This window comes from Phytophthora cinnamomi (genome assembly GCF_018691715.1).
Source record: "Phytophthora cinnamomi strain GKB4 chromosome Unknown Contig40, whole genome shotgun sequence".
NCBI lineage: Eukaryota > Oomycota > Peronosporomycetes > Peronosporales > Peronosporaceae > Phytophthora > Phytophthora cinnamomi.
In genome coordinates this window covers 405,383-471,855 of record NW_027150973.1, presented here as the reverse complement: position 1 = coordinate 471,855, position 66,473 = coordinate 405,383, and the positions used below count along the sequence as shown (strand labels likewise).

The following is a 66,473-nucleotide window of genomic DNA, read 5'->3' as shown; positions in this document are numbered from 1 at the left end:
AACTGTGTTGACCTGCTTCACCACCACAAGTATCGTTTCAAACTGGTCGTCCAAGAACTCGCCAAACACTACATATTCAAAACGCGCGTGCGCACTCGTATCATGTGCTTTATCGTGGGTATTCCTGCCGTATTAATTGACACCCAATCACGAATGATCTTGTTAGGAACGAACAATCAGAGAATCGCAGCTATGGGAACATTTGGCATGGCAGAGCAGTCTTTCCCATTTGTAGAGAAATTTCCAGTGCCATGATGGCAATACTGGAAATTTCTCTACAAATGGGAAAGACAGCTATGGGCATGCGGGAGATTTATCGGCGCAAACCTGCACTTTCAGGCAGAACGGAGTCTATTGCATCTTTCAATGCTATCGTGAACATGTTTCGTCGTGTACTGCAGATTTGAATACGGTCCTTTCGTTCAGGGTAATGGCCCACTCCAACTTACACATAAGGAACTCAAGAGCCAAACATTATGGTTTTTCTTCTTGCTGAGCCCGTTGTTGGCTTGAAGAACAGTGCTTGGCTTTTCGTGGGACCACGGAATGAAATGTATTTCGTTTTCGTGTAGCCACGATGTGCCTGCGCTTTCTAGGAGCATACGTTTATTTTTATAGAGGTTAAAAGTGTAAAGTACTAAAACTGTAGGGATGATCAACTATTTTCATCATGTTGCGTATTGAACAGACGAGTTCGCTGTCACCGCGATGCATCGTGCCCACACAGACCGAGGTAAGAGCGTGGAGGAACTCCAACTTCCAGCTGAGACTGGAAATATGCAGCAATCGAGAATCCTCGTTCAAGCGTGGACAGAAAGGGCCGACCCGCACCCGTCGAGCATTGAAGAGAGCCACCAAGGCTTAGTTCGTTTTTGCACTCGGTCGACTTGGCTTACTGCCTTGAAGATGCAAGCTCTCGTCGTGCGGAATGCTGCCGAAAGTATCGCTTGCGCTTGGGTCCCAAATACATTTTTTGTGCTGGGTGATGTCTTCTCCGGGAAATGGTACACGGATCAATCACGAGATGAGCTGCTTGTTTCAAATTCCGTGTACACAGGGATCGGATTCTGCATGGTTGTTTTCACATCGTTCTTACCAATGCTGATGTCGCTAAAGTTTGCTGGTTTGCCAGATAGACGACCAACACTATGGTTTTGTATAAAGAGACTTGTACGAGCCACCTGCGTCTACTTTGTGGCCGTAATGATCATTATGTTTGGCTTTAGCTACTTAATCGTGCACTTAGACTTCATCGTGCCCGGATTATTCAAGTTTAAAATCGACTGTTATGCGAACGAGCTCTTCTTACTTGGTTACTACACGGGAATCACGCGTGCGGTGAAGCAAATTTACTACGAAGAAACTCAACAGGGTCGCGATCGACTCCAGCAAAAGCAGCAAAACCCAAGAAGGTCCAAAATCGCTCCTACTGATATTACTGCAACAGCTACCGCAACACAACGTACCTCTTTCAACTCTCCACCACCTCGTCCCCACGTACCAAGGTTTTGGCGGGCATACCTTAAGGGGCTACCCATTTGCTCGTTACCGTTGACTGCGGGATTATTTGTTCATGTGCTTAGCCAGCAACGGATAGCTGACCGGGGCAATGTTGTTCTCACCCGATTTGTTGTCGCAGGGATTATCTTCAAACTAACCGTTCAAGAAATTGCGAAACATTATATCTTCAAGAAGCGCGTGCGTAGTGCACGGGTTATGTGTGTTCTCGTAGGCGTGCCGACAGTGTTGATCGATACACAGACGAGAATTATTCTATTGGCAACTAACAACACAAAGACTGCGGTTGCGGGTGCGATCGGTATGGCATTGATTGAAATTTCGTTACGATCAGGAAAAGCAGCGCTGGTAATGTGGGAGATTCGGCGTCATAACGTTGCCATTGGGCGTAAAACGGAGTACGTGCTCCAGGGACGAGCCATTCTTGAAGTGTTTAAACACCAGGCCAGCAAGAACGTGCTGCCTTCTGCGACGACTGCCCCTCGCCCCTCAATGTCTACTAGACAAAACGATTTCGAAATGTGGCGACGCCAAGTTCACACCTTCCACACCGCCGAGGTCAACGCTGACATGTATGCCGAGTACATTTCCATCGGATGCGCGGCATCAATTTCGTTTTTCTACGGCAACCACCCGCACTACCCATTGTTACGGCAAGCAACTACTGCATATACTGGGATAGCGAAAAGCGATAATGTCTCTTGGAGAGTTAATCAGCTGAAGATGCTGAGTTTTCAAATCGGGGTGGAGGTCATCGTGGACTACATATCAACAGTAATGGAGATTGCGATTGGAATCGAACTTGATCAAGTCAAAAATCTGGGTTCATTCCTCGGGGCGTTGTTCATGGTTACCGCTGTCATGAACATTACAATATCTATAGGCTTTTACTTAAGTTGAGGCCCTTTGCCCAGATCCAGTTCGAACTGAATGCCGATTACACCCTACTAATAACATTTGTTCCACCTCAGCTTTAGATAAAATTCTTGTAAGGGACCTTGGCACTGATTATTGTCTACATCCTGTCTAAACTTGGCAGGTTTAGTTTAGCACGAGTTTGCCAGCTAGGACCTCGAATGAACTATTGTTAGGAGAAATTCGAGATGAGCCGGCTAGCTTGGTAGTCAGCCGTTCACGCGTCGTCGATGCCAATCAAACGAGTGAAAGTAGCTCCAGGTGGAAATATGCAATCTATTCGACGAAGTGATGCGCAGTACAGGACTCGAGGTAACACAGTCCTTACATCTTTTGTCGTCTCGGACGTCACTTTTAAACTGGCTGTACAAGAACTTACCAAGCAGTACATCTTCAAAAAGAGAGTTCGCAGCGCGCGTGATGTGCATTCTCGTTGGCATTCCAACCGTACTGATTGACACGCAGATGAAAAATATCGTTCTCGGCATAAACAGCACAAACACTGCGGCAGTAGGAGTTGACATAGCGCTTTTCGAAGTTACTTTGCGGGTAGGGAAAGCTTTACTAGACCTTCCACGTCTACAGGAACGAATGAACTTGAGGTGTGGCGCGGTCAAGTTCAATCCTTCCGCACTGCTGAGCTTAACGCTGACTTGTATGCTGAGTACATTTCGATACGGTGTTCCGCATCAATTCTCTTTTTTACGGCAATCACCCACACTACCCATCGCTAAGGCAGTCTATTACAACGGCTACAGCGACGATGGACAATATGGTGTGGCGTGTAAGCCAGCTGAAAATGCTGGGGTTCCAGATCGTCATCGAAGTCATCGTGAACTACATATCGACAGTATTGGAGATGACTATAGATATCGAGTTCGGCCGTAGAAACTAAATTCTTTTGTTGCTGCAAAATTCATAATCACGGCCGTGATGAACATCAATATCTCGGTATGCATTTACTTAAGCTGAAGAGACCATAGAGCAACCAGATTAACTACGAAATTATCTCAATTGCTGACTATTAGAAAACAGACTGTGTGGCAGTTTCAGGCACTTTAAATTCGAAACGTAGCCAGACCAGCACATTTGACAGAAAGCCTACTTTCCTCAAACTGCTGACGTTGCGATCATGTTGGAGATGTTAGCCGATCTACAATACAATTCGAACACATAAAAACTTGGGATCGTTGCTCGGTGTCCTCTTCATGGTAGCAGGAGTGATGAATGTCACCGTCACGTTAGGGGTTTATCTAAGTTGAGTTTATCCAAACCTTGTCACTTGTTAAACTACACGTATACTGCTTATGTGTCTGAGCGGTTTGCCAGTAGTAAGTATAAAGTAACAACAGACACCTCAAAGCTATTTTTTGCTAGAACATCCGGGCAAATCGTTCTACATCTTACTAGCCTAATAACGCGCGTGAGTGTTACTCGGTCTACTGGGACATACATTATCTCGTCGCCGTTGGAGTCGGATTGGAATGGAGAAGCCCAGTTACGGAGTCTTCACTGTTGTCGTAGCGGAGGGGCTACACAGAAGTACAGGGCGCTGTGCAAGTCAACATTCACCAGTGCGCTAAGACTGCAGATGACAGTCGTGACAAACGCTACTGGAAGCATCCTGTGTGCCTGGATAGCGAATTGGTGTTCATTCTCTCGGGAATCTTTCTCAGGTAAGGGGCCGCATCTTCAGTCAAGAGTTGATCTGATCGTCGCGAATTCGGTATGGGCAATGATCAGATTCTGCACTATTATATTTGTCGCCCGGCTCCAACCTACGCTATCGCTACGCTTCCTTATTGCACCTGATCGTCGCGCAACGGCCTGGTTTTGCGTCAAGAAATTAGCCTGGAGAACATTTCCTTACTTTGCGGTGGGCTTAGTGATCACGTTTACATTTTGATGTCTTGTTGTGCAGCTGTCAAAGAGAGGCCCGGACGTCATCAACCTTAAGCTGGAATGCTATGTCGACAACTTCGCGCTGCTAGGATACTTCACGGGCATCACGCTCACGGTGAAGCAGATATTTTACCGAGAAACCTGTCAGGGCCGCAATCGGCTATTGGGCAATCGTAACCGGCAGCGATTGTGCCCGATAAAAACCGTACTGCCACTTCCATTGCCCAACGACACTATCGATCTCCGGCGTTCTGGCGAGAGTACGTTAACAATCTTCCTAAAGGCGCCCCACCCATTGTTGCTACTGTCTTTGTTCATGTATTGAGTCGACAGCGAATGATTGATCGCGGTGTAGTAGTTCTTGTCTGTTTCGTTGCGGGCGGTATCTTGTTCAAGCATGGGCATTACGTACTTAGCAGACATTCCGAAGTATCCGAGTGATGTGTGTACTTGTGGGTGTACCGACCGTATTGATCGATACCCACGAACCATCCTGCTTGGTTCTAGTAACACATATACGACAGTAGTTGGTACGCTTGGTATGATAGTAGTCGAGGTCTGTCTTCGTGTTGGGAAAGCTCTTTTTGTGATGTGGACAATTCGTCGTAAAGTTGTATCTCAAGTGCCAAAATCACTTCTCGACTCCTCGGAGCCGGTCGAGTCGAGAAGATCAGTGTCGTCCATTCTTACGACCGGTGATTCGAGCAGTGGCGGCGTCAGGTGCAAGCTTTCCACACTACTGAGCCCACTGCTGCCATGTATGCGGAGTATATTGCCATCGGTTGCTCAACTTCGATTCTCTTTTTCTGTGGCATCCATCCGCATTATTCGATGCTCAGAGAATCCGCGCATGCTGAATCAATGACGGGCATGACTGAGTGGAGGACGAACCAACTTTATAAATTAGGACTTCAAGTGGCAGTGGAGATTATCGTGGACTGCGTTTCCATCGTTCTGGATATGCTGATCGGGATCGAGTACGATAATGTCAAGCGTTTGGGGTCGTTCCTTGCGATGCTGTTCATGGTGACAGCGGTGATGAATGTCAACATCTCTGTGGGTATGTACTTAACCTGAATTAGCTTTGGCATAAAAAATATGTAATGTTTCGTACAAGTTTCTCGTTCCACCCCTCATTCTCAGAAGGGATCTAAATCTTTGTAAAAATCGTACAATCGATAATTAGCGTAATCGACAATTGGTAAAATACGGTATAGCTGGAGATAAATTCGACTACTGAGTTCACGGACTTCGCTATTGATAGATACTAAAGGATTGCCTATTCCTCCATCACAACATTTGGGGACGACCTTGATACCAAATGACACGCGTCGACGCTGCCCCATGTAGCAACACCCATGCGGCAGCAGCAACTCCCTCTGCAGGTCGTACAAGGACGAAGCGGGATGCACCTCCACCACGACGTGACTTGGGTATAACTTCACGTCAAACAACAATTAGATGGCGACAGCTCCCCAGAACCCTTTGTGAACGTGCCGCTTGGATAAAGGCCCTACAAACGCAGACAACAGTGGTAAGAAACGCCACTGGGAGCATGATATGCGCATGGATCGCCAATGCGTGCTACTACCAAGGGAATATCTTTTCGGGAAAACCTTCCGTGGAACAGTCCAGGCGTGAGTTGATCGTCGCGAACGCGGTGTGGGCCACTATCACCTTTTGTATTGTTATGCTAATCGCTCGAATTCCGCTAATGCTGCCGCTTCGATTTATCGATTCACCAGACCAGCAGCCGACTGTGTGGCTCTGCCTTAAGAAGCTTCTCCGTGGGACCGCATTTTATTTTGTCGTTACCATCACAGTAATGTTCTCGTGCAGCAGTCTCGTTGGCTACCTGACGACGATTGAACCGAGCATATTCAAATACAAGTTGGATTGCTACGTAGGCACGTTATCAACACATGGATTCTTTACTGGGATTACCCTAGCAGCAAAACGAATATATTATCGGGAAACTTGTCAAGGCCGAGAGCGTCTCATGAGAGCAGAGCAAGAGGTCTACGGGGTCACTAAAAGAACGACTGCTGATGCTGTCCAAACTCGATCCTCTACTGTTGTATCATTTCGAGCAGCCTATCGCAAGAAAACATTCAAATTTTGGCAAGCATACTTTAAAGAGTTTCCTAAGTCAGCCCCTGCTGCTTTGGCGGGTGCTTTTGTACATGTTCTGAGCCAACAGAACATTATGGAGCGCGGCGGGATAGTACTCACATGTTTCGTGGCTGCAAGCACTTTATTAAAGTTATTCATTCAGGAAAGCACGAAACACTACATTATCAAGAAGAGGATTCGCAGCGTGAGGTTCATGTGCGCCGCTGTTGCACTACCGACTGTCCTCATCGATACTCAAAGTCGCATCATTCTTCTTGGAACGATGAACCAAAGCTTCGTGGCAATTGGTACGATTGGTATGGCCTTTTTGGAGATCTTCCTACGCGTTGCAAAGGCCTATTCTACCATTCGAATTGTTCGTAACAAAGAAGCTCAAGTACCCAGGCAGCGACAATCTGTCGCGACTACCATAAGACAGCACCAGCCCACGACAAGTCTGGATGCGACCTCTCCATCTCCCGCTTGGATCGAGTTTGAGTTGTGGCGACGGCGGATTCACGCCTACCACATCGCTGAGATCAATGCCGATACATACGCTGAGTATATCGCCATCGGTTGCTCCGCTTCAATTTTGTTTTTCTTCGGTGACCATCCTTATTATTCCCTACTCAGACAAGGTAGCGGTGACGAGCAAAAAAATCATCGATGGACCCAGCTTAAAATGTTGGTGTTCCAGCTCATAATTGAACTGATTGTAGACTTTGTATCTACCGTGCTGGAGATGATGGTGGGCCTCGAATTTGACATAACCAAAGGCCTCGGCTTTTTCCTCACGGTGTTATTCATGGTCACCGCTGTCTTGAACATCAACATCTCGATGGGCATATACTTATTTTAGAGTAATGCCCGAGGCTCGGTGAACAATGAGGATGAGTATTATGTATATAAGGCTCCGACACAGCCGTGAGGACAGTTACCGAGAAAAGCTCGGCCGCTAAATGATTTATGGTTACCTTGGACTTCGCTATCAAATCCGATCCACAAGGGTTTTAGTTCAGCAGCGTGCTTTAGTGTGGGCTGAAGGCGATTACGTTTCAGCAGGTTTGTTTGAAGCGATGCAAGCAGGTCTGTTTATTATGACTACCTGTGTTGATGGCTCTTAGGGCTCTTAAACCGGATTCTTAGCGAAATCTTCTGACAATCAACCGAGATAGGCTCAGTATTTTGAAGGACGGTCACTGAGATAATCTTCACCCTCAGACAGCAAAACTCCCCATTAGACCGCGCAACTCGAGCACATCTCCGCTGGGAACAACCCACCTTACGCAAGCGCAGACCTTTAAAATGCCTTAAGTCATACAACCATGAGTAGGAATTTCTGCCGTCACTTTCGAAGTACTTCAACATGAAATTTAGGAATTGAAAATCGGCCTTCAAATTTGCGTCGTCGATATCAAACTAAACGTGTTTCTGACCCAATCAGACCGACATCGCAGGGACCGAAGACGCTCCCGCCGCTAATATAAGCCATACAGTACTTGCTCATATATATTATTACTGCAAATTGCACATAAAACTCTGCTATTGATAGGCGATTGGGCATATACCACACGTCAGCAGCCACAACATAGTCCTTTACAACCGCTAGCGTACGAATGCCCCGCATCGAAAATGCTCCTCGGTCTGGCAACCGATCCGGAAGCATAGAATCGGTAAATTCGAGTCGAGTGCAGCCCATAAGCAAGGAGCTGCCACGGTCGTTGGATGTACCTGATCAAGGGTTTGATTCTTCTAAACCTTCGGATGGAAGTACCTCTAGGCAACACCTTCTTGTTGCGTTTCGGAACCGATCCACATGGATTAATGTGCTGAGAATTCAAACGATGGTGGTACGAAATGCAGCTGGAAGTATCGCCGGTGCTTGGCTTGCCGCCGCATGCTACTCTCTCGGTGATATTTTCTCTGGGAAACGTTCAGAAGACCAGTCGAGACGCGAGCTTATTGTCGCGAACTCGGCATGGGCCACCATAACATTATCTGTCGTGGTTCTCATTGCTCGTGTCCCCTTCATGACGTCGTTCCGATTTATTGATGACCCAGATCGCCGGCCCACTGTGTGGCTTTGCCTGAAGAAACTCGCTCAAGAATCGTATATCTATTTCCTGACGGCAATGACTGTAATGCTGGTGTGCAGCGTTGGCGTTGGGTATTTGACGACGATCCGACCGTTGCTTTTCAAGTACAAGTTCGACGGGTACGTTGGTACCTTATCAACACACGGATTTTTCACAGGGATCACGCTTGCTATGAGGCGGATTTATTATCGAGACACTTGTCAAGGCCGAGAACGAGCAGAAAAGACAGCAAACGCGCCGAATGATGGAGCTTCGTCGCCTAGCTCAAGAAATCGATACGATGTTATGTTGTCTTTTCGTGGGGCGTATCGGAAGAAGTCGTTCGAGTTTTGGCGAGCCTACCTCAAGGAATTTCCGAAGTCGCTACCTGCAGCACTGGCTGGCGCGTTCGTGCACATTCTAAGTTTACAACGGGTCGTAGAGCGCGGGACCACTGCTGTCGTCTGTTTTGGCATCGGTAGCATGATGTGTAAGCTTTCAATCCAGGAAAGTATCAAGCACTACATTATCAAGAAGCGCATTCGAAGTGTCCGATTCATGTGCGCTGCAGTCGCACTGCCGACTGTTTTGATAGATACGCAGACGCGAATCATTCTTCTCGGAACGAAGAATACTAAATTTATGGCAATGGGGACCATAGGAATGGCGTCTCTCGAGATCTTTCTACGCGTTGTAAAAGCTCATCTAACTATGCGCACCATTCGAAAACGAAAAGCCGGAATTTCTCAATTGACGTCGGATGCGGAGCGAAAATCGCTCAAGCCAAGCCCCAGAATCACAACAGTGCGCGTGGAGTTCGAGATGTGGCGCCGTCGGCTTCACGCCTATCATATCGCTGAAATTAGTGCTGACACCTACGCAGAGTACATCTCCATGGGTTGTTCAGCTGCTATCCTGTTCTTCTTTGGCGATCACCCTCACTACTCGCTTCTGAGACAACGCGAGACTGGACAACACGTAAGCCAGCAGTCCACGCAGATGAAAATGTTGTTATTCCAGGTTGGAGTGGAAGTGGTAGTCGATTTTGTCTCCACGGTGCTAGAGATGATGGCTGGCATCGAGTTTGACATTATCAAGGATCTCGGCGCCTTCTTGGCTGTTTTGTTCATGGTTACCGCTGTGCTGAACATTAACATTTCGGTGGGGACATACATGTCGTAGATCTAAATAATGCCCAGCATTTTGTGGGCCTCGCAGTCGTTCACGACCTCAGCGTTATCTTTGTGTAGATTTACACACACTGTTCATATTATTTTGGGGGCATCTCAGGCAACACTATTGATAGCTAATGCGTACAACACATCGTCTTCACTGCATTGTAAATGCCCCGCGTTGGTGTGGATCCGGGAAACGATGGACCAAATATCGCGTTCGAATCAGGCGGTCATAGCACAGTACAGGACAATGCAGCGTCTTGGTTTGACGAAACTAAACGATTCAACACTGTAGCTATGGGATCTCTCGCTAGGTGTTGCCAGTTTATTCAGGACGGATTCAAACGCACCAAATGCGCTAGCGCGTTGAAAATGCAAACAATCGTGTTAAGGAATGCAAGCGGAAGTGTGGCGTGTGCTTGGATTGTCACCGCGTGCTACTCACTCGGGGATGTTTTCTCTGGAAAGCCTTCTCGTGATCAGTCCAGACGCGAGTTAATGATTTCTAACTCGGTGTGGGCATCGATTGCTTTTAGCTGCGTCGTGCTAATAGCCCAAGTTCCACTACTTATGTCTTTCCGATTTCTGGATGCGCCTGATCGACGTCCAACTCTCTTCTTTTGCCTGAAGAAGCTTGTGCGTATAGGAGCTTTTTATTTCTTCGTGATGTTTACAGTAATGGTTGGCTGGAGCACTCTCGTTGGGTACTTGACGTGGATTAAGCCGACATTATTCAAGTATAAGCTTGATGGCCACATCAACACTTTGACCACTCACGGATTTTTTGCGGGGGTCACTCTTGCTACGAAGAAAATCTACTACCAAGAAACTTGCCAAGGTCGAGACAAACTCATCGCTCGCCAGAAAACACAAATGTTGTCAGGCAAGAAGCGACCAAGGACAGGTCCACAAAATCAACTTCCGTCTGCTTCTGCTAAATCAACACCTCAGAAACAAACATTCTCTTATTGGAGAACGTACATTAAGGAGTTTCCCAAATCGGTCCCTGCCGCGGTAACAGGCTCTTTTGTGCAAGTTCTGAGTCAGCAGCGAATCATGGATTGTAGTGGTTCCACCATCGCCTGCTTCGTTATTGCAAGTATCCTGCTTAAACTCGCTACTCAGGCAATAATCAAGCATTACATTATCAAGAAGCGAATACGCAGTATTCGCATTATGTGCGCCGCCGTGGCGTTACCCACGGTGCTCATTGACACCCAAACCAGAATTATCCTTCTTGGAACCCAAAGCGCTCGGTTCTTTACACTGGGAACGCTTGCATTGGCACTGGTAGAGATTTTATTACGTAGCGGGAGAGCCTATCACGTAATGCGAACTATTCACAACCGCGAGCTCAACATCCCAAGCCGTAGAGAATCGACTTCGACCACTTTGCAGCAGGGATCGACCAAAAGACTTGGCTCCAACTCGCCATCACCAGCTTGCCTGGAGTTTGAGCTATGGCGCTGCAGATTTCAGGCCTATCACGTCGCTGAGATCAGCGCTGACACGTACGCAGAGTACATTGCAATGGGGTGTTCTGCTTCTATCCTGGTGTTCTTTGGCGATCACCCGCACTATTCGCTCTTGAGAAAGCTCGACACCAGCGGTGATCCTGATAGCAAACGATCCATTCAGCTGAAGATGCTGGCATTCCAAATTGCGGTCGAAGTGGTAGTCGATTTTGTGGCAACGGCACTGGAGCTGACAGTGGGTATCGAGTTCGGTCCTAGCAAAAGTCTTGGTAGTTTTCTCACCGTCTTCTTGGCAGCAATTGCAGTGTTGAATATCATCATCTCGATAGGTATCTACCTGTTCTAAAGGAAAGGTTTAGTACTACGTAGTATACTCGAACAGAACATAATATCTCCTTCTCGTTCGAGAAACCACCACTAGAAGTACTTAGAATCCCGTCTGCACTTTTGAGTTATCTCAACAATACACTCTATCTGGTATTTGAACTTACTCTCTCTCTCTCTGACATTACAAGATTCCTGTGTTTTTGCAGTTGCTGCATGGTTAAATAGCAGTAAGCAGTCCTTCTTTTCTGCGTTCGAGGTCGAAATGAGAAGAACATTGCCACCTCCTTCCTTGGCGACCTCGAGACCACAGTGCATGTCATGAGACGACTGCCTTCTTCGGCAACTCGTTGGTCAGCGTGACCCACGTGCAGCGTTAAGACAGGGTCAACCTTTGTGCTTGGAAAGTACTCGACTTCCTTGCGCATTCCGGTCGTTGTCTGCTGGACATGGTTTCAGTGGGGTTTCCTTAATCTTAAGTATTGCACTTTTAAGCGCTTTTAAGTGCTTAACTTACGCATTGACATGTAAAATGCAGAAGTTGCACCCACTCACCGCACCAAGGATCACGCGCAAGCTACACATGATAGAGTACTAACGTTATACGGCAGCAAACTACCACCAGGAGCATACTGTATTAAGGTCTCGCGATAAACGAAGTAACGAAAGCAAGTGACAAATAGGTACAGTACAACAATTGTTTCAACACTTGTTTTGCTTTCGTCTTTGATCATCAAAAATATTGGAAAAGGAGAGATTGTCCACCGATTCTTCCTACCTTTTGCTACAGCTATATGTACTTACCCGAGAGATAGGTACGGTCATCGTTGCGTTACATGCAGTCTGACGGCTGGGCATGACGTAAATTTGCCCGTCAAGTCGATGTGAAACAGCACGAACCAGGGGGAACCGCGCGGTGAAAAGATGCAAATACAAGCGTGACATTGTGAGGACGTCACAATGGAACCGATTCCATGGAGGCGATTTTTAGATTTGCAGTATCCGCGTCCAAATTACAGCTGAGGCAATCCACGGCAACGCATTACATACTCAACCAGAGCTGGCACTACACCGTAGTGGTAAACAAGGTCATCACTGATGTCGGCTGGTCATCAGCGATGACGAGGAGGTTGATCAGGGAAAAGGGAAGAAAATGGTCAAAGCCCTATCTGCTGCGAAATTCGTCTCCGGAAACGCAAGCCAGTAACCAAACCCTCCTTTCTAAAAAAAAGTATTTCTCAAATAAAAAATCACATTAAAAAGTAAACAACTTGATATAAAAAGCGCGTTTTCCAAGCAAATCAGCCGATCTTCTGTGCGCCACACCAGCGTACCCCCTTCGCGTATCACTATTATAGATCTCTCGGCGTCTCCCTCCCCCTTCGACGACCATGGCGATGGCGATGGGCATGAAGAGCATCACGGGCGACGCGCACTTCTTCGAGGAGAGCATGAACCTGGACCGCATCCGCAAGCTGCTGGACAACAAGCTGGGCGTGGCGGGCCACGCGGAGAAGCTCGAGGCCATGAAGGCGCTGCTGGCCAGCATCTCCAAGGGCGAGGACGTGTCCGCCTTCTTCGCGGACGTGGTGAAGAACGTGATCGTGGCCAGCGTGGAGGTGAAGAAGCTCGTGTACATGTACCTGGTGCACTACGCGGACGCCAACTCGCAGTGCCGCGAGCTGGCGCTGCTGAGCATCAACAGCTTCCAGAAGGACCTGGCGGACCAGAACCAGCTCATCCGGGCGCTGGCGCTGCGGGTCATGACCAGCATCCGCGTGCGCGACATCCTGCAGATCCAGCTCATCGCCATCCGCAAGTGCGCGGCCGACGAGTCCGCCTACGTGCGCAAGTGCGCCACCAACGCCATCTCCAAGGTCTTCGTGGTGGACCCGGAGCAGAAGGACGTGCTGGCCGAGATCATCGGCACGCTGCTCAACGACTCCAGCACCATGGTGCTGGGCAGCGCCGTGCAGGCGCTGAACGAGGTCTGTCCGGACAGGCTGGACCTGCTGCACCGGCCCTTCAGGAAGCTCTGCCACTTGCTGGCGGATATCGACGAGTGGGGCCAGACGGTCACGCTCCACGTGCTCATCAGGTACTGCCGAGAGCAGTTCCAGGCGCCCGAGGTGATGAAGCAGCAGGGCGCGGGGAAGAGCGTCAAGGAGATGTTCCCCAAGAGGAAGACCAGAAAGGGATTTTACTCGGATGACGACGGAAGCGGGTCCGAGAGTGACGAGAAGACGGCGTTTAATAGGAGCCAGGGACGAGCCTTCTCGAGCCAGAGCCCGTTCATGCTGGGAGGCGGCGTGGTGAGGGGCGAGGCGCTGCCCTCGATCGGATCGGTGTTCCGCAGTGACGCGCTGGCCAGCGGCATTGGAGGAGGAGAGGAGCTGGACGAAGACCACCGACTGCTGCTGCGCTCGTCCATCCCGCTGCTCAAGTCCAGGAACAGCGCCGTGGTGCTGGCCGTCGCCACGCTGCACTACTACTGCGGCACGCACAGCATGGCCACGTCCACGCTGATTGGCAAGTCGCTGGTGCGCATTATGCGCAACCAGCGCGAGATCCAGTACGTCGTGCTGTCAGTCATCTCGTCCATGGCCACCTCGCGCCCGGACATGTTCCGCCCCTTCCTGCAGGAGTTCTTCGTGCGCGCAACGGACCCGGCGTACGCGCGCAAGCTCAAGCTCGAGATCTTGACGTCGCTGGTCACGGATGACAACGTGAGCATCATCTTGAGGGAGTTCCAGGCCTACGTGCGTCACGTGGACAAGTCCTTCGTGACGATGACGGTCCGAGCGCTTGGACGGGTGGCGGACGCGATGCCGTCGGTGGCTGAGCGCTGCCTGAGTGGGTTGATGCGTCTTGTTCGGTCGTCGAACGAGCAGGTTGTCGCTGAAAGTGTCGTTGTGATCCGGCAGTTGCTCCAGCAGCAAGCCATTAAGAAGGATCGCCTCGTGGTGGTGCGATCTTTGGCTGCTATGATGGTGACTGGCCGTGTTACGAGCCCATCAGCGCGTGCTTCGATTGTGTGGATGCTTGGCGAGTTCAACGATGACGGCAACGGAACCACATGCGCGGCCGAATCCCTCCGCCTGCTTGTGAAGGACTTCTCCGATGAATCGACGGAAGTGCGTCTTCAGGTTTTGAACCTGGCGGTGAAGCTTGGTCTTCGTGAGCCTCAGAAGCGCACTGTTCAGCTGCTGCTCCAGTACGTGATTGAGCTGTGCAAGTTCGACATTGACTATGACGTTCGTGACCGCGCTCGTCTGGTTCGAGCCGCGCTGTCTGGGGACGCAAACATCGTAAACCCTCACAAGCTATTTGCGAGCAAGAAGCCTGCACCGCTGATTGGATACGACGATGAGACCAAGACGCGGTTCACTCTCGGCACAATGTCGAACGTTGTGCACCATAGCGTCCCCGGATACCTCTCGTTGCCCGAGTGGCGATCAACCAAGCCGGATCGTTCGCTGCGCGACGAATCATCTTTTGTCGAAACTAATCGCAGTAGTTCCTCGCGTCATGCAACTAAGGCATCCAAGAAGAAGGAAGGTGGGGCAAAGGGATTCTACAGCGACGAAAGCTCTTCAGGATCGGAAGCCTCCGAGTCCGAATCGGAGTCAGAGTCGGGATCTGAATCTGGTAGCGGTTCAGAATATGACTCGGACAGCGGAAGCAGTGAAGGCAGTAGATCTGGCTCCGAGTCAGCTTCATCGAACTCGGGATCCGAAAGCGAGGCTTCATCTTCAGAAGAAAGTGGGTCGAATGAATCGTCAGAGGAGGAAGAGCGTCCACGCCGACGACAAAAGGAAGGGAAAGCGAAGTCTCCCCAGAAACAATCGCAGCCAAAGAAGACAAAGCCGGTGAATGCCTTTGACCCGCTCGATCTTTTGGGGTCACCAACTGTGAATCCGGCAGCTGCTCCTTCGATGCAAGCTTTTGCACCCATGGCTCCTGTGATGGCCCCGACTTCGAACTTGCTGGGTGATTTAATGAGCCTCAGTGTGTCGTCTTCGACGACGCCACCTCCCCGTCACGAGCTGCTTTCCTCGTTGGCTGGTAATGGTTTGGATGTTCACTACGCCTTCCTTCGCCAGCCATCAACACAATCGCCAGGTATGAACATTATCCAGTTGTGGTTCGCCAATAACTCCAGTGAGCCCATTTCGCGCGTCCAGGTAGTTGGCAAGAATCATCAGCAAGTCGTGCCGTTCCCCGAACTTCCCGTGCTGTTCCCTGGTGGTTCGACTTCTATGGCTCAACTCCACGTGGACTTCCTGGGCCGTCTCGACAACATCCCTCTCGAAATTGTCACGAGCGAGGACAAATACGAGGTGGATCTGTCTCCTGTGGTTGGTGAGCTCTTTTTGCCGCAGCAGATGAGTCTGGAGGAGTTCGAGCGTCGTATCTCGATGACGGACTCGACTTCTCTCCACACCAGTGAGTTTACTCTGCCAGTTCCAGTTCAGATGAACTCGGTCGTGCAGGCTGTTTTCAAGGATTGCAATGTAGCTCAAGTCTACGAGATCAACAACATGAATGGCGTGGTGGGGAAATGCAAATTCGCAGGACGCTTCCGCAGTGGCAACGCCAGTCCTGAAAACGTCCTTATTAGTCTGGAGGTTCAGCTTCAGACTGGTAAGGGACGGCTGCTCGTGGCCATGCGCGACTCCGTGCTCGCTCAGAGACTTACGACGGAAATCAAGCGCGCCATGCCACTCCAAGCTTAAGATTGGGAAGGCTTACTGTTGAGTGCTAGCTCCTGGAAGGTAGCACAGCAAGACAAAGAAATAAACTCAATGTTCGTATGATCACTCGAGGAACATCATCGCAGATATGATGATATTTTAATATCATTAAAATGATTGCAGTATTGCCGAACAACGCAGCACAGAACGAGTCGAGCCCTTTGATTCGATCGAACTCGATATCAGCCGTGATCTCCAGCACGATTGAAGTATAGTCAACGACGGCCCCCACCACAACTTGCAAGAAGACCATGTTGAGCTGGTTCGATCTTCGAGCTGCCTCTTCAGAAGCCGAAATCTATGCATTCAATGCCTCAACAGCGAGTAGTACGGGTGGTTGCTGTAAAAGAAGAGGATGGATGCCGAACAGCCGATGGCGATGTACTCAGCGTACATATCGGCATTGAGCTCTGCTGTGTGGTATGGTTGCCGTTGATGTCTCCAAACCTCACACCCGATTTACTTGCATACAAATGAAGACAATCTTCGATCGTCTGCTGCGACTGAGGGCCTAATGGAGAACCACCGAAATGCTTAGACCTCCTCTGAACATGGATTAGTGGCTTGGGCTGCTCTTCCAGGTGTTCTTGCAGGCGACGTATGCTGTTCGTGACGACGAAGACTTTTACGACGCGACTACAAATCTCAAGAACTACCATGGCAAACGTTCCAGCAGCAGCCATTCCAGTGTTTTTCGCAAAAAAAAAAACAAAGTTGTGCGCCGCACGAAGAGAAGCTCTGAAATTTCGTGGCCTACATTAAAAAAAAAAATCAGATGAAACAAAGCTACGTCCTGCTTCAATTTGTTTATTTCTCGTAGCCTACGCGGCGTGAACGCGGTCACAGGCAAGCTCTAACAAAGCCGTGCGCCCGAAACAGCGCTGGGCTTTAATTTGCGGACCGCACAGCACAACAACAGATAGATTCTGCTGTAGTAAAGTACTGTTGTCCCGTACCCGGGAATCTGGGTGACATTCCAGGAGGGACTTCGCTGGGCCTGGACTCTGAAAGACCCGCGCCGAGGCCGCCTGGGGTGACTCTCGCTCGTCCGATGGCTACAGCTACGGACGGATACACCCGAGTGGCGCAGCGTACCGAGTTGTGAGGAGTCGCCCGGAAAGATGACGCGAGACCCAGATCTCAGCTGGGTTCGACGACGACGACGGGAGCTTCCAGGGCTAGCATGGTGGCGTCGAGGGCGGGTGTCAGGACGACGCCGGTGCTTCCCCGGGCCAGGAGGGAGGAGGTGTCGCAACAAGGAAGGATGGCACGCTAGGGTGCCCCGGTGAGTAGAATGGAGGAGGAGTCATGCTTATGGGCGTGCGCGGCCGAGGCCGACGCCCGCAGTTGCTTGTCAGTCAAACATTTTCCCGCTAAGAACGAAGTCTAACAAAGTATCGTTTTACATTTTCGTTTAGCGCCGCCTCCTTCCTGCTCCTACCGAGAAAAGCCCCTCCGAGCTCCAACCACCCTTGACTGTACTCCCCGAACAGCCCACGCGTGCCCGATCCTTGGCGGGAGGGTGCGCGACATTTGGTGGAGAAGCAGGGTACGCGTGCGCTGGAGAAGGTCTTGAGTGGCGTGAGCTCGAGAAGGTTGTAGGCTGCCGCGAGAGGCGTCTGTGTGGAGTAGCGACTTCCTGTGGTCGAGCAAGGCCCGTGACGTCTGTCCAGTTCGGCTTCGTCGGCGCAACATGGCCCGAGAAGTCAGCCTGAGGACCAGCGTGGACGGCTACACTTACTGCGTGAAGAAACTGGTCTGCTAGGAAGCGTTCCGCTCAGTGTGACAAGCGTTCAAGTTCAGACCCAAACGGGACGGCTCCAACGAGCGGTGGCTGCTGCTACTGGAGACTAAAAGGCCGTGCGCTGGGTTTTAGAGTGGGTCCCCTGGATCGGGCCCGTACTGTACCCAAATACCGAAATCGCGAGTGACGACTACGTGAACGAAGTAACAATGGATTCTATTGATGAGGGAGACGAGCGCTTCAGTGACACCCCTACGGTGAGTGAAGTGTTCCTCTCCGCCGAGGAAGGGGAGGGAGGTCGACCCTCACAAGGTGTGACGGAACTCCCTCGAGCAACTACAGAAGATGTGGCTGGTCAGGATGGACCTCGACCGATACTCACTGACCCGAACCGGCCTGACCTGTCAACTCCCGCTGGGCTCGGAGCCGTGCGATCGCAAGTGCTGCGCTGGGCGGCGCGGGGCTCCGGGGCCGAGCCGGCGCCACGAGTTGAACCTGTTTCGCCTGTGCGTGCTACTGCCGTTCTACCTCCGCACGCCTCTGCTACGATAACCAGAGCAGCGGGGCTTTCCGCTGCGCCTACGACTACGACGAACACGCCTTCCCTGTCGACGGGAGGAGTTAATCAGACCGCTCCTGCCCTCGGTGGAAGCGCTCCAACCATCCTGGCTCCTGCGAACCCACCTCGATTCGGCGAAAGTGGGTCGCTGGGCCCCGGAGCCCTGTCACCTGCTGTGGTTCCTACTGTTAGTGGTGACCAGGCCTCGCTACCTCAGTATCCGGTCTCGAGCGCCCCAACGACGGCCGACGCCCCTCTCGGTCCTGACCCGACGATACAATATTGGAACCAATGGGGAGGAGACCCTGCGGCTCCGACGACTCCTCTCCGGGGCGACAACTGGGGCTACCACCTCTCGAACCCGCCCCTGGACCCGAATTCCGGAACGGTTTACGGTTACGGTTATCAAATACCGCAGTACGCTACACAAGGACCTACCCTAGGTGGAGCAGGGGTCCCTGCCACGCCTGCGACTACGATAGCGACCATGACGCCGCAGACTACCCGCGTGAGGACCGCTATCCCGTCGTACCAGAACTGTACCATTGCGGACCCGTCCACCGTTGCAGGGATCAGCTTCGGGTATCCGACCGCTCCACTCCCTAGCTGGTCAACGGCTCCAACCCAAGGCCGTCCGGCCTCGGCTCCAGACGCGAGGACCATCACGCCCCCGACGCCAGGATCCCAACACCGCTGCACTATATCCAAGGCTACTGGGGACCTCGGGTGCCGTCCCAGGGTCCAACGACACCACTCGTGACTCCTTCCCCCCCCGGTCCAACCGGTGGCCGCGCCACCAACCGTTCCAGGAACAGCGGTTCCGATGCAGAGCCACCAGACTCCTACTACTGGGTCAGCTCCCTCCTCCGGGGGTCTCTCGACTGGGGGTCCGTCTCCACCTGGGGGACCGTCGCCGCCTGGGGGTCCGTCTCCACCCGGTGGAGGCGGGGGACAACCTCCTAGCAGAGGACCGTTCCCGAACCAGAGTCAACCACTACCTCAAGGAATGCCTTCTGTAGTAGGGGCAGCCCCGGCGAGCTATTCCGGACCAGCCTACCCTTATGTCTACCCTCCGTACGGCTTTGGGGCCTCATTCGGTCAACCTCTGAGTCAACCTCGCTATGGCATGCCGACGCATATCAAGAACGCTGTACGAATGATACAACCGTTCCACTCAGACTCCGCCTCGGTAGACAAGGCCAGAACATTCTGGAGTGCTTTCGAACGCGCTACGGAAGGGTTGGATGACGCTCTTCGCTTGAGCGCTTTCCGTGAGTGTCTAAAAGGGAAGGCTGGGGAAGAGTGGTGGATGTACTCGCAGATTGATAACTTCGAGACGCTGCGGACCCGGTTCCACAATCAGTTTATCTGCCAAACACCTCTACAGATGATTGAACGGTTGAAGTCTACTAAGCGTGCCAAGGACATGTCGGCCGAGGTCTGGGGCGACCTCATATCCAGCCTCTGTGATGCCGCTCAGTTACGACCCTGCGATTCGCTACCAGTACTTCCTGTCCGGACTGCGCAATAAGGAGTGGAAAGCGGCTCTGGCGACCACGATGGTCAACTCGATCCCTCAGGCTGTCGCGGTACTGCTTTACAAGAACATGCACCTCCCGGTTGAGGATGATGCCGAATTCTCGTCTGATTCCCCGTTAAAGGCAAACTCCGAAAACTCTCTGATGCAGCAAATGCTGAACATGATGCAACAAACACAAAACTTACTTGTCCAGCAACAGCAACAACAGATGGCTCGTTCGCCGCGTTCCCCCAGGCATGCTCCAGTATTAGCGGCTTCATTCTCTCAACCGAGTGTGCAGGGGACCCAGAACGCTTCCCCGCCAGCGATGTCGGGTGGATCGATGCCGGATACTCCGTTCCGCGGGATACGACAGGGGCCGGATATGTATACTCAAGAGGGTCGAGTTGTGTGCGGGAGGTGTCACAATCTCGGTTGTAGTCGCATTAACTGCCGTCGTGCGAACGCCGTGTGCCCGCGCTGCCAAATGAGGGCCACATTGCGGTTGAATGTGATCGCTCGCGGGAGACCCAGGTCCTAACGGGAGCGGGCCAGGACGGTGATCCCCGGGGTGGGCGAACGTGCTATTTGTGTGGCCGCCCGGACCATTTGGTGTTAAATTGCCCGGCTCGAGCGGCATACCGGCAGATGACTCCGCCGAACCCCTCGACCGCCGCTCCCGTGCAAGTGTCTCCGCCCAGCCAGCAATGACGGGGGCGAGAGGAAGGGGAAGGATGTGTCACACCTTCCTCTTGTCAATGGAGTGACACGAGCGGGCGCGCTTCTGATCCGGTTGAGGAGGAGTTCGAATGCCTCGAAGCGTGCCCTGGACTGGGAGGAACGGTTATCGGCGTTCCTGGTGTATATGGGTGTACTATGTATGGAATGAATGAGAGCGAAGACAATAAGAACCAACGGCTTGTTGAGGGGGGTGCCGAGCCAGATTACCGCCTCCTGAGAACAAGAGCTGATGGTGTTAACTATGAAGACAAAGCCGAGAAAACGAACGAAAAGAAAGAGACCGTAGCCCCCATGGAGGTGGTTATCCCCTTCCGAACCGAGCCCAACCGTGACGAGCCCAAAGCCGTGCAAGCGAGTGCAGAAACCCCATCGAGGAAGGAACCCAAGCGTGACGAGTGTGAACCCCAAGTGAGTGCAGAGACCCCATCGAGGAAGGAACCCAGGCTTGACGAGCGTGAACCCCAAGCGAGTGCAGAGACCCCATCGAAGAAGGAACCCAAGCGTGACGAGCGTGAACCCCAAGCGAGTGCAGAGACCCCATCGAGGAAGGAACCCAGGCTTGACGAGCGTGAACCCCGAACAAGTGAAGGAAGAGGCGAGACTGTGAACGCCCTACGAGTACTGTACCAAGGGCCCCTGTGCGGACATACCCCTCAACGCGAAGTAGCCTATGAAGACTTTGGCATGAAAGTGACCCGGAACGCTTTCGATATCGATCGTAACGAACCTAGCTGTGTGGACCCACATGGCAACGACAATCTGGAGTATGAGGAGACGGTGAGCGACCCGCCCGAGCTGGACCCGGTCGCTGCCGCGGCGAGCCCGAGACCTACCCGTACCTTGGAGACAAAACACGGACGCGACCCCAACGAAGAAAGCGCCCCCGAGTCGGAACTGACTCAAGGAGACGGGGAAACCAAACCCACCGAGACACTGGCCCCGCCATATGCCAGACTATTTACGCCGGAGGAATTGGACGCTTTGGAGAACGGAGGACCGTCCTCGGTGGCCGAGGAGAAGGAAGAATATGAGAAAGAACTGGAGGAACGGTTACCTCCGAGGGACGAAGTTGAGCTTCGGAGGCGGATGAAAAAAAAGAAGAACAATTACAAGAGCTCCCTTTGACCGCCTTGAGCGGTCTATTGAACATCCCGGAGGAGAAGTTGGCCCGAAATCGCGAATCTTCGCCAGGCTTGCTTTCTACTCCCGAGTATTGGCTGCACTGGTACCAGGAAACGTTGGCCACTTCCGAAGAAGCCAAGAGGGCGAGCAGGGACTTCCGGGGCGCCCTAAAGGCCGAGGCTGCGGTGACCGCTGTCTGCTCTGTGCTGGATAGCAGTCCCGACACGCGCTTCGTCAGGAGTGGAGCGAACCTAGACGCCGATCGGACGCCGAGGTCGTGTAAAGTTAGGCCGTCAATCGCCGTCGACGAAGCGGCGGTAGAACATAACATCTCGGTGAAGCTGGACCTGGGCACTCCCATCACAGTCTCGACCCCTGCTTCGGCCGAAGACATGCATATGTTACCTGATAAGTGGCGTGCTTGGGCGCGAAAGATGGTGTATCACCTCGTACTGGACGGCGAGCCCCGCCTCCCGAGGCGGTGCCCTACATGCTCGTCTAGGCTGGTTAGTTCGAGCGAGCAGATGCTGTGGACTGGTGACCCTCCCTGGTCGGAGGATCAAGGGCTCCCGGAGCGAGTTCTCACGGCCTTGGAACGCTTCGGTTCCCCTGCGAGCAAGGCTCTGTCTGAAAGAGTTATAAACGAAGTGTTGGAGGCGTACTCCAAGAACGCTTCCAGGGTCCGCGACAAGGTGATCGGTAGAGGACCTCGTTGCGGCCGTTGCCGCGCCCTTCCTCGCCCCAGTAAGATTTCCGGTGGTAAGTGCGTGAGTTTCGACTGTTCCTCATTGTATGCCTCCAACTCTGAAGCGTTGGGAACACACGGCAGCAGAAACGACCACGACAACGGCCTGTTCAAGTACGTCTATGTCGTGTCGGCTCCCACGACCAAGAAGCGCAATCCTGGACTTCGCGAAGTGCCTGACCAACCGGTCCCGAACGGCGAGGACGCCGCTGGTATTGTCCCAGGCGGGAAACGCTTGATCGGTACTATCGGAGGAATTGAGGCCGTATCCGCTGGTTTCGTCGACTGTGTACCGGCCGAGATGCTCATCGACACTGGAGCGGTCGCCAGTCTCATTGACGCCCGCATGTTGACGGTAGTGGGGCGAGCGGACGTTTCCCTGCGCCCTTACCCTCGCGATCTGAACAGTGCTTCGGGACACACTCTACGAATCAAGGGGTTTTTGGACCTGCCCATACAGCTTGGTTCCCAAGAAAGGGTGAGGCCATTCGTCGTGGTAGACCGACTTCACGTTGATGTCATCTTGGGTACCGATACACTCAAGGCTTACCGTGCCGTAGTCGACTTGGACGATAACATCGTTACTCTCAAAGACACGGGTGAAGTATTTCCTATTGGTGCTCCTCGCGTGGAAGAAGTGTACGCCTCACGGATCAACTCCACGGTTCGCATTTGCCCGGGTGGGCAAGCCTTGGTTATCTCGGAGGTCCAAGGTGAAATTGCTGATGAGTCCACTGTACTGGTGGAAGGGCTCGTGGACCTCGACGAGACTGTGAGGATTGCCCGCACGCTGTGTACGGTTCAGAAACGAAAGGTGGTCGTGGAGATGTGCAATTCGTCCACTGAGGAACTGATCATAAGGAAAGGAACGCTCCTTGCTGCGATAAGCGTGGTGCCCGACTCTGCTTTTGAATTCGAGTCGCCGCCGAGTGAAGCCACGACAGATAAAGCTGCCCCTACGCCAGAACGCCCTGCGACTCCGCGTGAATATGATTGGGTTCACTCCGCTATCAGTGCTTCGGCCCACCCCGACCATGCTCCGACCGAGCCCATACCGGGGCTTGCTGCGGCTCTGCGCCAAGAACTTGACGTGGACTTCTCTGATTCTAAGTTGGGAGGCGAGCAGAAGGAACTATTCGCCGAGATGCTAGGCTCGTTCAAGGACTTGTTCGTGGAGACCTCGATGAAACCTGGCCGGACAGACCTACTCGAATTTACTATTGACACTGGTGACCGCCCCCCGATCAAACAACAACCGTATCGCGTCTCTAAGGCTGAAGGGGACGTCATGGAAGCGGAGGTCCAACAATACCTCAGTCAGAACCTTATTCGCCCCTCAACCAGCCCTTGGGCGAGCCCTGTCCTGATGATCCGAAAACCGGACGGCGGTATCCGATTTTGTATTGACTACCGACGCCTCAACGCCGTGACTATTAAGGATTGCTATCCTATGCCGCTGATAGACGACATCTTGGACGTTCTTGGGAACGCCAAATTATTCTCGACGATGGACATCGCCTCCGGCTATTGGAACGTACCCATGGCCAAGGATAGCGTCGAGAAGACTGCTTTTACCTGCAAGTACGGTCTTTTCGAGTGGTTAGTTATGCCGTTTGGCTTGTGCAACGCCGTACCGGCGTTCGAAAGACTCATGGAGAACGTGTTGATCGATCTGAAGTGGCGCACCTGTCTCGTGTATCTCGACGACTGTGTGGTGTTTAGTGAGGATTTCCCTACTCACCTGATGCGAGTGAAGCAGGTGCTGGAACGGTTCCGCTCCGCGGGGTTCAAGTTGAAAATGAAGAAGTGCAAGTGGGGTCGGGACCAAGTCGCCTTCCTGGGACACATCGTCACCCCCTCGGGCACCCTTCCGAATCCCGAGAAGGTCAAAGCGGTGATGAACGTTCAACGACCTCACGATCTCCACACTGTACGGGCCTTCTTGGGCCCGACTAGCTATTTCAGACGCTACATTCCCGGGTATGCGGCCATCTCGGCCCCGATTGAACGCTTAAAGGCCAAAGGCGTTCCTTTTGCGTGGAATGACGACTGCGAGTCTGCTTTCATGCAATTGAAGCGGAAACTAATGGAGCCCCCTATCCTCGTGTACCCCGACTTCTCAAAACGCTTCAAGCTCTATGTAGACTCATCGAAATTGGCCGTGGGCGCGTGCCTGAAGCAGACTGTAGAGGGTCGGGAACGAGTGGTAGCATACGCCAGCAAACTGCTGGTGGGATCAGAGAAAAATTGGATCAACAAGCAGGACGGAACATCGGAGATTGAGTGTTGGGGAATAGTGTGGGCGACCCGCAAGTTCCGTTGCTACTTAGATCGTCGCGAGTTCGACCTTTATACGGACCACCAAGCGTTAACCTGGGTCTTCAATGAAACCAACCGCACCAGCAATGCGAAACTAGCAAGGTGGGCCATGGAACTCTCCCAATTACGCTTTAAGGTTTACCACAAAGCCGGCTCCGCGATGGGGCACGTGGACGGACTCTCACGCTTGTACTCCTACACTATAGCGGCCATCTCGATGACAGACCTACTCAACGATGCCGACTTGGACGTACGGAATTCGGCTCTGGTCGGGAAGGGCGGACGGACGCGTTCCCCCGCGGCACTCTCTGGAGCCTCGTTCTCCGACACTCCGGCTGCGACCCACCGTTCTGTCGAAGTCGGGGAGCGTGAATCCCAAGACGCGGACGCCTTGGATCTTACCTCTCCCTCGCTGAATTCAAACGAGGTCGGCCTGTCGTCATCAGAACAATTGTTGGTGTCCCCTGTGGACGTATTCGGACTGCAACAGGATCGCTTTGTGGAAGAACAGCGTCGCACCCCGTGGATCCTCGCGATGATCGCCTACCTGGAAAGTGGTGCTCTGGCGCTGAACCCGCAGCTACGGACGCGAACACTATTAATGGCCCCTAACTATGTCGTGCGCAACGGAGTATTGATGCGCAAGGTACACTTGAAGGCTCGAGCTGGACCTGCTAGCTCTATAGAGGTGCCGGTCATTCCCCTACAATTTATCTCGACGGTACTGCACCACTGCCACACGGATGTGCTGGCCGCCCACGTCGGAGTGACTAAAACGCTGGACAAAGTTCGAAAGCATGCCTTTTGGCACGGTTGGAAGCGCGACGTCGCTGAATATGTTCGAGAATGCTCTACTTGCGGCAGCGGAAAAGGACATCGTCCCTGGAGAAATGGCCTCATGCAACGCATGCCAATCCAAGAACTTTCTGGTCCGTTCTCGTTGTTGGTCGTGGACGCAGTTGGACCGCTCGTTACCACCCCAAGGGGTAACAAGTTCATCTTGGTATTTGCTGATTATTTCACTCGATGGGTCGAAGCCTTCGCGGTCTCGCGGCTCGACTCCGTGACGTTCGTCGAAACTATGGTGGATGAGGTGATTTCGAGACATGGAGTCCCCGAGAAGCTCCTGAGCGACCAAGGATCGAATTTTATATCTGAGCTGGCTCGTTCTTTCTACGAGACCCTTGGTATTAAGAAGCTCTTTGGTGCTGCTTATCATCCTTAAACCCAAGGGTTGGTAGCACGCTTCAATGGCATGCTCCTAGGCATGCTCCGCCTCTTTGTGAACGAAACGCAAACTGACTGGGATCTGTACTTGCCCCGCGTGTTGTTCGCTTACCGGACCTCTTACCACGAGGCCATCAAGGACTCTCCGTTCTTTAGCCTTTACGGCCGGGATCCCGTTCTGCCCCTGGACCTAGCTTTCCTCAACACGAGCAACAATTGGAAAAGCAACGAGGTTGCCGCTTACCGCCGACGACTATTCTTGTCCCTCCGTGATACCCGCCGAATGGTAGAGAGACAGCTCCTGAAGGCGCAGGACAGGCACGCGATTCGACTCGAGGGTCAAGAAGAAGCCAAATTTGAAGTGGGAGACCCCGTGTGGGTGTACCAGTACTTCCGGGCCAGGCGCGGAGAAAAGAAGACGAAGAAACTAGCTTTCTCCTGGCACGGGCCGTACCGTGTCGTCGGCACCGTGGGCGAGAACGCTTATCGAGTAGCTATACCTATCCATCCCAATCGCGTCGTGACTATCAATGTGAACCGCCTCAAGCGATTCAAGGGTCAGTGGAGCAGGCCGTACCCTTCCGAGACTCCCAGCGGCGTGAACACCGAGCCGGGCGTTGATGATGATGGCCCTCTCACCGAGGAAGACCTTCCCTCGACGAGTTTTGTGGAACGCCTGATCATCGGTGGGGAGGAAAATGTGTTCTCGGGCACGAACTGTCCTGTGGTCGATATCATTGCCAAGCGGAAGAAAAATGGAGAAGAACAATACTTGGTACTCTTGGCTACTTATGAGGTCTGCTGGCGCGCCATTGCCACGCTGTTACCGACCTACCGCGCCCTCATCAGCGAGTTCGAAAATACTCGGCGAAAAGAGCTCGGGCTACCCGAACTTCGTCGAAGCGCTCGACTGGCTGAGGCCAACGCGTCTGTCGACGAGGAAGATTTGCTCTTCTAGGAGGAAGAGCGCTGGTTCCCGACCACCTCGATCACCGAAGTCGATCGACTCGTGGAACCTCTTCACTGAAGGGCTCTGCTCTTCCTGTTTGGATTTTGATTACTTTGAATTTTATCTGCACGACTCCACCGTGCCTGTACTTTTGACGTCGAGCCAGGCGCTCGACCAAGGCTGCCCTCTCGAGAATGAAAGAAAACTCTTGAAATTGAATGGTTATGACTATCTGGCGAACAACACTGGAGCTAAATGGTTTGGACGGTGGGTATGCCCGCCTTCGACTTCTTTGGGGGAGGAGGCTTGTCTTCCTCACTGTCGTCCGCCTCGACTCCGTCGTCGTCCTCCTCGTCTTCATCTCCGTCGTCGGAGACATCTCCCCACACTGTAGTGAACGACCCGTTAGCGTGTTGGAAGGGAGCGTACCCACTGGCTTTGGCTTCTTTAGGGTCGAACGGCGGAACTGTGGGGGACTCGTACTTGTTGTCGCGGAGCTCCTTGCTGATCTGTTTCTCCAGCTTCTGTACCCGGACACTATTTCGAAGCTGCAACCATGCGCCCTGCGTGCGATCTCCCACCCAATGCGGGCGAGCGTCTCGCTTGGAGTTCATGTCATGGAGAACTCGCGCTAGCGCTCTGTCTGAGAGGCAATGATCAGATCTGGCTGAGGCGTTCAACGCGCCGGTCAACAAAAGCATCTCGGTGATCGTGGGGAAACCGTTTTGATCTATGCGGAAGGGCTTCAAAGCGTTCTTGATCTTGGCCTCGTACGTTGAAGGGTCCCTCTTGCGCAAGATCTTGAGACTCTCGATGACGGGCCCGTTGTACTTGTCCCCCTGTGACTGGTTTTTGCCTGGCTGGCCGCCCCACCACATGAGCAAACGCGCATCTTGCTCCTCTTCGATTTTCTTGAGGAAATTGTAGTAGCCCCACGTTTCGATGCACAAGCTTAGGAACTGCGTCCGAGCCAGGACAGCTTCCAGTTTCTTCTTGCGCGCCGACGGTCCAGGGCCGTCTTCGCTCCCAAGGGCGCGTGCAGTTGCCAGTCCCAGAAAGCGGAGCGATGACGGTTCCACCACCTCCAGTGTGCTACATGGATATGTGGATACGACGTCGGGTCGTACCACAAGTGTGATCCTTCCCACGGGAACGCTTTCTCGTATGGCGAAGATCTCCAGTCGGAAGCCTTTTTGTACAATTTCTCCAGATCATCTCGAATCTCTTGCGGCGTCTTGGCTGAGAGTTCCTCTGGGAAGTAGGAGGATGCCCTGGCCGGGGACGAGTCCTTTCGCTTGACCCCGCTAGCAGGTTTCGACGCAGGTGGCGGGTTGTCCGCCCTCGGCTTTGCAGACGACTTCGCGGACGACTTCGCGGCCGGCTTCGAGGCTATCGACTTGGCAGCTGGACTCCCCGGCATGTAACTGGTGAAACGTTGGTGGTCGAGAGCTCCCACGCTCTCTTTCTGGAATGACGGCCGCGGCAGGATCATGACAGGCCCGCTCAGCTCTTCCACCGCCCTTCCCGTCTTGTCCAGGATTGCTTCAGCAATGTTGTCGAGGAGGTCGAGGCCTACGGATGCGTCGTTCACGGAGAGGACCTCCCTCATCTCGCACCAGAAGGCCAACTGAGCCAACTTGCTCGCGGTAGAGACCTCGGCCGGCGTCTTCACCTTCTCCTTCTTGATGAACTCGTCCACGAGCAGGCGAAGCAACTTGTCCTTATCGTCGTCGCTGCTCATGGCTGGCGGATTTTCGAAGAATGACTACCTCGCTTGAGTCGGGAAGAGTGGGAAATGAGCGTTTCTGATTTGAGCGCTTGAGACCTGAGAAAGGGGAAGAAAGATCTCAAGAACCGTTCTGCCAACGACTGCGTGGATTTGACCAGGACATGACTTGCCCACAGTTAGTGAAATGACAATGACTAAACTCTCCTCTGGCTAAAGATCATGCCCTGCCTCGAGGTGGCACGAGACCCAAGCTGGGCGTGACTGATGGGAAGGAAGGAACGCTTTGCCGCCCCCTTTCACGGTGGCATATGGCTAAGAACCATGTCATTTCAACTACTGTCAGCTACTGCCGATTGAAGAGAGATGGAAGGCCTGTGGGACGTAGTGGTTCACGAATATGCCCGAGTCGAGCTGCTCCCTGCATACCTTGGCATCGTGGTGGTGTAGGTTCTGACCGCGCCTTTCAGACGCGTTGCTGGTGCCTTCTTGGTGCAAGTGTGGCGCGTGCTGCGACTAAACGGAAGCATGTGGGGTGAGATCGGAGGCCGCTACCGAGACGTCCTGCTGAACCGGGAATTACGGCAACTACGAGGACCGGCCTACGCTTACGCTCTGTGGAGCGCATTGTTTGCTGTCCCGGTGCAAGTTCTGCACGATCATGAGGAGGAATACGGCCGGTACGGCCGCATGCATCGAAGCTGGTGGGTAGCCGGCCAAGTAACTTTTGGGGAATACGGGCCTGACCTGATGGTTCGCTCGGTTCAATCTTGCGGACGCTACATGCGTGCCTCGGGTGAAGCGTGCGTGTTGGTGGGGCGTCGCGCCTCCGCCGTGATCCATGGAGTTGGGTGGATCTTTCTGCTTCTGGCTGTGTTGGTCATCCACATCCCGATGGGTCTGTATGATCTGTTGGAGTTTTCATTCTGTGGTATCCCTGGTGTTGTCACGCTCCTAGCCTCGCTGAACCTGCTCAACTACATGTTCAGATGGACGTCGTGGGGATTGGAGGTGACGATCTCGGTGGGATTTGCAGGGCTGCTTTCGCATGGATGGCGCCTTGGCGATGGCGATGGCCGCCTCAAAGAGTTGGTGCCGGGATTCCTCCTTGGCAAGGCGTGGGAGAGCGTTCAGCAGCGTGCCGACGCTCGCGATCAATCCGAAACTGCTAGTCTCATGAAGCTGCAGGACCCCGGAGTGGACGAGCAAGCCGACTTCCCGTCGACGGGCGTCGACGCTGGACTGCTCGCGAGTCTGCATGCTTCTCACGGCGGAGATGTGCTCCCGAACTGTGCTGTGCCGGTCGACTTCACTCGTGCCGACGTGGAGCTGGCCAATACTCTGACGGAGCTGGCTGCTAGGGCTACCGCGTTGACGGAGATGGCAGCCCAGGCCCAGCTTCGCGTTCGTCGGGGACGCCGAACCTCTAGTCGGGGAGAATGTCCCGTACCCGGGAATCTGGGTGACATTCCAAGAGGGACTTCGCTGGGCCTGGACTCTGAAAGACCCGCGCCGAGGCCGCCTGGGGTGACTCTCGCTCGTCCGATGGCTACAGCTACGGACGGATACACCCGAGTGGCGCAGCGTACCGAGTTGTGAGGAGTCGCCCGGAAAGATGACGCGAGACCCAGATCTCAGCTGGGTTCGACGACGACGACGGGAGCTTCCAGGGCTAGCATGGTGGCGTCGAGGGCGGGTGTCAGGACGACGCCGGTGCTTCCCCGGGCCAGGAGGGAGGAGGTGTCGCAACAAGGAAGGATGGCACGCTAGGGTGCCCCGGTGAGTAGAATGGAGGAGGAGTCATGCTTATGGGCGTGCGCGGCCGAGGCCGACGCCCGCAGTTGCTTGTCAGTCAAACATTTTCCCGCTAAGAACGAAGTCTAACAAAGTATCGTTTTACATTTTCGTTTAGCGCCGCCTCCTTCCTGCTCCTACCGAGAAAAGCCCCTCCGAGCTCCAACCACCCTTGACTGTACTCCCCGAACAGCCCACGCGTGCCCGATCCTTGGCGGGAGGGTGCGCGACACTGTTCTCATCTTTTCTTTAATAAAAGGAAATAGGTAGTTTAGTTGTTTCTTCCACCGCACTACTGCCCCAAACGGATATAGTACGGTAGTCGGAACTAAAACAGAACAGCATTGCAATACTAAATGGGAAATTCGCCTTCACTTTTTACCAGTCACGCTCCGAGAGAGCATTGCTTAAAACTGATACTCTATTAGTAGATACAACTGGACATGCATATGGGTCTGCACTAGGAACTATGCCGATAACACGGATGTGTTAGCTCGCGCGGACTCTACGATGAATCAAAATTGTCTGGATTATTGGTCAGATAATTTTACTCTACACCCAAAGCGTTGCACTTTCGAAACCTAAGTCGCTCGTTTTGATCGGCAATCCATGAATCTTGAGAAATTGCCCTCAAGTCACTTCTGCTGTAAAATTTCATGCTACGTAGCAAAAAGCAGTCAAGGTCTAGTTCAATCCATTCGTGATTACTTGACCAAGGCATGCATTTTCTTATTTTGCATTTTATTTTCCGCGGATAATGCCGTTGTGCACTCTAGATCTCCTCCGTACCTGCAGTCACTGTTGTATTATACTTTTTTCTATTTTAGTGGAATATAATATAATATCCATTTACAGAGCTACAGCTATAGTATACCTGACACTCCCAAGTTGAAGCTCATGTTGTGCACCTTAGCTTACCTACGTTGGACATTCCGCACCCAGCTCGCCGGCCTCCGCACACGCGCTTCTATCGCTCATGCAGTCGGCGGCGCCTCCGCGCGCCTCGTCGCCCTGGAAAGACGACGCGACGACGACGGCCACGGAGCTCTCGTCCTCGCTACTCCCAAGTTCACCAAATAAACATCCACAGCCTCATCGATAAAAGTGTCGCTTCCCGTGGTCGCCGAATGTGAGCGTCATACCACGTATTTTCTGTTGGAGTAATGGACCTCACAGAGGAATTAGGACAGAGGAGGACAGTATGTCATGGACATGAAGTTCTCAAATTTCCAAGTCAGCCTAACCTGGCCCGTCATCTGAAGAGCCAAACCATGAAGTTCCTGCCCTCCATCGTCGTTCTCCTCCGTGCCCAGCTTTGCCACGGGGGACCTGGGCGAACAAGCTGCTCAGCGTTCCGGGTTTGTGAGGCCATGCGACGTGGATGCCTGTGCCCAGCCAACTCCGACAAAAACATTAACACCAGCAAATGCTGCAACCCTCTCAGCGATCATCCTGTGTACAGAACCTTTTCCTCTGCTGTGTCCATAGCTGCACCATCAACTCCCTGTGTACTGTTAAGTAGACATCAAGTGGGTGGTTGAACAAGCAAAGCAAATCAAGGCATACACTTCATTGGAGCAACCAATTTTAGTCTCTTTTCAACACAAACAATACAAACCATGCACTCGACTACTCAGTGGATCATCTAAATGAACGTGTCAGACAAACACGTTCACTTTTCAACACAAACAATACAAACCATGCACTCGACTACTCAGTGAATCATCTAAATGAACGTGTCAGACAAACACGTCAGACAAACACGTTCATTTAGATGATTCACTGAGTAGTCGAGTGCATGGTTTGTATTGTTTGTGTTGAAAAGAGACTAAAATTATATTATTGTGTTATTTTCATTTAATGAAGTCCGCGCGGAGCGGGACGGTGTCTGGGGGAACAAGACCAGACCTCGGAAAAATACATGTAATTATTTTATTTTACTGAGAGGGTGGGTCAACTGTCTCTGGACTCTGTAGTACCCGCGGACACGACAGGATCACCCGTCATCTCCATCCTCAGCTCCACGCCATTTGACGAGATAAACCATCTCTGCAGTTAGAGCCCTCAGTTACTACTGGCGGCATCGCATGGGTTAACCTTCTTGCAACATCTGATTAATGCGATTGGCTAATAAATTTCAAGGATAAGAGCTTATTGGCTAATAGATTTCGCACTTAGCTGAGGTGGACGAAACAGAGAACATCCAAGTAATTTATAGTTTTGTGCAAGTTATTATATCCAACAGGAAAAACCAAACACTAATTTCTTTCCAACCAATATGCAATTTTAAAGGGTACTTGACTTAGCAAACTCGCACAGCCGCTGGCGCCGCCTCTAAGCTCTGAAATAAATTTCAGAGAACAATCCTCGCCTGCGTGTCGATCAAACCTGTCGGCACTGCAAGCAGAATGCACATCACCCGGATGCTGCGAATTCGTTTTTGATGACCACGTACTTGGCACTGTCTTGCAAGGCCAATTTTGCGATTGTGCTCACAGCCATGAAGAACCCAACAACGATGGAACTTTGCTCAGCTACCCGCATCTGGCTTAAGAGGCGCCAGCTATAACCACAGGTAAGCACAGATTGGCGTTATTCACGAACCCGCGCCAGAACTTGGAGTTGCGAAAATGGGGATGATATCGGATGACTGGTGAGACTCTGGAGTTCATGACAGCCCCACTGCGATGACTGGGATTTTTCGATTGTGCAGTCGTTTATCGAGTCGTCCCTTACCCTCTTGAAGTAAATGCGTCGAGCGGACTGGTGTTCATGCTGTGGTAGCACAAAACTACGAAGTAGAACTCGATCTTGAAATCGGAGACGCCGCTCCAGCGAGACAGCCGGGCACAAGAGTACCTATTCCAAACATTACCAGCAACTTGGTGATGATGCACGGTCCAGAACCTTATAGCAGTTTTGTGCCACAGTAAAGAACACTTGGGCGCTGTCTTGGGTGACGGATGAAGCGCTGTGTCAATATTGCTGGGATGTGAGCCAGTACAATCGTCACTGCGTAGATAAGCCCGCACCAGACGACGTTGGTGACGATAAGCTCGTATCTGGATTGAGCACGTGAGGGCTTAAGTAAAAAGGCATTCCCAACGGAGTAGCACGCATTCGCGATCCACGCACACGCGATACTACCGACAGCATTGCGCAGCACTACATTAGTATCTGTACTTGCATGGCTTGAGCCCACGTTCACCACCGGACAAGGTCTTTCAGAGCTCGGTGCCATAGGGAAATACGAGAAGCTGTACGTGAGGAATTTCCAAAATACAATAGAAACCTACTGTTTTGTTTCCCAGCGAGTGCGGACAAATGCAGTACTGACCCAGTAGTTACTAAGTTCGTTCATCAAAGCAAATGAATTTAGCCGTCACCCTAGTGCTTCGCCTACTTGGGAGCTTATGCGGTCTCTCGTTGATTGGTACACCCAGATGAAGTCGACAGCTTCTCGCTCGAAACTCACTCGTAGTTGCCATGGGATGTTTTGCGAAGGCTCCCTCCCCATGTGAGCTCGTGGTAGCCCGCCCATTGAATCAGATAGCAGACGGTTGTGTTAACCCATCGCTTTGCACAGATTCTGTCGACGTTGAGTAGCTTCGCGCCACCACCACGGCGAGCACGGCCGTCGCTAGCGAAGAGTCCACCGCCTTGATGGCGTTGTTCGAGGAGGCTTCCACCAAATTGGCGGCCTTGGTCAGTATTTTCGCGCATGGACAACTCTCGGTTCTACGGACCTGCCAAAACGAGCCGTCTAGACGGCGGTTGAAGTTCCTGGCGTGACGCTGTCGCAGGTTTGATGGAGGTGTCGGGCAAATTGACGAATGGTACAGCATGTTCAGTTGGAGAATGGCCCGTTACATTGCGATAGCGATCCGTTATTACTTTGCCGGCGCAACCGCTTTTCTCCATACACGTTGATGAAGAATGGGCATTGGCAGGGGTCTCGACATAAAAAAATGCATTCCGTTCAGCTTTTTGCATTTTGCATTGTTGGATTTGACGTTGGTCTGCTTGAAAATATCTGAAAACCGCACTGTAGTGCAAACTCCTTGCATACGGACCTAGCTGCTTTTTGTGACGGAAATCCAGTGTCTGCAATGCCCCGGCGCTGATTGTATGCAACACAATACTTGGAGCTGGTAGGACCCGAAGTTTCAATTGCGACGCCCCTTCGTAGAAGCCCCCGCGCTACAGCATCGTCGATTTCCAACGCATCCAGGACGAAGCGAGCGGTGTCGAACGTTGACTGTGTTTTTGTCCTAGAGTCTGCCTTTTTGACAACGAGGCCGCGAGTTTTCGTAAGGAAGTGTTACCTTTTCTATCGGTCTATGCGTATTTTGTATCTGCGTTTAAATACAAAGCAAGCGCTCGCAGACGGATTTCTATTTTAGTTCGTAGTTAAGTACGCATCAAGACATGGATCGCACTTTGTGAACTTCTACTGTTTTTGGGCAGTCATAATCACCTGGGAAACAAAACAGTAGTTTTCTACTGTATTATGGAAATTCCTCGCTATACGTACATCACTAGCTACCAATATACCCCATCTGGTTTAGAGATCGACCGTCCTTCAACGCAATCCGAAAAGGACCAAGTAGCTAGTGTGAGGAGGGCAAGCACATTGTGTACTGAAATTCCGCGGTTGACGTGGCTATAACAGTCCAGCCGAAGGTAGTTGCAGATGTTCGCCATCACTCGTTTTGCCACAACAGCCACGACGTCATCAAAAGCTGAACGTGAGTAGCTTATTTGATGTACGCAAATTGTAGCAGATGCCGATGGTGGTGAATCAGATAGGTAACCGGTTGAATCGAGATATCCTCCAGCAAGCCATGAGTCATGTACCTACGGTAGATTCATACTAACCTCACTGATATTATAATGAATTGAACGCGACGTGTAGATGCAACCTGAAAGTGCATCTGAGGAGCCTCTGTATGGATACAACGCTGTTTCGCTGTGAAACTTTCACGTAGTAGCCGTCGCGAGGCCAATAATGATCGTACAAGGCAATTCATCTATCGGATCTGCCTTCGACCGACCAGTGCTATACCGAACGATAGCAGTAAGAAAAAACTCGCAATAATTCAGACCGAAAAAGAAGGTTGATCCTTTTCCGGGTTTCTCTTTGATAGCGACCAGAGTATTGCGCATTATAGTGTGTGGTAAGTGTAGTGGAACGCTGGGAACCAAAACCTAGGGCAGGTGACGTAGGAAGACCGACAGCAAAAACGGCATATCGTTGAGCCAGTTCGGGATTTCATGGAATCGCTCCTTCAGCTTCACTGCGAGCCTACTGACACTGGCCGGTAAGGCTCTTTCTTCATCGGCGACAGACGGAAGTTTGGCCTTCGTGTTCACAACTTGATCGTCGAAATCCTTGATCGAGTTGCCAGTTCTCAGGCGTCGCATTTCAGCAGTACCACCGGCAACGCGGGGCGGAGACTCAGCTATTGGAGTAGCGGCGTCAGCGAGAGCAAGGCAAAGTAATGCGCACAGGAGAGCACTGCGGAGTTTCATCGTTGAGCTTGGGCTGCCGAAGCCTTGCCTGATTGAAAGTAAATCGCGAACTGAGCTCTTTGGGTTCATCAGATTGAACAGATTCTGTGCATGAACAAAAAATGTCGTGAACGACGTGTTAGTAGCAAACCGTATAGTTGTTTGCAGTTAATAGTAACTACATACAGTTCAACTGTATACTGTAATGCATGTGCACGTACAGTGCGACCCCCCCCCCCCCCCCCCCCGTTTTCGCGGAGGGTTGGCCATAAAAGAAACGAGAGGGTAATAAACTATGCCATGGACATTAAAATGATTTGCTATTTGATACTGGTACTATATTTCACTTAATCCGGGCCTTACAAATGAAGCCTAGCAGTTGCGAATAGTTTCATCGGAGATCTTTTTAAAGCCCTCAGAGCAACACTTCATTGCGGAGAAGAGATCCACAGTCATGTTGGGTTAAGACAAAGTTCGTGTTTCTGAGATAGTGTCAGCGTAGTGTACCAGGAGGGGCGACGCAACATTTGTACGACACATAGAAATGTTTAATGAAGGCAGGGGTATGAAAAGGTCTATGCACCCGGGTTTAAGTCAATCTCGGAGAACGTGTCATCCCTCCCTTGATGCGGGAAAAACCTTTGAAAACGGAGATGTGCACGCCACTTGCCCAATCCAGTCCTATCCCAAAAGCTATCATCCGAGTGCCTCCGAATGTGCGGAGTATTATTTCTAACAGTTTATTAGAGGTCAGCAGCCGAGAAAACGGGGGGTCGCACTGTATCGAAGATTTCACGCACTCTATTTACACATACGGAGTACCACTACGTCTCAAAATTGATGTCCCATTGTTGTAAAACACATGCGCGTTCTGTAATATTTCGTCTTTTGCAGCGCGGTTTGGCAAATACGACGCGGCGCGTTCTCACGGTTTGAACCGTGAGCTTATTTACTCAGCACGGTTAGTTTTGACAGCAGTGACGAAATGAATGATCACGGTGGTGTTTTAAGAGCTGGGACAGGGCGGCAGATCGCAGATGTCGCCCTTCCTCCTCAAACCAAGCGTCCAGCTCCGCCCATTCCCCTACTTTCCCAGTCCAATGGAGGTTTCAAGCACGCCGCGAAGGCGGGAGCTCACTGACATCGAGCGCGAGCAGGTCATTGTGTCCTTAAGCCTGCAGAGGTCGACGGACTTGTGCATTCAGGATACAGGAGGCAAGCCTCCTCACATGGCCAAAGCGAAGCTTCAGCGGGAGGGAAGACTGCCTCTGAACCTTCAGTGCTCCCCCAAAACAGCCGTAATTGTGTCGCAGCATTACAGGGAGCAGACTACTCACCATAGTTAAATCAAATACAGTTTGAGGACATCATTTTCGAGACTAAAAAAAGAGTGGGATGGGACATCAATTTTGAGACACAGCAGTATATGTGTGTAATCAATGTCGGTAGGGTCGGTCCAGCAGTGATGGCAGCACAAGACAACGAAGAGATTGTCCTGACTCAGAAATCCTGAGACGGGACTCTTACTTTACCTCCTCTATCGCAGCTGTAAACATTTGAGATCGTTGAAGACTCTGAATCACGCCTTCACTTCGTTCTTCATCCCCTCGCAACGATTGCGAGTACATTGTACACTCTCAATCGTAAAGGTACGGAGAATCTCGTGGTACATGATGTAATACAAGTATTAATACATACAGATATATGATTACGCTTACGAAGCAACCAGGATGTGCATTTACATACGGACGATACTGAACCTAAAGATAGGGTTTCACCAAACACGACAACAACTTCGTGTGTGCAGGACCATGCGACCCACGGGTAGACTGGCGAGGCGTCGAAACTCTCGGAGCTGCGGTTACTCATTCACCGAGGTACCCGATGTACACCAAGTCAAAACGTTTATAGGTTTTCTCGAGGTGGGCACTGGGATGGCGTACTGTGAGGGTCAGGGGACGGCTTTAAAGTTTTTTTTTTTCGCAGGTGTCATTCCACTAACATCTAGGACGCAGCGAGGATACCGATGAAAAGCTGGCGATTTCGCCGACTTGATAGACCAATCCGTAGCTTGTAACCAGTAAAAACAAAGCCGTGCTTTGCACGGGGAAGCTCTGGATTTACAAGTCAGATTTTCAACTTTTATATTTAAAATTTATGTGATGATTAAAGTAATTGTAGACCTCCGCTTCGCCCTGAGGCCTCAAGCTGCAAATAGTCAGTATGGTAATTTCACGCTTTCGACATACCTGTGGATAGTTCGGCGTGGGTAGCACCAACGTGATTGTGGCCGTGGGGCTGCTCGTCGTGATGTACCCGTCTCTCACCAAGGTGCGCTGGAACCTGGTGCTGCTCACGATGGTGCAGAACTGGGTGCTCGGGCCCTTCGTCGTGTTCTTCCTCTCGTCGGCCTTCTTCAGCGGCGACATTGGCTACATGACGGGCTCAGCCTCGTGGGCTGCACGTGCTGCTTTGCCATGGTCGTGGTCTGGAACAGCCTTGCGGGCGGAGACGCTGAGTACTGCGCCGCTATTGTGGCCATGAACACTGTACTCACCATTGGACTCTACTCGCCCTCCGTGGGCCTCTTCATCAACGACCTCCCGAGCCACCTGGGCATCGATTCGAGTGCCGAGATCCACGTCGCCATGTGCGAGGTCGCCAAGAACGGCGGCATCTACGTGAGCACGTCGTTCGTGATGACGCTGCTCACATGGTACGCGGTCACCAAGGCCAAGGGTGCCACCTGGTACTTCGACAAGTTCACGCCGCGCATCGGCGTGCTCACGCTCATGGCTCTTCACGATAAACGTGCTGTTCGCCTCGCAGAGCACGCGCATCTCGTCAGATAACCCAGGTTGGGTTATCTACGCCGCCGTACCGCTGCTCACCTACTTCATGTTCATGTTCGTGGTCTCCTTCCTGATGGGCTGGTGGCTCGGGGCCACGAACGAGCAAGCCGTGACGCTGTCGTTCACGGCTGCCAGCAACAACTTCGAACTGGCGCTGGCGGTGACCATTGCGTCGTTCGGACTCAAGTCGGACCCAGCGCAGATGCGTGTTGTGGGCGCGTTCATCGAGATCCCCACGATGCTAGCGCTCGTGTACCTGGCGTTTTGGTTCCGGCCGGAGTCTATTCGATACAGTCAAGTGTTTGGACCTCCAGCGCGCGAAGCTCTCGAATGCGTTGAAGCATCAGCCACAGCGGTGAGAGTAGGTTTTGTCCTGTGTTCTTTTTGCCGCAAAGGTGAAAGTGAGCTAGGTGGGAAAGAAAGCATGTGCCCGTTAGCTCCGCGTGCTATCGTTGCACCCGTTGCATCAAACTATCTTCAGGACTGTGAGCTTGAGCAAAGTAATGTGTAATATTCTAGTATTAATATGCAATATTGTAGTTGTTGCTCGTTTGAGTGTGCTTCATGACCATCATTGTGTTGGATGTGTATTGAGTTAGAATCAACATTCAGTTTTGGTGTGAAATGATTGCAACGGTATAATGGAGATATAAATCAGTTGTGGTGCTATCATTTCAAAATTGGGAGGGTTTTGGGATCGCCCCAACAACTCGGGATTAAAATACAGAGATCAGGCACAATGCTTGAAAATCGTATTTAGGGTGAACCTCGCGACTAAAGACATACACGGAATCACTGGCATAGCACCCGGGACGGGTAGACAGCAAGATCTCGATCGCGTGAGGTTGACGAAGAGGACGGAGTAAGAGAGAGACGCGACCACTGCTTCCACCCGCCGGACGAGTAGGAGGGAGGCCACACATCCTAACGTACCGTATCACTTATGTGCTTGGCGACAGTCATATTCGCTACAACACCACAATAGGGGTAGTTAGTCAATGTCCGCAGCAACAGCTCACTTTTTTCGACCGATTTTTTCGGGGCTGTGATTGGCCAGAAAAAAATCTGCTAACGGAACGAAAAGTCGTTCCGGTCGATCAGCAGCAGCAGCTTTCTAGCAGTCCAAAGGTCCAACAGGGCCGCCATGACCACGTGCAAGCTGAAGACATGTCGCCGCGTGGAGAGCCACCGCTGTGATGTCAGCGGTTGCGAGCAGAGCATTCATAAGGTCTGTCTATCAATTATACTCATGTCATTCGACGCCGAGGGCTCGTTTAATCGGGTTGTGTGTAGCAAGCATTGCTGCAACGCAATTCTAAAGTCGGAGCGCAAGGCCTCAGTGCAAGCAGTCGGAAAGAGTCACCTGGCACAATGACTAAAGCTCTCGCAGCGCCTCCTGGCGCGCTGTCGGGCGTGTGAAGTATGGAGCAATGCCAGTTGGGTGTTGTCATGTGGCTGCTCTACTTGTCCCCGGTTGAACTAGGCCATTTCTGTGTACTAGCTTACTTGACTTTGTATAGCATAGTGTAGCCCATATACGGACTCTGTGCTTCGGCGCAGAGCTCCCGCAATCCCAAATTCGCTGAGTGGGCGAGAGATGCGTTCGTGGTCATCTCTCTGCACTCTACGCTACAGGTACTGAGCAGGGATGGCAAAAAAAATATGGAAGGATTTTTTCGAAATAAACATATCAAAAATATGTTATTTTCATTTTTATGAAATTTTTACCATTTTTATACATCAAACCCCGCTGAAACGGATCGCCTGGAGCACCGTATAACACAGTAACTATCTGAATACTGGCCTCATCGCATACTGACGAGTGGGCTGCCGCCGCAGGGCTACTTCAGCTTCAAAGGTGGTGGAGCCGACCATGCCGATCGAGGTCAAGACACCTGAGGACTTCAGCGGCGCCATCGGCGAGAAACAGCCGACCACCGTGCAGTTCTCGGCGCCGTGCCAAGCCGTCTTGAGCTCTACGAGGTAGATTGAGAACTGATTGAATGTGAGATTACCTGGCTTTGGCTAACTGGCCCTAGAACTACTCATGCAGTGCCCTGGGGACTCGTGGAGTGTACCCAGAGCAAGGGTTCAACGGAACCCAGACAACTAAGATTGAAATCGTCACCCCTTCGTCAGGGGACAGGCCCACACGACAGGAGAGGCGCCAGGGTACAAGAGAGGTTGTCATTCGCCCCCATGACAGGAAATCTGTTATTGAGCAGGTCGACTCATTGGTGAATTAGCATGGGAAGATCCGTCGGATGTTTGTGCGGTATTCAGTTGATCCGGTGTCCAGCAAGACGTTGCCGTTGTCGTACACAGTCTTGATAACGAATGGACGTTTTGAGACGGGATCTGTTTTCTTGCGTTCGCGGGCTGGAATCCGCAGCATCACATTATCACCAACGCGATAGAAATGTTGAATACGTTTTCGGTTCTCCCAGTCGTTGTCCTGCAAGATTGCCATGAACCGCTGCTTGGAGAGGAAACTCCAATTGGCGAGATGGAGTTCACGCGTGATCATATCCTCTCCGAACAAAAGCTGTGCTGGAGACGCACGCAGAACTGTGTGATAGCTAGCGCGAATGGCATAAGCTGCGTAGTCGAGAACCACCTCCAATTGGTCGTTCAGATCCGGGCGAGGGCGCAAAACGTTCATTATCTCCAGGTGCACACGCTCGCAAATGGCATTTGCTTGCGGGTTCATTGCCGTAATGGGCTTATCCTTGATTGCCATCGACCGAAGCAGCGCTTGAAATTCGTCACCGGTAAATTCTGGTCCCTGATCGTGAACCACGAACTTCGGACGGGGATATCGGCACAACCATGCTCTCTCAAAGCTAAGAGCAGTGGCAGCTGATCCTTTACCCTTCTGAACAATGACCTCAAGCCATCGGAATTGTTGTTCAATGGCAGTAAGGCAGTAGAAATGCTGCGGAAATGGACCTACCAGGTCGACATGGACAACATCGAACGGCCGGTCCGTGTTTGAGGCTGGAGTTGGTGGCAGATGTCCGTATTGCTGTTTGCCACCGTGAAGCTTTGCCTTCTTGCAGTCAACGCACTTCTTCACGAAATTAGTCACATCTCCTTCCATTCCAGACCACCAAAATGTCACCATGGATCGGAACGGCTTCTCAGCGCCAGGGTGGAGTAAATACTCGTGATAGAGCTCCACTAAGTTGTTACGCAGTGACTCAGGAACAACCACACGCTTTCGGTAGTGCAAAAGCACGACACCTAGAGCAGGGCGGAGTGTGTATTCTGGATCACCTTCGTTTCGCTCCAGTTGGCTGATGATATCCTTGCACGTCGAGTCATTCAGCTGGTGCTTTTTCACCACTGACCCATCCAATGCGACTTCTTCTTCTTCCACAGCGAAAAGCTCTTCTTCGGTCGCTTGTTGCACAAAATCGTAGCGCAAGCGGGAAAAGGTGTCCGCTCCAATGTTCAATGGCCCCGGGACATATTGGACTGAGAGACGATATTCTTCAAGGAGTAACTTCCAGCGCTTGACTCGGAGTGAGTTTTCTTGGGGGAACAGCATGTTCTTATGGTATGTATGAATGACCACAGGGAATCCGAGCAACATGGTGCGGTTCTCCTTCAGAATCTCCACTACTGACAACAATTCCCATTCCATCGTCGAGTACTTTTGCTGCGTTGCTGTAAGAGACCGGGAAAAGCAAGCAATGATGCGTTTTCCTTGAACAATGAGACCGCCAATTTGACGTCCGCTGGCATCAGCAAAGACATGAAATGTCCGACTGTAGTCCGGGAAAGCAAGCCAGACATTGCGAGCCAGAGCAGCTTTGATCTCCTGAAATGCAGCCGCGTCTTCTGGGGTCCACACAAACGTGACTTTCTTCGAAGTTAGTCGGTTCAATCGAGCTGTCAGCGCAGACTTGTTGGGAACCATCTCTCGGTAGTAGGTGATCATACCGAGAAATCTTCTGAGCTCTTTTTGGTTTCGAGGCTCTGCAATATGCTGGATTGCCTCGAACTTCTTCTTCTGGGGCTGAATCCCATTAGCTGTCAGGGTAAACCCCAAGTAGTCAACACTCTCGCGTAAAATCTTGCACTTGCTAGCGTTGAGGGTTACGTCGTACTGCCGCAGTCTCTCGAAGACGATCCGCAAATGCTCGAGATGCTCCGTCTCGTTCTCCGAGAAAATCAACACGTCGTCGAGGTACACGATGACAAATGGCAAGTCCCCTACGATTCGTTCCATACAGGACTGATACTCGTCAGGAGCGGTAGAAATTCCCATCGGGAGTCTCTTAAACTGAAACTTTCCGAATGGCAGACAGAAGGCAGTCACTGACCGACTCTGTGGAGCGAGCCGTCTGGAAAAGTATCCCATGTTTGCATCCAAAGTGCTCATACACTTCGCTTTGCCAAGTCGTAGCAAAATCTCCCGAATCTTCGGCACGAACTATGGCGATCGAGACAGGAATTTGTTTAGGCGGCGGAAGTCAACCAACAATCGCAGCGAACCACTGACTTTCCGTAAGAAGAAGGCTGGAGCTGCTGACTCAGAGCCGTAGATCTGTTCAATGACGTCGAGCTCGATAAGGCGTTGTATCTCGCGTCTTGCTCCATCTTCCAGGCTGCGTGCAATTGAGTACGGACGGGCGTGCGAAGGCACGTAATCAGCGCGAAGTGGCAAAATGTAGTCACCCAGATGAATACGTCCAAGGCGCCCGTTGTACAAATCGACATATTCCTCCAACCGTTTCAGGTAGCAATGAGAGAGCGCCGCATCCAAATGTTAAGGAAGGAGGTCGACTGGTGTCACGTCCGTTGAGTCACCGGCAAGGACTTCGTCGATTTCGTCGTTAACTTCTACTAGCCCTGGATGAGGACGAGGAAGTGATTCCTCAGTGCCGGATGTCGTGCGAACCGCTAGCTCACTGCCATCCCATTGGACTCGACGATTCTTGAAGTCAATCACTAGACCCAGAGCAGTCATTAAATCGCGTCCAATAGTCATGTCGTCAGGGAGAGAAGGAAGCACTTCAAACTGGTGGACAATAACCGCATCTCGCTTTAGTTGAGGGATCCGGAATCGAACAAGCATTGATCCGTCGCTTCTCGTGTCTCCATTGACCAGTTGAAAGGAAACTCGTGATTCTTTAAGCTGCTGTCCCTGTTGCTGCTGCAACGATCTCATGAACGCAGCGCTGATGATGCTCTTCGAGCAACCACTATCCATCAAGGCTTGAAAATGATCTCGTCCACTCTCCAACTTAATCATCACGCGCATTGGTAGAGACGGACTGTCAGACTGAGTGTGGAGACCAACAAACAAGTATTCTTCGTCACTTGAATTTCCATTTCCGTGCTGGCGTTGCTCGACACGGGTCTGTTGGCTGCGCGACTGATTGTGCAGGCCACGCTGCTGGTCAACTTGCTGGTGTTCCTCCTGTTGATTGTCGTGATGAAGTGCTCGACAGTCTTGACTGTTGTTCGTATTCGTGCGATGGAAGGAGCAGTACTTGTTGTTGTTCGAGCTGTTGGAGCTGTTGCTGTTGCCGTTGCGACCACCACGGCCGCCTCAGCCGCTACGACCACCACGTCCACGACTGCTACCACGCTGTTGTTGATGACCATTGCCTCGGTTGTTGCCTCGGAAGCTGGGGTTCCTGCTGTTGGGTTGGTTACCCCGGCGATCTTGAGGTTCATGTCGATGGAGGCGTCTTTCACCCTGCTCAATGCGCTCAAAGAAGGGTACTAGAGCTGTAACGGGGTTACACGTACAGGTGGCTGCAAGCCACTTGTGAATTTAACAGATAGGTTATCTGTTAAACGTTTTGGATACTTCCTCACATTGGTGTAAGACACACCGATAAATACATTGAAGTGGACCACCACAGTGAGTGGTCCACACATACCCAAAGATCCTATTGGTAGAAAGCAGCATCTTTCTACCAATCAGAGACATGCATATTAGCGGGGCTCTGACAGCCAGCCGCTGTCAACCCTTTCATAGATGATAAACAGTTTTTAGCAGATTTTAGAGGAAGATCAATTTACAAACAATACAGTTCTCATTTTACCTTAAACTAGCTACTTGGAGTCTTGTCTAAGTTAACTTATATTTGTGTATTCAAATATAATTAACCTAAGTAATTACTAAGTACTTACGCTTCCTCATGCACGTTGCGCAACGTGTAAGCTAAAGTAGTGAGTCAAGTTAGACCCACTACACCTGGTAGCACTTTGTAGCCCGTCCAACGACCGACTGCTTGACGTTCGTACGCGGTGTACGAACGCGGAGCCGAGAACCACATGAGCACGGAGGTGCCCATGGAGAGCTCCAACACGCCTGCAACGCATGTTGCACGCGCTGACTGCCCCCACCTGTCTGACCCAGAGTGGGAGGCCCTCCAACGACTGTCAACAGTCATTGGAGAAGCGGCGATAGCTACAATGCTGCGTACGCTATCGCCGACGGAGCAACATGGTGTTGCTCTGGGCTTCATCATGAAGGAGCAGCGCGATGCTGCTTCCTCAGTGACGGCGTCGTCAGGGACGACACCGCGTGCTCATCCATTAAAGTTGAGCGTAAGCAATTACGTGGGAAGAGAGGGCGAGCCTCTCCTCCGATGGCTTGTCGAACTCGACACAGCCATAGCGGCTCGACGCATCGTCGACCCGCTGTCGAAGGTCGCGTTCGCCATGTCCTGCCTTGGCGGACGCGCAAGGGGTTGGGCGTATGGACGCCGACTCTCCGATCCTACGTGCTTCAGCACGTACGAAGTATTCAAAGAGGAGCTCAAACAAGCGTTTGAGCCCCCGCAAAACGAGTTCCGGTCGAAGGCGGAGTTCCTCGACCTTCAGCAGGGTAAGCATGAGGTCCATGCTTACGCGCAGCGCGCACGATATTTGGTATCAAATATCGTGACTAACCCAATTGACGAGGCGACTAAAGTCGTCACGTTCATGAAGGGACTGAGAGATGGGCCTGTGAAGACCTATCTCTTCCGAGAGTACCCGAGTACTCTCGAAGCTGCGATTACTCTCGTAATGCAAGAAGAGTTTAGCCTGCGGCAGGCTAAACTGCATGCGAACGTGCCAAGGCCGCAACCGCGCCCGGTAGTGAGGACGGGAGGTCCAGAACCAATGGACCTCTCGAACGCAACAACTACTGGCTATCAGCAGCAGGGAGGCAACGTGCGATGCTTCCGTTGCGGAAGGATCAGTCACTTTGCACAGCAGTGCACAGCTCCCATGCCCCCTGGAGGTGGCCGTCGTGGCGATGCTAGGCATCGCCGCGGACCAACAAAAACGCGAACATCCAGTAGGCGCGGGGAGCCCTACTGGTAATGCAGTCACGCGTGCCGACATCGGGCACGCGACACTGAGGACTGCAGCCCCCAGTGAGACCAGCTCTCACTGCAAGAAACAAGATGACAGGCCGAACCTAGTCATCTTGAAGGTTTACTCGAAGAGAGCGAGTGACTCTCTTCGAGCTTTGGTAGATTCAGGCGCGTCGAACAACTTTGTTCGACTACGAAGCCTGTCGAGACTTGACTTCGAGGAGATAGATACACCTCGAAGTCTTCTAGAGGTACGATTGGCAACAGGTGCCATCGTAAAAACCGAGAAGCGCGTCGTGAACGTGCGCTTCTCGTACAAACAACGAGTGTTTGTCGAACACTTTATCGTCCTAGACCTGGATGATAAGTTCGACGTGGTAATGGGCATATCGTGGCTTGCACGGCATGATCCGGTGATAGACTGGAAGAAGCGCACGCTCGTGCGCTTCGGATGCGACAGCGGAACAGAGAGCGATGGCCCTGTTACCGCAGCGCGCGCATCAGCAGGTGCGCGCGGCTCACCAGTCGAGACAGCGCTTAATGCTACTGTCCCAGAGTGCCCAAGAAATGCGCGAGGGCGCGCACAAGTGAGACCCACGTCGGCAATGCTGCCGACGTCGGAAGAAAAAGATGTGTTGGTTCCGGGAACCAACACCCACGTTCAAGCGTGTAAGGGACAGTCCCTGACCCGAAGAGGTCAGGTCGACAACGACGCGTCGGCTCCGGGAGCCGACGCACCCTCGGTCATGAGGGGCTCCGCCAATGAATGGCGTCGAGGTGATGAAGGCGTGTCAACTCCGGGAGTTGACGCTGCAAACAGTGCGGACGGTTGCAAACGTACCGCACTGACGCAATTTGCATGCTGTCGTGCAGCCGGGCTGCACGACGAAGCGCCATGCGATCAAGCCGGGCTTGATATCGCGCGCCCGCAGACAGGGTCTGCCGGCGAAAGAACACATTTCCGTGCAGCCGGGCTGCACGAAGGAACATGCGGTCAAGCCGGGCTTGATACCGCGCGCCCGCGGACAGGGTCCGCCGGCGAACAACTGTCCACGGCCGGGCCTGGACCAGAAGAACAACTGTGCGGAGCCCGGCTCAGCACAACAAGAAGACGGCGCAAGCGGAAAACGCTGCGCAAGTCTCGGTCCGGGACCGAGACGCAACCAGAACAGTCTGCTGGGCAGACTGGGGCGATGACGCCGGACGTCGAGACGCTAAGCGTCTTGACGCGCACCGATACTGGATTCCAGTATCGCGAAATGGAACTCGCTAGTCCTCCGACGACGGCGTCGGAGTTGACTTCGCTTCCAGCCATGAGCTGGAAGCGCTTCACGCGCGACTTGCACGATGGACGCATCGAGCAAGTCTGCGTTCTTTCGGACAGCGAAAGAACGGCGAGCGAGAGCGAAGAGCTGAGGCAGCTCTTCATGGGAAGTACCACTGAGAGTGAAGACACTCTCAGTGCGAAGACGAAGCGAGAGCGCTTCGAGGAACAAGGTTGGGACTCGCTGAAGTCGAGTCCCTATTACGAATTGTTGAGGGAGTACAAAGACGTACTCCCGGAAGACATTCCTGCGGAGCTTCCGCATGATAAGGGCATTCAGCACGAGATTGATCTCGTGCCGGGCACGAAATACTGTGTCACGCGGCAGTGGCCACTGCCGCGAGAGCAAGTGAAAGCGATCGACGACTTCTTTGAAAGTCGTCGCAAAGCAGGACAAGTGCGGGAATCAAAGTCCCCGCACAGTGCTCGGACGTTCTGTGTCAAAAACCCACAGGGAGGATGGCGCATCGTTCATGCCTACAACAAGCTGAACGATGCGACGGTACCGGCGCAGACGCCGATACCGCGAAAAGATGTTATCATCGATTCGATGGCCGGGAGCACCGTTTACAGTGCTCTCGACTTGCGAGACGGATTTTATCAAATCCTAATGCGTGAGAGGGATATCCCTCTCACGGCAGTGAGCACGCCAAGCGGCATGCTCTGGGAATGGCTAGTAATGCCACAGGGGCCCAAGAACACCCCTGCGACTTTCAACAGGTGCGTGACGCACTTGTTGCGCTCGGTGCGCGACTTCGCACCGAGCTACTTCGATGATGTGTTCATCCACAGCCGAGCTGTGGACGGGAAGACAGACATTGAGATGCACAGGGTGCATCTCCGGAAGCTACTTGGGCTTATGCGAAAACATAGGCTCTACGCGAACCTAAAGAAGTGTATCTTCGGGGCGAGCGAGATACCCGTCCTCGGGTGTCTCGTAGGGAAAAATGGTGTTCGCCCTGACCCGGAAAAGGTCAGAGTGATCAATGAATGGCCAACGCCTTCAAGTGTCAAGGAACTGAGGCAGTTCCTTGGCTTGGCCACATACTTGTGCAAATATATGGAGGATTACGTGGGCAAGATCCGCCCGCTGTCACAGCGTCTTAAGAAGGAAGCTGTGTGGAAGTGGACAACCGATTGCCAAAAGGCATTCGATGCAGTCAAGCGGGGCTTGACTGAGGCACCGGTCTTGGCAGTAGCTAGCCAAGATCACCCATTCCACGTCGTATGTGACGCATCCGACTTTGCAATCGGATGCGCATTGATGCAGCACGATCACGAGGGCCGTGATCGTGTCGTCTACTACCAATCGCGTCAGCTGAAGCCAGCTGAGCGCAACTATCCGGTGCATGACAAGGAACTCCTTGCCATGAAGTACGCACTCGCAAAGTTCCGAGTGTATTTGCTTGGAAGTAGACCATTTGTGGTCTACACCGACCATGCATCACTGTGCACCGCAGTGAAGTCGCCACACATATCACAAAGAATGGCGAGATGGCTCTCATTCTTTGCGGAGTATAACTTCCGGGTCGAATACAAACCCGGAAGATTGAACGTGGTGGCCGACGCGTTATCACGTCGGCCGGACTATCCAGAAGCTGTTGGCGTCAATGCCATTGACGCCATGCGATCGAGCAAACCCACATCATCTCTGTTGATGATGTGAAGGCCGCGTACGCGCACGACGCGGACGCGAAGCTCTTGCTGGCCTATGGCACAGCGCCTTCTGACAAGTCCCGTCAGAAGCTGCCCAAGCACCTTCGAGCGCGTGCACACCGCTTTCGTGTGCACGACGGACTGCTACTCTACAACGCAGTCGACGACAACGCGGATCGCGTTGTCGTGCCGAACGACCATGACCTGCTACTCAGGACCATGTACGAATATCATGATGCCCCGACTGCGGGACATCTCGGACGTGAGAAGACATACGTCCTACTCACGCGCGATTTCTACTGGCACCACCAGTATAAGTGGGTGCGCAAGTACATCCGTGCTTGCGAGGTATGCCAACGCGTAAAGCCTGCGCCATTCGCTCCTTTACAATCACTACCGACTCCGTCGGAGTGTTGGAAGTCCATGTCTTTGGACTTCATCTTTGGTTTTCCCCCGGACAACGGAGGGAACACCGGTGTTGTGGTCTTCGTCGACCGCTTCAGCAAGATGTACCATCTTGCTGCGGTGCCGGCAGGGGTGACCGCGAAACAGACGGCCCGTCTGTTCGTCGACATGGTGTTCAAACACCATGGCATGGCGAGCGACATCGTGTCGGACAGAGACCCGCGCTTCACAGCGCACCTGTGGCAAGAAGTGTTTACACTTCTTGGGAGTCAACTTTCAATGTCGACTGCGGATCATCCGCAGACGGACGGTCAAACCGAGCGCGTGAATCGCGGGCTCGTCAACATTTTGAAGGGCTACGCTCACTCGTTGCAATACTGGAGCGAGTGCTTATCGATGGCAGAGTTTGCCATCAACAACTCAGTGCATGCCTCCACAGGGCATACACCATTTTACGTTAATGCCATGCGGCATTCACACCTACCGAGCATACTCGGAGTAGTAGCTCCCACTTTAAGTGGGGGAGGATCTACGACTGCAATACAGCAGCCGCAGAAAACCGCTGACACTTGCACAGTGTCAGCTGCAACAATGGACAAACCACATGAGTCTGCACAGGGCGCAGACTCCCCCAACAACAAGGCCAACGACCACGGATCTGCGCAGGGCGCAGACACCGCACAGAACCACGCAGAGGCCGGGCCTCTAGCGGAGAGCGAGCTGAATGACTTCAGCTCGGATGCAACCAGTTTCATCACCAAAAGACAAGCCGTAATCCGGTTTGTCCAAGACACAATGGCAGCTTCTGTTGATCAACAGACGCTGAACGCAGACAATGTGGGCAGAGCCAACACAAATGAATTTAAAGTTGGTTCATTAGTTTTGCTAGCTACACAAAACCTGCCTAAATATACCGTTTCGGATTTCGGAGCAAGCAAGCCTGCCCCGCGCTTCATAGGGCCGTTCACTGTGTTGGCACGGCACGGCAACGCATACACGCTAGACATACCGGCTAGCATGCGCCTCCATCCGACCTTTTACGTCGGACGGCTGAAGTCGTACCTGCAGCACGAGCCATCTAGCTCGGCTGACCCGAAGCCTCGGCAGGAGCCGAGGCAGAAGCGGAGGACTTGGCCTCGGCGACGAGCAACCTCTCCTCCAGCGCGCGGACGCGCTGGAGCAACCCCTTCATCTGGGTCCCCAGCTCGACCTGGATATTCGAGGCGGTCTGCGAGACCGCCGCGACTTGGGCCTTCTGGTTCGCCAGCTCCTGTTTCAGGGCGGCGAACTCAGCGCCCTGTAGACGCTCCACGGAGGTCACCCGGTCGTGGAGAGGCGCATACTGATCAGCCCGGGGCTGATCATACCCGGGGCGTGTTCCCACCCCCGCCACCGCCGATCCGTGACGCCCGCGGCTCAACCCGCTGGATTGTTGAGCGGATTGTTGACCATAGTATCCCGAAAACGAACCCTCAAGGGGCTCGTTTTCGTATTCGTTGGAGAGGATTTCCTCCCCATCGAGATACATGGGAGCCGCGGAACGTCTTGCTGGAGGACGTTCCGGAAATGGTGAGGGCGTACGAAGAGCAGTACGCGCTGGCGCAGCGGAAGTAACACGAGCGCTGCGATCATCGCTAGTACCCGAACCCTCACGTGCTAAGAACTTAGCACGGAGCTCTTTGAGACTCTCGGGCACACGGAACGACGAGTACCCGTTCAGGTCACGGTCGCTCAAGCGGACCGCGCCTGGAAAGCACTTCGTGCACTGAAAGCCCTCGGGCACAGCGCACGGCACATTTGCCTCCTCAGCAGCAACGTGGAGTTGCTCCAACTTTCCACGCTTCGAGTACGTCTCGAAGCGATCACGCGCTTGCTTAATCCGATCACGGTAAGCACTCGGTTTCATGTTGAAGTTTTCAACAAAGGCGTTCCAACTTTGACAAAGTGCCTGCCACTCGGGCACTTTGCTGCGAGAAGATGTCTTCTTGCTTTGAAACCATCGGAGCTCATGAAAGAGTCCGATGTAGTAATCGCGCCTTTGATGCGTTTCCGCATCAAAGTGCAGCTCGGCAGCCACAGCGTCATCTTTGATGGCGCTGCATACATACAGCGGCACCTCATTCGGAGGTACCGAGTTCCCAAACCGGTCCGCGATCTCGGACGCGGACGGCATCCATGGATGGCGCGCTGCAGGCGCAGCACGCGGAGTACTGAGACCCCCAGCGGAAGCGAGTGGGGTATCGCTCTCAGTACGCGAACGCTTCGAACTCGAAGCGTCCGATTCGTCCCCTTCACGCGGGCGAATGTTTTTGGCATGAGGGTCGAGCAATTCGCTCGACACAGAGTCTTTGCGCTTTGAGGGCGAGTTCTCCTCGCCCTCCATATCTTCATCGTCGTCGTCGAAGTCGACGACGTCGCCATACTTCGCCTTCTGGCGTTCGAAGTAGTCGTCGATGGAGAGATGACTCCCCACCAACTTTGCGGACTTCTTCTGAGTCGCGCTCATCGTTGAATGAGCGCGGATTTCTTCTCCAAACGCGAAGAATTGACGAATGGTCAATTCCAAAAGATTGACGTGCGGGGACCCCGCGCGTCTAAACTTAAGGGGGGGATGGTGTAATGGGGTTACACGCACAAGTGGCTACAAGCCACTTGTGATTTTCAACAGATAAATATCTGTTAAAAGTTTTAGATACTTCCTCGCATTGGTGTAAGACACACCAATGGATACATTGAAGTGGACCACCACAGTGAGTGATCCACACCTACCCAAAGATCCTATTGCTAGAAAGCAGCATCTTTCTACCAATCAGAGACATGCATATTAGCGGGGCTCTGACAGCCAGCCGCTGCCAACCCCTTTCATAGATGATAAACAGTTTTTAGCAGATTTAGGAGGAAGATCAATCTACAAACAATACAGTTCTCATTTCACCCTAACTAAGTTACTTGGAGTCTTATCTAAGTTAAATTATACTTGTGTATTCAAATATAATTAACCTAAGTAAGTACTAAGTACTTACGCTTCCTCATACACGTTGCGCAACGTGTAAGCAAAAGTAGTGAGTCAAGTTAGACCCACTACACTCACAACCACATCGCGAGCACTTCCAACATCCAACCACGGAGCAGCGCGGCCTCTTGAAGGAGCAGGTAATGAGCGGATAGATTCCGCCACCAGAGTCTTCTCGTCCCCCCCTCCATTTGGAATTCTGCGCCACTGAGAAATCCCCCCCTCCAACGCATCGAGACGTGCACGTGGCTGAGCCGTCTGTACCACTATCAAATGTCTCATTCCTCCAAATCCCTACAAATGCTTCAAACAGCGCTAGTATCGGCATGATGTTTGCATGCCTTGCCATTGCACAACCAGTGCAGCTACGAAAGCCGGGTCGTCATTAGAAATTCTAGTTATGTTCCGACTAAAATTTCATTGAAATAGGACAATTTCCGCATTTAATTTTTTTTTAGTTTCCCCCCAAAAAGTCCCCCTCTTAACTGGATCGCCTGTTAATCAGCTCTTTTTAATATTTTTAAACGGGGCGGGGTTTGAATTATCACGAACCAGTTCTCAATTTACCAAGTCAATCACCAAGCCAATCCCGAAGCGATAAAAACTAAATTATGAACTTCGTGACCTCCCTTGCTGTTTTTTTTTTTCTACCGTGGCCACCGTTTCCAGCCCCGCCGCGGCGCAGCGTATAAATGCACCGCAACAGCTATGCCCGGAAGATCCGTGTGGTCCCTACACCTCCGCGAAAAACCAAGCAATCTCCAAGTGTTGTTTCCAGCCTGGTCAATCCAGCGCGAAAGCTGCGTATACGGCAGTCCCTGCAGATACCCATGAGGTTTGAGTCGACACTGGACATAGTTGGGCATCGACGAGGCACGAGCTGGTGGATCCGATCAAGCGAAGAGATGGAGGTGGGAACTTTATGCCCAGAATAAAAGAACAACAGACACAATAAAACTTTCTGCCTCAAAATGACATCGCGTTTAATGAAGTACTCTGCTTCGCAATAATCGATGGATGGTGTTGTCAATATCATCCATGTACAATACCGCAGTCGTAGGCAATATACATGACGAATCGTTTGTACAGCGGTCATACCGAGAGGGTGGTCAGACCCCAATTCCATTATTCGACGCTAAGTCAGATGGATAAATCCTCCCGTGTGAAGTTATCGTGCGGTCAATGAACGACTCTGCAGGAATCGTCTGCAGAATAACTTTAGTTGTCTTGGTAAATTGAGAACTGGTGCAACATGAATTCAAAACCCCGGTCTCCTACGTCTATGTATGGCATGATTTGCGTTCTTCGATAAGTCTGGCCAACGACATGTCCAGCCCATCGTTCATCGTATTGTACGAGCTTTCCTGAGTATCATGGCCCAAACTGCATACACGTGCTGGGCTGCTTTATAGAATATATTAATAATATGTGTTAAAGCACGAAGAAGCTCTGGATTTTTATCATGAAGCAAGTTCTGCTTCTAACTTACACAGCTGCTCTGTTTCTGCCAGTGCCTCTTCTGTTGGCGTAAAGTAGTGAAGGAAATCCAGTGTGAGTCGTTCCATTAGATAAGAGTTCTTTCAAGGTCTTCATTCGGGTCACCGCGACATAAAATGACGTCTGTTGTGGGTTAGGACGCGTTGGATAGCGCAAAGGACCGAGAATCATTCGATCAACCATGAGCCCTTGACATTTGTCGCTTGCTGGTTCAAGTTGAGTGCTTCAATTGATAGTAGTGCTGTGACAATAGAAAATGGAACTGACGAAAGTCGAAACGACAACTGACAAGAATTGCCGAAAATTGTAATGCCTGCTCACATCTAGGGTAGGTTGCTGTTTTGTTGGATGGAGACTCTGGTAGAGCTGGGTGGCAAGCTAGGTCTTTCGCTAGAATTGAGAAATACTTCAGAGATAACGATTTCAACTTCTTTTCAGCCCCGCCTGTCGTTAAAGTCGCACTTCAAGAGGTCTGCCACAGTTCTGGCAAATGAAATTATGATAGTTGCAAGTCTGACCTGGACAGGATATTCTAGCACTTTCGTTATAAGCTTGTTGGTAGTTGTTGGCGAATTTAATCGCACACTCGAAGTATGTAATGTGGCAACGAAATTAATCCGTAATAGTTTTGAATCTATGTAAGGTTCCAAGTCGCAAATTTATCATGACAGGCTGGCATGCACCACTTCAGCTAGAGATTTAGCCTCAACCAAAACTTTGATGCCAATGATGGGGTAGCAGATGCATTATGCAGTCATAAATGAGAGGGAGATGTTGCGTGACAGAAGGGTAATCGATGACAAAGATTTAAAGCACGGGAGCAACAAGCTTCCTTTCCTTCCTGCCGCATCGACGAGAAAAATAGACCCAAGCCGATAGTAATTTCGCTATCTCAAAACCTGCAACTTGCACGGTATTGAGAGCAAATGCAGTGCAGATTATTCACTTCGATGGAGATTTGAACCCATGATTCTATAGCTGTTTCGTGTTCACGAAATTGCGAAACTTCACGAAAATAGATTCAGCAGCCTGAAAATTGTTCGATGGCTTTTTCTCTCGGTCCGGATCCAGCTTGCTTTACAGGACATCCCAAGCGGTGCCTTTACGTTCACAAAAACAGCCATCGATGCTGCAGCGCGACGTTGTCCAATGTATCCGCAATTTATCCGTTGAAAAGCCGATGACTCAAGAGTTCCAACGTGATCCCACAGAGGTTGGCGAATCTGATATAGACAGGAGCCGTGTCTGGTCTACACAAGCAGCGAAGGATCTCACCACACGCTCTGGGCATCTCGAAGTCGTTTAGTGGCTGCACTCGCATTGGTCCGAAGGATATTCACCTCAATCCAGAGACTCCACAGCAAGAAATGTATATTCGGATGTTACAAGTGGCTGCATTAACATGCTTGGAGGGCTGTATCAGCGAAGCTATGGACACAGCTGCATGTTGTGGTCATCTTGAAGTCGTCAAATGGCTGGGTCAAAAATTGTTGCGAGGGGTGTAGAACATCAGCAATGGATGGGGGCCTTGAGATCGTTCAATGGCTGCACGTGAACTGGTCTGAAGTTTGCTCGGCTAACGTCATGGATTTCGCCGTACCTCGGGTCGCCTCCACGTTGTGAAATGGCTGTACAAACATCGAAATGAAGCATTCTCAGAGGGGTTGGCGTGCCGTGCTGCGAACCTGGGACATCCTGAAGTGGCCCAATGGCTTCTGTCCCAACTTGGGACTCCCAAGACCCGCGATGCCTTGAGCCCGACACAAACCATCAGACTAGCGGTGTACAATTGACGTATCAACTTCAGCCGCTGGATGCACAAGCGCTTCCCCGGGAAGATGGTCACGACTGAATTCATTGAGGTGGCTGCTGCCGGAAATGCATTGAGGTGGTGCTGTTCTTAAGGACCCAGCGAATGAGTGCTGACTCGATCAACGTAATTGTCAACGAGAACCCCATTTGGCATGTGGACTGTTGGCTGGCGGAGCATCACTAGTGACCTGCTTGTATCGTCTTGTACCGCTAGATGAATTAAGGCACCACAGCAATAATGGACTATTCGTTCACCATGCTTTGAGTGTTGTTGAAATTATACGAAAAGCATGTAACAAGACGCAGCATTTCAATTCGTGATGAATTGAAATTTGATGATGGATAAGCTGACGTGGGACAACAAACAAACAAAAATAGGGTGGTCCCGACATCTTGATCCGTTGACGAGAGCGCTAAATACCAAGATGATCTTGGTAGTAGCGGCGCTAGATAGCGCTATTTTAGCATAAAGTAGCAAGCCCATCTCAATCGCCATTGGATAGCTGGATGGCCAAGGACATTCTCCACTGTCAAGCGACCTGTCGGGTCGGTCTGCAGCAGCCTGTCCAGCAAGTCCGTCGTCACAGGTGACACCAAATCATTATGTGCCACGCGTTCAGAATCGCCTTGACGCCCAAGTCTCTCACAGCCACGAGCGCTTTCTCCGTCTCCAGCGCAGACTACTCAATATCGTTTAGCGGAGCAGCGTTTGCGGAACGGTCGGCAGAAGCCGATCCAGGTGCTGTATAATTCGCCATGAAAACATACCTAGGACGCCTCCAGTTACTGTATCCAACTGGAGTCCAGCGACAATGCTTGTCCTTTTCCGACTGGGCGAAGTATAACTATTTCCAACGGCAGCCACTGTTCGAACGATAGCCTCGGGTTTGCGCCGATTAAACGCGGTCAATGAACAGTTAAGCGCATCTAGGTCGTGGCGATTGCAGGTAAAGTGTTTGGAGGCGGCCTCTCTCAGAGAAGTTCAAGTCTTCGTCAAAGTGCTGTATGGCCAAGACCTCCTCACAGTAATGTTCTCACTAGCGTCGCGCAGACTATTTAGTGGCACAGCGCCTGCTGAACGGTCGGCAGAAGACGATCCAGGTGTTGTATAATTCCTTCGGCTTGTCATGAAAACATACTCCGGTCACTGGAGGCATCTTACTGGACTTCAGTAACGACGCTTGTCCATTTCCGACTGGGCGAAATTCTTGGCCATACAGCACTTCGACGATGACTTGAGCTTCTCTGAGAGAGGCAGCCTCCAAACATTCCGCTAGCAATCGCCACGACCTAGATGCGGTTAACTGTTCATTGACCGCGTTTAATCGGCGCAAACCCGAGGCTATTGTGCGAGCAGTGGCTGCCGTTCGAAATAGTTACAGCCTGCAGGCGCCGTCTTCGTCCGATCCTTCTGCAGTGTGCTGGGGATCCTGCAATCTGCTCCGGGTCGACCCTCACATCGAAATCTCCTTTTCAGCCGACAAGTTGACTGAGGCCGCCCACCAGCGCCGCTTAGTCCAACGAGCAAAACCATGTTCCACGAGCGGTTCCCTGTCCACGAGCGACTCCGCTCCACCATGTTCGGCGACATTAGGCTCTGCCACGACCGACAAGACCGCAGCCAGCTCGTCGCTGTAAAACAAGTGCACCTCGACCTCGCCAAGCAGGCCATCGATCGGAATCTGACGCTCGATAACCCGTGGAACGAAAGCCGGACCCTCGAGACCCTGCGAGTGCTCGGGCAGCATGAAAATGTTCTACAGGCTCGGGAGCAGGTCTTACAGGAGGACTCGTGGTTTCTCGTGATGGACTTTTGCGACGGCGGAGACCTGTGGCAGACGTTGGAGCGCCTGCCGAACAATCGGCTCCCAGAGCCGCAGACCCTGCAGCTATTCCAGCAGATTGTTCGCGGCGTGCGCTTCCTGCACGACAACGGCATCGCGCACCGTGACCTGTCGCTCGAGAACGTGTTGCTCAGCCGTACCGGAAACAACGGCCTCGGCACCCCAAAGCTTTGCGATTTCGGCGTGAGCACCCAGGCCGACCGCGTCTGCAACGAGCGCGTTGGTAAAGGGTACTACATGGCGCCGGAGGTCGTTGTCATGGCCGAATACGACCCGCGCGCAGCCGACATGTGGTCGCTGGGCATCGTGCTGTTCGTGTTGCTGACCGGGAAACCACTGACGCCAATCGCGCTGGAGACGGAAAATGCGTTCGTGGCTGTGAGAGACTTGGGCGTCAAGGCGATTCTGAACGCGTGGCACATGAACGACTTGGCGTCGCCTGCGACTGCGGACTTGTTGGACAGGTTGCTGCAGACCAACCCGGCAGCTCGCTTGACAGTGGAGGACGTCTTGGGACACCCGGCCTTCCAGCTACCGTAATGGCGATGGCGGTGGTGAGCCTGCCACTTTTATAATGCAGTGTGGTTGTGTAGTTTGCTGAACTAGGAGCACGGGTAATTGATCCGTGTTCGAGGATCGTTTGCATACATGCACAACTCGATCATTTGACTTACAGTAACCACCCGGTTGTGTGGTCTGCAAATACGAGAAGAGAAACAGTTCGTACTTGTCGGTACCAATACAGACTCCGCTGCAAACGCTGCGACAGAAACGAGAGAGTGACTGATGGTGGATTTCCGCCACCTCGCACTATGCTTCAAAATCGTCTTACCTGCTGCGAGCTGGTGGGTTTGGAGAGCTTGAAGGCAGTGGCCGTGCTGGGAATGGAGCTCAGCAACGTAAAAATATCCAGGGTTATGGCAGCCAAGTACGTGGCACGCCTCCGTTCTCACACGTCGCAGATATCATCGCCGATCTGTGTGCCGCACACATTCCACCCATACAAATCTCCAGTAACTTTCCCCCTTCAGTATCCAAGAAAAGCATCAGCAACAAGAGCACGAACGAGCAGCTCATTTATTATTTTTCCTTAACTCTTCCTGCCTCCCCACAAGCCACGCTCACGACACGATGTTGCTGAACCACCTCATGTTCTGGATGATGCTGACGGAGGGCGCTATCTGCCTGGTGCTGAGCCTGCCGTTCGGCCAGTGGCTGTCGCACGCCGTCATCTCCTTCCTGATGAAGCACCTGGGCGGCAAGGACTCGCCCGCCAACATGGTGGCCACGGTGGTGCTGGCCGTGGTGTCCCTGCTCTTCATCTGTACGTGAGCTTATTAATATTTTTCACGGGGGGAACGGGTTATATAGTCTCTCTAGAAGTGGAGATATCGTCCATTGCTCTCTAACTGTTTTTTTCTTAATCTTTTTTTTATTTTGCTGGTTTTATTAGCGGATGTGACGACAGTTTACAAGCACCACTCGGCGGACGAGGTGCTGAGCGATGGCATGCGCATCCGCCTGCTCACGGCGCAGCGCGACATGTACATCACGGGCTTCTGCCTGTTCCTGTTCCTGCTGCTGCGCCTCGTGTACATCGCGCTGGCCACGAACCTGCGGCTGGAGAAGAGCCTGGGCGCCATGAAGAAGCAGGCGGAGGGCGCCGCGGCCGGCTACAAGTCGCTGCTGGCCGAGAACGAGAGCTTCAAGCAGCAGACGGACAAGCTGCACCAGCTACTGGAGGCCGAGGACGGCGAGGACAAGAAGAAGAAGCTCGACGTGCTGGCCAGGCTCGTGCAAGAGAACGCCGACCTGGAGGCCAAGGTCAAGGCCTCGGCCGAGCAGCTCAAGAAGGCCGAGGGCCAGGTGGCCGTGGTGACGAAGCAAGCGGAGGGCCAGAGCTCGGCATTTATGAAGCTCATGGACGAGAAGAACGAGTCGGACAAGCAGCTCGAGAGCGCCAAGGCCCAGGAGGAGGAGCTCAAGCGCCAGCGCGAGCTGATCGCCAAGCTCACGGAGGAGCGCGACTCGCTCAAGACGCAGATCCAGGACTACGACTTCATGTTCGCCGAGGCCAAGAAGAAGGCGGAGTAAGATGACAAGATTCTACAATGACAAGTGCACGCAGAGGCGGACTCGATGATGCCGGCGCATGCCAACACAACGAAAAAGAAAAAAAGAAACTGGCTGTTTGCCTGTGTACATGTAACGTTATGTAAATTCAAGGGAATGATGCGACTTATCCGTTGTTGTGCAGGTACTGCAGTCGCTCTTGGATAATCTGCAGTCTCGAGCTAGCGGTGCTGGAGGTTGAAGATGACACCGACGATGCCGGAGACGTAGGTGCCAGTGGGCTTGGTGGGCCATGAGGGCTCGGTGTCAGGTTGAGAGGAGTGGGGCGAGCAGATCCACTTGAACGACGATGTGTGTTTATTGCACTCTGGACATGAATCCGCATAGCCCACACTTTATCTGCTGAATCCTCGTTATGGTCTCCATTTCCGTTGATAGCACGTTGCTGCTGTTGCTTCTTTACTTTGGCATCGCCAGTGTAGCGCGTGAACACACGGACGTGTAATGCTCGATTTTGCTTCAGAATAGGAATCAGTAGTAGGCGAAAAGCGTCTTTCACTTCGGGTGTCATGTCCTCCAATTCAAGCGTGCAGCCTTCAGGAGGAAGCTCAAGCACGCGGTTCGATGATGCGCCCTTCAGTGGTGGAACGCCCGGGTAGGCTTCCATTCGTGCCAGCCACCGTCTCACTCCGAGAAGCCTTGTACGATCATGAGTCCAATTATGCAAGATGAGGGCTGTCTCACGCGACGAGATGGTAAACGTTGGAATCGGCATGGACCCATTTTCATTGTCCCCAGCATCGCTTTCATACCATTGAGCGAGCGCAGTAAGTACGCGCCTGCGCAAAGCAGTCACCGTTTTCTGGTCCAAAGAGGCTTCCTCTTGCTTGATCCGAGCCTTCAGCATCACTGCGAAGCGTAACAAACTAAAAGCGACGGACAATATCGACGATTCACCCTTCTCACTAGCCACTTTGCCTTGTAGACGTTCACTCAACGTAGGGAGGGTGTCGGCGTGCCTCTCGCATAACTTCAATGTTTCGCTCATAGCACCCAATAGCGTTTGAAGGTGCGGCAAAAAAACATCCATCTCGTTGATTCCCGAACGCAATAGTTTCCAAGACTTTGAAGGGGGCAGTGTTGCAATCTCCTTGTCGCTGAGGCCATGAAATGCCTTCAGTGTGTATGAACTGTCGACGGGTTTAGCGGCTGGTGCCAGCTCATGATCTTCGGCACCGAGCAGTTGTGTCTCTAGAGACTCGCATTGTCCCTGGACTTGATTTAGATACAACAGGTGCTCCTGCGTTTTCTGTTTCATGACCGACTGGCAACGCAGAAATTCTTCTGTGGTGAGTTTCGAGGTCTGGCGAGCTTCGCGAACTTCTTGTTGAAGAGCCTTCTTTTCCATCGTCAGCGCTCGGGCAGCCTTCTCGTGTTGAACCGCAAGCTGCGAAGCCTCTGCGAGTTTTGCTTCATATTCAAGTCGGTTGGACTCGGATTCAGCGAGCTTGCTTTCGAGATCGTGCAGTTTCTGAACGTGTTGGTTGTTTGCGTCTTGCATAACGTGTAGTGAGTGGGACGCCTCTGCAAACTTCTTTTCATGATGTTTCGAGTGTTCAGAAAGTTTTGTCTCGGCAGCAGCAAGTTGGGCTCTAACATCCTCCAACGTGCGTTCCAGATCTTGCACCGTTGAGGTTAACTTTTCGTGAGCCTTCTCTTGATCACGCATTTTATCCGACGCCTCCGTAAATTTCAAGCTATGCTCCCGTGCTTCAGCGACTTGCTTGGCTTTAGCGTCAGTAAGCTGCATTTGAACCTCCGTCAAAATGCTTTTAAGGTTGCGCAGTGCTTTAGAATATTCCCCTTGGACTGTCAAGAGGTTTGCTTCGTGGTTTTCCGCTTCAGTGGCACGCTCGTCCTCGGACTCTTCAAGTTTCTTCTGCAAATCTGCGCACTTACTTTCCAGGTCTTGAAGCGTCATGGAATACTGTTCTTGGACCTCTTCCAGATCCTGCAGCGACTTCTTCTTCCCGCTACTCAACTCACGCTCCAAAAGCTCACATTTTTGCTGCAGCTCAGCCACCTGCCGTTCAAACTTGTCACGAAGTTCCTTCTCCTTCTGCTCATTTTCCCGTCGAACCCTCAGACTCACTTCCTCCACCAGCGCGTCCATCTTCTGCGCGTGCTCCAACCGCAATTCCAGTTCGCGTCCCTCAACCTCATTCTCCCATCTCGTTCTCTCCTCCTCCTTCTCCTGCAATTGCTGCTTCAAGATACCACTCGTCTGCGTGTGAGTCGCCAGCTTGCTCTCCACCTTTTCTTTCTCCTCCTGGAACTTAGTATTCTCCTCCTTTAAAATCTCCACCTGAGTCTCCAAAAACTCATAGTTTTCCTTGGCCGCCTGCTGCTCCAGCACCGCATCAACCACCTTGCTCTTCTCCGTCTGCAACGCGTGCTGGGCGTCCTCCAACCTCGTTTCCAGCTCCGCCTTCTGCAGAGCGAAGGCAGCCTGTTGGGCGAGCATTGTCTGCGTCTGTTGCTCCATGGTGGTCGTCAGACTGTGCAGCTTGTTGATCAGCGCCAACTTCTCCACTCCTTCATCATCATCTTCTTCTTCTTCTGTTTGATTATCTTCAATTTTCGGACTTTCCTCCTTCTTTTGACAATTATTCCGCCCAAAGTTCCTCTCCATTTCCCCTAGCCGCGCTTCATACTTCTTCGCCATTCGCCATAATTGGGAATTGAAGTCTTCCTGCTGCATCTGCTGCGCCTCGCGACCCGCACGGGCCTGCGCCGCGCTGGGCAGCGGTCCGTGAGCCTGCAGGTGCGTGAGCGAGGCCTCCAACGCGCGCTTGTCGCGGCGCGTCTTCACGAGGTCCGCGCGCAGCAGCTTGAGCGCTGCGTAGGCGTCGCGGAGATCCTTTTCCATCTTGAGGTGGAACTGATAAAAATCCGGATTAGTTGGAAATTTACAGTCACTTGGAGTTTGTATGGGCTGTGTTAAAATCAACGTACTGTTACCGTAACTTGAGATTCACACTGCGACGAAACCCGGCAGCTACTTTGGTCTCCAGGGGTGAGCGTATCACTGCGATATGACAACGAGTTCGTTATCATGCCTACGTAAGCTCTTCAGAGCCAGCATCCCCCGTTGGTTTACAGTTAGTGCTGTAGCAATTCCTACACTCGCTTTCCAGTGTGTCTCTGTCGTAACCAACCCCCTTGTTTACAACCCGGGATTATTACAATAAGCCGAGAGTTCACATCGAAATTGACTTTCCAGCTAGCTAGCCAGGTCATCGCCTCACTCAACGAAGGAGCCCCAGCCTCGTGGTGCGACCTTCGGAGACATCAAGTCTCACCCATTTGATGGTGGTGCTGGAGAAATGCAATGCCTGAGGGCTGGCAACTCGACCAACAAGCCCGCGAATACAGGCGTCGAAACTGATGAAAAAAGAGGCATCCCCGGTATCAGTAAGGTCGCAGGGAAACTGAAAGAGAGGTTTCATGATATACCCGACTGGCTTGGTAAGATGCAGACTGTGCTGACAACCTACCTACATCACGTGCGGTAGAACTCAAGCGCTCGCAAAGCGCTATGCTATCCTAACTCCGACCAGTTATCGCGACGCTTTCCATTGACACCAACGCTGATTAGATGCAGAGGTCGAAAAAAAAGTGTAATACAATAGGATCAATAATTAGTTTTTTTCAATAAAGCAATTATTACTGGACTACGCAGACCTCAATACAATGGAGTTCTAATATAAAATTGACCTATTATTGGCAATAAATTTGTAAATAAACGCCCCCACTGGCGAATACCGAAAGTCAAACCAACACACCTCCAGTCTTGAGGCCAGGGTCGGTAAATACTATACCCACGCAGACATAGAAGATAAATGTTGCGAAATATGGGTAGACGGAAATTGCTAGACACTCGTCACGGGGGAATCGCTCAGTACACGCCAGCTAGCACAAAAAAATCAGCCTTCTCTCTTGAAAATTGCGATCTCAAACGCCTGTACCTCTCTACAGTGATATAAAGTGTATCAATTATGTAACGATATAGTATAAATTGCGGTACATGTAATTGTTATTATTGGTTAGCTTGAAAATGCAATTTTATTACTTGCAGATGGTGGCCATAATTCATAACTAATAGTGGCTGACCTCTGATTCGATGGGACATTGTACACTGGGGTTGAGAACCAGGAGCCACAGTAGGGTCAAATCATTGGCCACATCTCATATACTACATGTTAAATATTGGGGTTCTGTAGTTGCGGGTTTCCATAGTAGCAAGCCCACTCATCAGGTGACACCTACTGATAGACGTCACCAAGCTGGCACTAGATGGAAGTAAAGAAAATTGTGCGACCGACAGAGAGGTCGGTTTGGTAGAAGGTATTGGGTGAATTCGCCGGCCCAAGCTGCCGCCGACAGCGACACTGTATTGGGTCTAACTTGACTCACTACTTTAGCTTACACGTCGCGCTACGTGTATGAGGAAACGTAAGTACTTCGTACTTACTTAGGTTAATTACACTTGAGTCCACAAGTATAATATAAATCAAATAAAACACCAAGTAGCTAGTTTAAGGTTAAATGAGAACTGTATTGTTTGTAAATTGATCTTCCTCTAAAATCTGCTAAAAACTGTTTATCATCTATGAAAGGGGTTGAAAGCGACTGGCTGTCAGAGTCCCGCTAATATGCACGTCTCTAATTGGTAGAAAGATGCTGCTTTCTACCAATAGGATCTTTGGGTAGGTGTGGACCACTCGTTGTGGTGGCCCACTTCAATGTATCCATCGGTGTGCCTTACACCAATGTGAGGAAGTATCTAAAACCTTTAACAGATATTTATCTGTTAAACCATAAGTGACAAATGTCATGTACAAGTGACAGTTGTCACTTGTGGCCGTTGTCATGCACAAGTGACTGTTGTCACTTGTGTGTGTAACCCCGTTACTCCATCCCCCCGTTAAGCTTAGACGTGTCGGTCTCGACACGTCGATTAATATTGACTGCTTGTCAATTGTTTGTGTTGGGGATTTCCGTGCTCATCCGCAATGAGCACGACCAAGCTGAAGACTGCCATTGCAGCAGAGTGTAAACTCTCTGTTGCTGAGTACCATGCGCGGTAGCGCGAGGTGCGCCGCTACCACGGAGACAGACAACACAGTGTCTGTGTACGATTCTTCGATGTCGACCGCGCCTGTGCGTCGACATCTCTAAGCGAATTTTTGTTGCTTACCGTGATCGGGTAAGCAAGCGCCAAAGTACTTCGAGTCCTTCTCGAAGTGAGGCAAGTATTAGCAACTCCACGCTGTTGCGGTGGAGGCTGGTGTCCGTGCGCCGTGCGCACTGTCCGTCCAGGTGGCGGTGCGTATTAGCAACCGCGACCACAACAGGTATACTATATGTATACCTGAGAGTCTCATTGATCTCCGTGCTAATTATCTAGCACGCGAGTCGTCGGGCGTTGTAGATTACTACAGCGCTCGCACTACCTTCTTGCTGGTAGTGCGTGTTGGGCTTCGTATTCCTTCGCCATGTCCGGAACGTCTTCCATCAGGACGTTCCGTGGTTCCCATGTGTCGTGCTGGGGAGGGAAACCTCTCCAGCGAATTCGAAAACAAACCGGACCTCGGATTGTTTTCCTATGATCAACAATTCGCTGGACGATCCAGCGAATTTCTCCGCGTGCGTCTCGCAGCGGTGGCAGAGGTGGTGGAAACACGCCCCGATGGTCAACGCTATGTTGACCTTCCTCTCGTGTCGCTCCACGACCAGGTGACGGTCGTGAAGTACCTTCAGAGCGCGGAGGTTGTCGCTCTGTACCATCGTGTCCCGGCTGTGGCGGTCTCCCAGACCGCCTTGAATATCCAGGTCGGGCTATAGACTCGACTGTATTAACTGCTCCAGCGCGACTACGCGCTGGAGAGGAGGGTTTCCCCTGCCGGCTCTGTCTCTTCGGGTCAGACGAGCCACTTGGCTCGTGCCGAAGGTATGGCTTTAACCGCCCGACATAAAATGTCGGGTGGAGCCGCATGCTAGACGGTATGTCTAGCGTGTATGCGTTACCGTGGCGTGACATCACCGTGATTGGTCCGATGAAGCGCGGAGCAAGCTTACTTGCTCCGAAATCCGAAACTGCATGTTTAGGCAGGTTTTGCGTAGATAACAAAACCAATGAATCCACTTTGAATTCATTTGTGTTGCCCCTGCCAATATTATCGGCGTTCAGCTTCTGTTTATCCACAGAAGCTGCAATCGTGTCCTGGAAAAACCGAATTACGGCTTGTCTTTTATTGATGAAGTCAATCGCATCCGAGCTGAACTCGTTCAGCTCGCTCTCCGCAAGAGGCCCGGCCTCTGCGTGGTTATTCGCGGTGTCTGCGCCCTGCGCAGACCCGTGGTCCTTGTTCCTTATGGAGTCTGAGCAGAACACAGACTCGTT

At 52.0% G+C, this 66,473-nt stretch overlaps 11 protein-coding genes across 11 annotated transcripts; 7 read left to right on the top strand and 4 right to left on the bottom strand.

Annotated features, from left to right (window-relative positions):
• Nucleotides 1-12,887: 12,887 nt before the first annotated feature.
• On the top strand, nt 12,888-16,232 carry IUM83_15005 (AP-3 complex subunit beta; the record flags this gene model as incomplete). The annotated part of the gene is made up of 1 exon (XM_067939788.1): nt 12,888-16,232. One exon carries the CDS (start codon nt 12,888-12,890, stop codon nt 16,230-16,232), a length of 3,345 nt encoding a protein of 1,114 aa, XP_067791340.1.
• Nucleotides 16,233-23,824: 7,592 nt separating this feature from the next.
• Nucleotides 23,825-26,224, top strand: IUM83_15004 (uncharacterized protein; the record flags this gene model as incomplete). Its single annotated transcript, XM_067939787.1, has 1 exon — nt 23,825-26,224. One exon carries the CDS (start codon nt 23,825-23,827, stop codon nt 26,222-26,224), a length of 2,400 nt encoding a protein of 799 aa, XP_067791274.1.
• Nucleotides 26,225-26,254: 30 nt separating this feature from the next.
• IUM83_15003 (uncharacterized protein) lies at nt 26,255-27,184 on the top strand (the record flags this gene model as incomplete). Its single annotated transcript, XM_067939786.1, has 1 exon — nt 26,255-27,184. The coding sequence occupies one exon, from the start codon at nt 26,255-26,257 to the stop codon at nt 27,182-27,184; it is 930 nt and encodes a 309-aa protein (XP_067791277.1).
• Nucleotides 27,185-27,426: 242 nt separating this feature from the next.
• On the bottom strand, nt 27,427-28,224 carry IUM83_15002 (uncharacterized protein; the record flags this gene model as incomplete). Its single annotated transcript, XM_067939785.1, has 1 exon — nt 27,427-28,224. One exon carries the CDS (start codon nt 28,222-28,224, stop codon nt 27,427-27,429), a length of 798 nt encoding a protein of 265 aa, XP_067791276.1.
• A 10,459-nt stretch (nt 28,225-38,683) lies between these two features.
• Nucleotides 38,684-39,058, top strand: IUM83_15001 (arsenical-resistance protein; the record flags this gene model as incomplete). The annotated part of the gene is made up of 1 exon (XM_067939784.1): nt 38,684-39,058. One exon carries the CDS (start codon nt 38,684-38,686, stop codon nt 39,056-39,058), a length of 375 nt encoding a protein of 124 aa, XP_067791291.1.
• A 46-nt stretch (nt 39,059-39,104) lies between these two features.
• Nucleotides 39,105-41,045, top strand: IUM83_15000 (Arsenical-resistance protein; the record flags this gene model as incomplete). Its single annotated transcript, XM_067939783.1, has 2 exons — nt 39,105-39,358; nt 40,898-41,045. The coding sequence occupies 2 exons, from the start codon at nt 39,105-39,107 to the stop codon at nt 41,043-41,045; spliced, it is 402 nt and encodes a 133-aa protein (XP_067791290.1).
• A 255-nt stretch (nt 41,046-41,300) lies between these two features.
• IUM83_14999 (Retrovirus Polyprotein) lies at nt 41,301-43,331 on the bottom strand (the record flags this gene model as incomplete). The annotated part of the gene is made up of 1 exon (XM_067939782.1): nt 41,301-43,331. The coding sequence occupies one exon, from the start codon at nt 43,329-43,331 to the stop codon at nt 41,301-41,303; it is 2,031 nt and encodes a 676-aa protein (XP_067791305.1).
• A 7,515-nt stretch (nt 43,332-50,846) lies between these two features.
• Nucleotides 50,847-52,274, bottom strand: IUM83_14998 (uncharacterized protein; the record flags this gene model as incomplete). The annotated part of the gene is made up of 1 exon (XM_067939781.1): nt 50,847-52,274. The coding sequence occupies one exon, from the start codon at nt 52,272-52,274 to the stop codon at nt 50,847-50,849; it is 1,428 nt and encodes a 475-aa protein (XP_067791310.1).
• A 5,348-nt stretch (nt 52,275-57,622) lies between these two features.
• Nucleotides 57,623-58,474, top strand: IUM83_14997 (serine/threonine protein kinase; the record flags this gene model as incomplete). The annotated part of the gene is made up of 1 exon (XM_067939780.1): nt 57,623-58,474. The coding sequence occupies one exon, from the start codon at nt 57,623-57,625 to the stop codon at nt 58,472-58,474; it is 852 nt and encodes a 283-aa protein (XP_067791303.1).
• A 591-nt stretch (nt 58,475-59,065) lies between these two features.
• IUM83_14996 (ap-3 complex subunit) lies at nt 59,066-60,028 on the top strand (the record flags this gene model as incomplete). Its single annotated transcript, XM_067939779.1, has 2 exons — nt 59,066-59,258; nt 59,388-60,028. 2 exons carry the CDS (start codon nt 59,066-59,068, stop codon nt 60,026-60,028), a joined length of 834 nt encoding a protein of 277 aa, XP_067791304.1.
• Nucleotides 60,029-60,173: 145 nt separating this feature from the next.
• On the bottom strand, nt 60,174-62,936 carry IUM83_14995 (Exosome complex exonuclease RRP46; the record flags this gene model as incomplete). Its single annotated transcript, XM_067939778.1, has 1 exon — nt 60,174-62,936. One exon carries the CDS (start codon nt 62,934-62,936, stop codon nt 60,174-60,176), a length of 2,763 nt encoding a protein of 920 aa, XP_067791301.1.
• Between the last annotated feature and the right edge of the window lie 3,537 nt (nt 62,937-66,473).